The sequence below is a fragment of the Nannobrachium achirus genome, assembly GCF_963921795.1.
Source record: "Nannobrachium achirus genome assembly, chromosome: 15".
NCBI classification, from domain to species: domain Eukaryota; kingdom Metazoa; phylum Chordata; class Actinopteri; order Myctophiformes; family Myctophidae; genus Nannobrachium; species Nannobrachium achirus.
In genome coordinates, this window is record NC_137822.1 from 4,611,085 (window position 1) to 4,669,666 (window position 58,582).

A 58,582-nucleotide genomic window follows, 5' to 3' on the forward strand; every position below is an offset into this window, starting at 1 on the left:
TTGGTTTCTATTACATTTTTTGGATCTCTGGTGGCTTTTAAGGCTGGACATTCGAGAGAAGTGTTGTCCACATTGATCACACCCATATGGTTTCTCTCCAGTGTGAATTCTCTGGTGTACCTGAAGGTTAACTAATTGAGAGAAGTGTTGTCCACACTTATCACACCCATATGGTTTCTCTCCAGTGTGAATTCTCTGGTGGCTTTTAAGGCCTGTTAAAGAAGAGAATTGTTGTTCACAGTGATCACATCCGTAGGGTTTCTCACCAGTGTGAATTCTCTGGTGCTGTTTAAGACTGAACATTTTAGTGAAGAGTTGTCCACATTGATCACAACCATATGGTTTCTCTCCATTGTGAATTATCTGGTGGCTTTTAAGGTGTGCCATTTGAGAAAAGTGATGTCCACACTCATCACATCCATATGCTTTCTCTCCTGTGTGAATTCTATTGTGTCTTTTAAGGCTGCACAATTGAGAGAAATGTTGTCCGCACTGATCACATCCATATGGTTTCTCTCCAGTGTGAATTCTCTGGTGGCTTTTAAGGACCGATATTATAGAGAAATGTTGTCCGCACTGATCACATCCATATGGTTTCTCCCCAGTGTGAATTCTCTGGTGTCTTTTAAGGTTTGCCATTATAGAGAAATGTTGTCCACAATCATCACACCCATATGGTTTCTCCCCAGTGTGAATTCTCTGGTGGCTTTTAAGTTTGGAGATGCTAAGGAAGTGCTTTCCACACTGATCACAGCAGTGTTGTGTTTGCTTAGCCAATCGTCTGTTTTCCTTCACCTCTGGTAGGATGGGCTGATGATGCAACACTGTATTGGAAACAAAGGCAAAATCATTGAGATGTAGATATTACCTTCAAAACGTAAAAAAAAAATACACAAACTATAGATATTAAGTGGTTACTTATAGCCTAATACTAAAAGCACTTGTATTCTATAATAGATATTCTGTTGATGAATGTGTGGTGCACAACAGACAATCTAGCAAAGCCACAAAGCCCATACAATGAAATAAAATGTGTTATTGAGAATAAATGTAATAACAATCTAAATAAAAGGGAGGTAGAGTGAGTAACATACCAAAGTCTTTGGTTTCCTCCTGTTCAGCAGAGTTGAGGTTGAGAGAGTTCATCTTCCCCTGAAGTCTGGAGTCCACAGTAAGATTTGATCAGCAATGATGAATATCCTGGAAGACTTGTGGAGAAATGACACAGACCAACTCTTCTTATAGTAGAGAGCCTGGGGTGAAAACACTAACTGATATGAATGATTGTCAAATGAGAACAATAGAACCACCTCCGCCAATCACAGTTTAACATAATGTGCTCCTCCCTCCCTCCTCCCCAAGACAGGTTCCATGCAACCTTATACAAATAAAGTGGCAACAAAATAAAATAACAATCTTTGACCAAAAACGTTATTCAGCCATGTTAACATGTTTATAAGATTGCATATGCATGGTTTCTTTTTCATTTTCATAGAATATACTACATGTTCCACTCCTCCCCCAGACATGCTGCATGCAACCTTCTACAAATAAATTGGCAACAAAATAATCTAACAATGACCAAAAAAGGATAAGGAGAGAGGCTTTGTTATAGCTTCGATATATGAACATATCTCTATATTAATAACATCTCTATCCAATGAATATATGTATGTATGGATGCTACACTGGCACATATAAAATCACAATCTAATCTAATGTAAAGTGATGCACTGAGCTAAGAATGAACCCTGCTGTAGGTGATGTTGTGTCATATAACTATCTTTACATGCATGCCAATAATTATTTGACATATTTTAAATGGATTGAGAGACAGGGAAGACCATCTGTTTGGTCAGATTATCACTGCCATGTTTTTCTTCTCCCTCCAACTCCTACTTTAGGCCTATTTCAGGGGTACCAAGTACCAACTAAAGCAGATAAAGAATGCCCTGTTTTTGCTCAAAATGCCCCTTTGTAAATTGTTCCTGGGGGAGAAAGTTGCACATTATATCTTGCAACCACACACAGGCTGTTCTTCCCAAATGAACATAGTATTTTTGCATCCCCAAATGCCTCATCTTGAATGCTTAGACACATCTCATGCTTAAGTACTGTACAGGTATATTTATCAACAGAAGACATGTCCAACGTCCAATCGTGGCGCCAGGGCAGATTCCATAATATGACCCATGACGTCCTGCCTAAAATACATTTATTCATGATCTGCCTATAGTCACATGAAATTCATACATTAGTAGTTACTTACTGGGTGTTTCTTGTGTTCTCAACCATGATTACACTTCATGACATAGGTTGCATTTGAACAAATACGATTTATTGGACTGATTTATTGGGTGCCAATGACGTCTTTGACGTCTTTTGTGTTTTTTGTATAGATTTTTTTTTTTTTTTTTTAAAGATGTCAAAATGACCTGGGATCAGAGAGATGGTTTTCTCTGTTTGTGTGTTGGCTCCCTCGTTTAGCTGATTGAGAAAATGTGTGTCCATTCTAGTGGATGGACACATTTTTTCATTCAAACAGCTCTCTGGAACCATTTGTCTGATTGACAAAATTATTTTTGCCACTGAATCACAGCAACTGTGTCTGTTTATGTGGGGAAAACAATTATAAAAAAACACATTTTTTTTCATTGCATAGTAAAGAAAAACATACAAAATCGTGGCACATCTACCTTGGAGCCATTTTGGCACTTGGCATTGGGTGAGTTAAAACAAAACGTATGTTTTTATTTTGCTCACAGCATAGATTTCTAACACTAGGCGGCACTCCTAACAAATGTTCAACTGCAGTGCAAAGCCCTCTGGCAAACGGTTCAGCAGCATCCGGGGCAGAAAAGACAGGTTTAGCAAGAGTTTCTTTCTTCATGCTTGTGAGCTCTAAATTATTTATATCACCTACAGTACAATATCCTCCATCCTTTCTCCTATATGCTGCTGATGACATTTTTGTCTCATTATGAACAGACTGTGTTTTAATTAGTGGTGGTTTTAGTTAACAAATTCAGTAAGCAAGTGGAATGGATTGTGTTCAATCATGATGAATTGTTGAATGACAATAAAACTATATCTATTTGTATGTGGCTTTGTCATGGTCCAAAGGTAGAGGGGTACTGTATGACATTTCTAAATATGGCCCTCATTGAAAAAGGTTTGGATACTCAATCCTGATCTAAGGTGTTGGTGGTCAGTTAGGGAGGGAATGTGAGAACGACTGTCCCACTGCCTATGTGTTGTTGTATGATAATGTATTCCTCAGCAATGCACAGGTATTCAAGTGTAAACACCGTTTTTTGGTCGTTGATGGCTTTACCATTCATGTGTAATTCAGTCAGAAAAGCTGCATAATGATGGCTGATGGTGTCTCATTGTCATTAAAAGCAGGCAGCCAGGTTTTGCCTTTAAGGAACAGTGTGTAAAGAATAAGGATGGTGTCTCGTTGGTGATTGCTTGTTGTTCGATAATGTTTGCCATTGACTTGTAATTATTTGACACACTATATGACACAATATCGAAGGCATTTTCCTCAAGCCTCAATTGAAAGTGCATTAGGTTTAGCTGTGTGCTTGAATAATCCCATTGTATGGGATAATTGAAGCACATGATCATGGTTAGAAATTAATTTGATTAATGTTTTCTAAAGGTTTTATGAACTTTTACCCAACGGAAGGTATTAAGAGCTTGAAGTCAAGGACTTCAAGTGTGTGGATCTACTCAAAACAGTGATGACATGATATAAGCAAGACATTTTCACGGGAATAAAGAACAATAATAAACAATAAAGAAGGACAATATTTTACTGTTATTATATGGATGCATCCCCTTCATAGATCTGGTACCAGAGTTGTTCCAATTAGTACATCAATGTGATCAAAAGTATTTTTTTTATAATGATGAACAGAAATATTTTAAATAACTGTAGTGTAAAACACAATATTTGACTCTGAGATGAGAGTAAAAGTATAGGCTATTTGAAATTGTAGTAAAGAAATCATCAGAAAGAATGGCATAAAGTGACAAAAAAAACTGTGGACAATCTTAGGGGGAAACTCCACTACAATTATTAGAAAACTTCAGCTCTAGGCCTATGTACATTTCCGCCATTTGAAAATAGCTGATCTACAAGCTCACAATGTGTCACAGTTTGTAGATCTGCTATTTTCAAATGTTTTTATAAGTTATACATTTGAAAACTTTGTGAAATGGGACATTCAACTTTTGGTACTTTTAAGTATATTGATGCCTATACTTTTGTACATTTAGATTATTTGATGCAAAGGTTAAATGGGGCTTAAACTCTATGGTTGGCCTAACACTCCCCCCTGTCTCTGATTGGACCATCAGACATACCCCTGTGAGTATTTAGCAGGGTCCTGTTCTTTGTCTGTTGAATGTCTTGTCACTTTAAATCTGTGTTAAGAGTTGTTCCCAAGAGCCGAGCTCAACGTCTCTCCTCTGGACAAGGCAAAGTGATCAGGTATGTGTGGTGTTGTGCATTTACAATTATTTTGTATGTTCATTTGACTACACCACTATGTTTTTTTTTTCATCGTTTTAAACACAAATTAGAGGCTTAATTTTAAACCCTGGCCGGGGAGTCTGAAACGTTAACTAGGTGTCTACCAAAAGCTTCACTTTTAACAGCAATTAATGCAAAGTTACCCCCAAGTTTATTCTAACGTGTTCTTAGTAATTAAAGTAAAACATATGGCAGGGGAGAACAGCCCAGGATTGTCACTTTTTAAATGACCATGTCCCCGGGGAGAAGAAAAACTCCTCTAATTGTGGTAATTTAGCTGGTCTATTATTTGCTATCCTTATGAATGCCTGGCTTTAGTGACATGGATTGACACTCACATATTCCCAGACATTTAGTGAAGATGTTAGAGAGGGCAATAACATTTTCTATTAACATCCATGAGTCAATGAGTCAACAATGTCTGATGAATGCTGGGCAACCGTAGTTTAAAACGGTGCCCCCCAAAACATGTTCAATCACATTTTTCACCCCTGCATGGTCTGTTTGCATGCCAGTACAAGGTGCATAAGAACAACAATAAAACAGTCTATGGTAAAGTAAAACAAAATAAAAATGTTTCATGATTCGCAACTTCAGTGCAAGATAAGTCTTACAAGTTCTAAAGCCACTAGAACAAAATCTACTTGTAATATTACTGCTATACTGCTCATGTCAATCCTGCAACTAATGTCAGTAATATCACCTTTAATACTTTAGTACTACTACTAATACAATTACTATTATTACTACAACTGCTGGTTATAATGCTATCAATGTTGTTTCCTCTAGAACTCCTGCTGAAAAGACGCTGCAGTGACTAAAACGACAAGCATGATGGATTCCTGTTATCCAGCACTATACGTTCAATTCCAGGCCCGGGCGACAGAGACGGAGATCAAAGAGGAGTTTAAGACGCTTCATGAGTGGCTACGCATGGAAGAGAAGGCCAGGATCTCTGCGCTGAGAAAGGAGGAGGATCACAAGTGTCGGATGTTGTTAGAGAAATGTTGGCACGCCCACCGAACACGGGTGGACCCACAGCTGGGCTCAGGAGCACTGATAGACGTAGCCCAACACCTGGGCAACCTGCGGTTCAAAATCTGGAGTGAGATGAAGTGCATTGTCTCGTACACACCCGTGATCCTGGATCCCAACACGGCCTTTGACGGACTCATCATGTCTGATGACCTTACCACAGCGTTTTGGGATGTTTTCAATGAGGAGTTGCCTCGCCCTGACATCCCAGAGAGGTTTGAGAACTGGCAAATTGTGCTGGGATCTGAGGGCTTTAACTCAGGGACTCACAGCTGGGATGTTGAGGTAGGAGACCTCTGGGAACTGGGTGTGATAGAGGAGTCGTTTCGGAGGAAGGGCAGTAAAGGAGGTAGGAAGGCCAGTAAAGGTAGGAAGGCCAGTAAAGAGGGTGGATACTGGGGAATAGAGTTCGCCTTTGATAAATACGCAGCTGTGTCGGCGGTGTCAAAAGTCGATTTCCCGATGAAGCAGAAACCCAAGAGGATCAGAGTCCAGCTGGACTGGGACCAAGGACAGCTGTCTTTTTCTGATCCCGATGCCCGCACACACCTACACACCTTCACGCTCTCTTTCACAGAGAGAGTCTTTCCATACTTGGATAACCTTGAAGATGATGTCGTTATGAGGGTGTTACCAGGGAAGGTCAGTGTCTCGCTGGAGAATGTGACTGATCAATGGATGCCAAGGCCTTCATCTGATTCGGACCTGCTAGAATCAGATTCTGAATCAGAAATTAAATCAAAAACGGAACCAGAATCAAAACCAGAATCAGAATCAAAACCGACACCAAAGCCAGAATCAAAATCAGAATCAAAACTAGAACCAGAATCAAACCCATCATCAAACCCAGAATCAAAGCCAGCATCAAAGCCAGAATCAAGGCCAGCATCAAGCCCAATTTCATGGTTTAGAGCTCCCTGCTTACTTGATCATTCCTTGGTGAAAATGTTGTGCATTCTGGCTGTTCTGCTGCTGAGCAGTGCTGCTGGGCTGTTCTGCTGATAGTGATAGGCTATAATAGGCTATACAGCACTGTTTCCCAAACAGTGGGTCGCAGACCCATTTTGTGGGTCACAAGTAAATATCCCTTTATTGTTTCCCTATTTGTTCCCTTTGTTTTGATTATTATTTCAAATTCATTAAAAAAAAGTTCAAACGTTTAGTTTTTTTCAAAAGAATTCCATTAATTAGAGGGAAAAATACTTTTAAGAAAATAGCAGATCTATGAGATCACAACACATCATGCACATCATGGCTTGTTGTGAGCTTGTAGATCAGCTACTTTCACTAGTTTGGTTCTCAGGTGTCTTTTGGGTCTAGCTGTATTTTGGAGAAAATGTATCACAGCATTTATATGTCCCCCCTGAACATAGACTTTCAACGCCACATGTACATTTGAATGTTGTGATCATCATAGAAGAAGACCATAGTTAGACCAAAGATATTGACTGTGATGACATATTAGCAATTGTTTTTGTAGTGTATCCTATACTGTAGACAAAACGTGTCTGTGAAATATTGTGTGTTACTACAAATAAACATCTTGAATCTTGAATCCTGTTTGTCTTCACTGCTCCTGTTATCCATTTAAGTTAAAGGGATACTTCAAGTTCAAAAATGTTTTCGTCATTTTATCATCTAATCTGGCTTTTGGGAAAACAACAGACAGTTTTTAAATTGCTTTATTAAATATTTAGATATTTTGCACGCCCCTTCCTAAACAAACCCATTTTAACTTCAAACTCTTTTTATTTCATTCAATTTTTGTAATTTTCCAAAATATATATTAAAAAAAGAACATGGCGGGCTCACATATCGGTGGGAAGTATGAGTCTGTTTGATGAATCTATCATGGTTAAAATGGAGTTTGAAGTTACAATGGGTTTGTATTAGGAAGAGGGCGTGTCTGATCAAATGAATACCAAATATCTAAATACTGTAACGTTTAGCAGACTGAGTGAGGCAGTTCCCTCCAACCGGGACGCGAACCCCAGCCCCCCACTCAGCAAACGAGGAAGCAACCCGCAACCCCAAGAAGGCTAGCTCGCTTGGCGGAGCGAGTTACGGCCTGATCTCTTGCAGGGTCGTTACACTACTGAATCAAAACTAAAACTGTCCCGGGTGCTCACAAAAGCCTGATTAACATGATCTTTTTTTTTAAGTGAAAGAAGTTACATTATACCACTGGTTCCCATAAAGGTCGCTGCAGGGGCGCTGGAACTCCCAAATCCCAAGGGGAGCTGATCCTTTGGCCGCACGCCGAAAAATTCACGTTTTTTATCCGGTTTTGAGTTATTTTTATTACGGTTTCGGGTGCTTATTCCCCGCACAACGGTGTAACAAGGAGCTATATAGTTACTAGTTATTTTAGCACACAGTGCAACACACAGCACGCATGCACAGTTGCACACACACATTCACTCACGCACACACTACAAAATCAGGTATTATTTTTGTAACAGTTTTCTACTGTTTTTTATTCCCCATATACAACGGTGTTAGTTTGCAACAATGAGCCTATAGACAGTTTCTAGTTCTCAAATAAATAGACTTTGGTGTGCCATTAGTCTCGCGTGGCCAGACGGTTGCCTCCGCGATTTGGTCAAATGCTCCCAGCATACAGTCTGGCAGACCGGGGAAGAAATGATGAGTGCGAAGATGAAGCGGAAGTGAAGCCCCCACGTCACTTCCGTTTCCGTCTCACATCACACACATTTATCATTATATAAATAAAAATCATATAAGCGTGTTTAGCTTGCTGCTTAGCAGAAATGACATTTTAAAATATATTTTTTTGAACGTTAATGCCCGTTTTCGATACTCGCCGTTCGGGAGCTGCTGTTCCAGACTCTATATAGCATTCAGAGATTGTGGCATAGTTGTCTGGCTACGCGAGACTAGTGTGCCATCAAAGCGGGATTTAAATTTGACTTCCCTTCTGACCGGAAGTGGCAAGGTGACCATGTGATTAGGTCACCATGTGATAATCAAATACCTTTTTTCAACATATTTTATTCCCCAAAGTCAAATACATTATTGTTTTAATATAGTTATGTGTGTGTGTATATATATAGACTTATAAAAAAAAACAAAAAAAAAAAACGTTTTTTTTTTTTTTGTTTTTTTTTGCTCCCCACCACCAGGGGAGCTGCAGCTCCCTCAGCACCCCACTTCCAGTGCCCCTGGGTCGCTGGTTTTCCTTTGAGTAAATGATTTACCAATTTAATTGTGTATGAATGAATATGTCCTTCCACAGCTACTTGATGAAGCCACAGGGAGCAACTACCAAAGAATACAAATAAAATAAGTTGCTCACATGGAACACCATGTATGGGCACAAAGATCTACCCTTTGGCTGCACCTCATTGGCCCTGCCCTTGTACTGTCAGTAATTTCTTTTAGGAGAATAACCTTGGTCTATAAAGTTTTGGTATGACATACCGATACTCAGTGTTGGGGAAGTTACTTGGAAAGTGTAACTTGTAGTTACAAGTAACTCACCATGGCAGTAACTTGATCAAGTTAAGGTTATACCCCTGGAGAAATGTAACGTATAAAGTGTCAAGTTACATAGAAAATGTAACTTGAGTAACTTGAGGTACTTTTTTTTCCAGTGTTAAATTGAACGTACATTTGGTGTACATGAAACAAAAAATAATATCCTACAAAAAAAGTCACATGCCAGCAGAAATATGCCTCTCAGCTGAGTTTTATGTTTTATTTCAAAAAGGTTGTCATTTTCTTTAGTAAACATTTGTCTTCCTAAAATAAAGTAAAAAAAAAGAACATTATGATCTGTTGAGGACATTTGATTGATGACAAAACTTAAATGTAAAATTATAACTTTGCTTGTAACTTCTTGTAACTTGAGACAAAAATTACCCAAAAAGTATGTCAGTTACTTGACGAGTTACTGAAATATGAATGTAACTCAGTTACCAGCAAGTAACAGCAAAATGTAACCTAGTTACGTAACTCAGTTACATGTAACTTTAACTTCCCCAACACTGCCGGTGCTAGAAATACTGTTCCTACGAAATCGTGACTATATTCTGCAGCGTGTTAACTGTCATGTGAAGCTCAACCAATACTCCAGCTAACACCACTGCCAGGTTTTTCGCACCTCATTGGCTAAGGGCCCTGCCTTTGTACTGTCTCCGATGGAACTCACGCGACGGAACTCACATTATATTATTATTATATAATAATGAAGATAACATAGTGTTCTCGCCATTCAGGCGAGCCCACAATAACATACTGGTCTCGAGCCACGTGTTGTTGTTATTTATATCAGGTCGCACTTGTTGGTGGTGATGTCACCAAGAACGCTGCTCCTCATTGGCTAAGGACCCTGCCTTTGTACTGTCAGTAATTCTTTTGAGGAGAATAAACTTGACCTAGAATGATATAACATACTGTACTGGTCTCGCCTTTCAGCGAACCCACAATAATAATAGAAATATAAAGTGTACTTCTCAGAATCAGCAATCTTCTCTGGTTCTTCCAGAGGATGCAGTCCTACTGCCTTGAGGGGGTCTCTGCGGACCCCATGGCACTGGTGTAAAGTAACCGAGTATATTTACTGAAGTACAATTTGAGAGATTGACGTATTGGCACCAGCATGGTGAGCATGGAAATGTATTTATTTATTTGTGTGGTTGCCCAGAGGGCAACACATTATAGTTCTACACAATTCTGTGTAAACTCCAATCAGGAAGCATCATCCGGTGACGTCATCCAATGGGGAATCCCTTGAAAAACACAGAGTGATGTCATCATTTCGTTCTGTGTAAACTCATCAGGAAGCAGCATTCTCGGTGACGTCACCATTATAGAGATTCAATGGGAGTTAAACTCACTGGTCCATTGAGTTCAATGGAGGAGTGGTGAAAGCTTGAGGATTGGTCAAGAATCATGACATTTTAGCTATCCAGCCTTTATAGGCAACGACACTCGAATTTCCCAAAACTGTGTACGGTATCTAGTTTATTACTTGTGCCAACAGTGCGTTCAAGTAGTCTACTGTGTTCGGTTGCGTATGTACTGTATGTATGTAGCTAGGTAGGTAGCTGTGTGTTTAAGCCCGTAGCCCAAACAGGGACCATCATTTCTGGCAACGTCATCATTAACAGCCAATGAGAGACCAGCATTCCTGGTGATGCTGGGTAACTAACGCTGGTGAATGCTAACCTGGTGAGTAGCTAACCTGCAGACGCTGGTGAATGCTAACCTGGTGAATGGGTAACCTGCCGACGGTGGTGAATGCTAACCTGGTGAATGTTAACCTGGTCTAACCACCGGGAGGTCTAACCAATGTTCAGTCCTCGTGATGCCGGTGGTGATGTCACTGGCATCGCCAGTGGTAATGCCAGTGGTGAGCGCACCTCGCTCTGCTGGCACACAAGTAGGCACCTTTTGGTCCGTGTTAATTTTTTGACTATCACAAAGTGAAATAATCATAGGCTAACACAGTAGGGCACAGTCTGTTTCTTAGCATCCGGTCTTTGGCGCTAGCACAGCAGCAGCGGCAATGACTGAATGCAAGCCAGCTGAACCACAGTGGATTTGAACACCTATGTAGATTCTGTGACATCCCTATTGACTTCTACAACATCCCAATGCTCTGTATTTGAAAACGTTGTCAATCTGTCTCAGCCAATCACAATGCTAGGTCGGAAACAAACTGTGACATCACAGCCAACATAAAAGAGAAAGGATGCACGACGCTCAGTCTCACTCTCTCAGCGGCTTTTATAAATTAGAGGCTCTCCAACCTTTATATATTTTAAAGGAATATTGACGGAATATACCGCCTCAGAGAGAGAGAGAGAGAAACATGTCAGAATTCATTGAACGTGTGGCAGAGGAGTCTGAACAGGAAGACTCTGTAGAGGAAGAGCTTGAGCTGAAAAAGGAGGATGAAGATGAGGAGGAAGAAGAGAACACAGAAGATCAGGACGAGCAAGGGAATTTAAGAAGACTCATTGATGACGGAGACGAGGAGGAGGAGGAGGATGAGGAGGCAGGAGGAAGTAGTGACTCCGAGGATGAAGGAATAGACAGGAATAGACAGAAAAGGCGCAACTATGAGGTGGACGACGATGATCTAGACCTCGTGGAGGAGAATCTGGGCGTTAAATTTAAAAGGAGGAAGAAATATGAACGCTTGAAGACAATGGACGATGACGAAGAGGACGACAATATGAAAGACTCAATTGCAGACAAGATCTTCACTGGCGACGGGGGCGAGCCGCGGGAGAGAGAGGCCGCCGCCACGGCACCCCGGCGAGGCTCCGGCAACGAGGGAGAGGACGAGGAGTCGGACATAGACGACTTCATCGTGGACGATGACGGCCAACCCATCACCAAGAGGAGGGGATACACTAGTGACGCGGCCTTGCAGCAGGCCCAGGACATCTTCTTTGGTGGGGACTTTGACGCTGACTTTGCGGCCGAGAGGGAGGCCAGGAGGAGCATACTGGAGCTCTATGAGCCCAGCGAGCTGGAGAGCAGCCACCTGACCAAGGAGGACAACGTGATCCGCTCCACAGACGTGCCGGAGAGGTTCCAGTTGCGCTCGATCCCGGTGCGACCCGCCGAGGATGACGAGCTGGAGGAGGAAGCCAGGTGGATCTTTAGACACGGCTTCACTGCCCTGACCATTTCCATGCAGAAGAGCAGAGATTACGTAGACCGGGGAATGAATGCAAACCTCCGGAGGAAAGGCCCAAGCACAATCGACAAGATCAAGGAGGCCCTCAACTTCATGAGGAACCAGCACTTTGAGGTTCCGTTCATAGCCTTCTACAGGAAGGAGTATGTGGAACCAGAGCTAAACCTCAATGACCTGTGGAGGGTGTGGCAGTGGGACGAGAAGTGGACTCAGCTGAAGACCCGCAAGCAGAATCTGATGCGGCTCTTCCAGAGGATGCAGTCCTACCAGTTTGAGCGGATCTCCGCTGACCCCGAAAAACCCCTGGCAGATGGCATCCGTCCCCTGGATTCCACCGACATGGAGAGGCTGAAAGACATCCAGACCCTCGATGAGCTGACCGACGTGTACAACTACTTTCTGCTATACTACAGCCGACACATCCCCAAAATCAGGAACTCTGCAAAGGTTGGCAAGACTAGACTCAAGAAGATCAAGGAGGTGTCAGAGGATGGTGAGGAGGATTTGGAGGTAGAAGAGGAAGAGGAGGAGCACAAAGAACCAGACCTGAAGCAGGCCTCACGCAAGAACATGTACAGCATCTGCCAGAGCGTGGGACTTGATGGGTTGGCCAAGAAGTTTGGCCTAACACCAGAGAAGTTTGGAGTAAATTTGCAAGACTGCTACCAGCGCCACGAGGCAGAGCAGTTCCAAGCTGAACCCATGGAGTTGGCCAAAGATTATGTCTGCAGTCAGTTCACTACTCCCGAAGCTGTGCTTGAAGGGACCAGGTACATGGTGGCCTTGCAGATTGCCCGGGAGCCCCTAGTTCGCCAGGTCCTCAGGCAAAGATTCCAGGAGAGGGCGATGGTCAACATCAAACCGACCAAAAAAGGAAAGAAGGAGATAGACGAGGCCCACTTCGCCTACCCATTCAAGTACCTCAAGAACAAGCCTGTGAAAACGCTAAACGGAGATCAGTTCCTCAAGATGTGCTTGGCTGAGGAAGAGGGTCTTCTCACCATGAATATCTCTATCGATATGATCGCTGACATTGGCTATCCAAGCGTCCGGACATACTTTGACGAGATCAAACACCTCTACTACAGGGATGCGTTCAGCCACCTGGTCCAAGAATGGAACGGGCAGAGGGCCTTAGCCATAGAGATGGCCCTCGCTCAGTTCCTCTACCCTCAGATGTCTGAGGAACTGAAGAACAAGCTTGTCGCAGAGGCAAAGGAGCACGTGGTCCAGTCCTGCAGCCGTCGCTTGTACCACTGGCTGAAGGTGGCTCCGTACAGGCCAGACCAGCTACTGGAAGACGACGACCTGATGGACGAGAGCCACGGCAAAGGGGTCCGAGTCCTGGGAGTGGCCTATGCCTCCAGCAGGGACACGCCTGTGTTCTGTGCACTCATCGACGGCGAGGGAAAGGTGATCGACATCCTGCGCCTGTCCTACTTCATGATGAGGAGGAACTCCTTCAGGGAGGATGAGAGGGAGAGAAAAGCCAACGATATTGGGAAACTGCGGGCGTTCCTGAACAGCCAGAAGCCCCACGTGGTCGCCGTCGCCGGGGAGAACAGAGACGCCCAAATGATAATCGACGACATCAGAAGGACCATCGCAGAGTCCTCTCTGTCCCCGGTGGCAGTGGAGCTGGTGGACAATCACCTGGCCACGCTGTACATGAACAGCAAGAAGTCGGAGGTGGACTTCCGGGACTACCCACCCCTGCTGCGGCAGGCCGTGTCCATAGCCAGGGTGATCCAGGACCCGCTGGTGGAGTACGCTCACGTCTGCGGTGGCGGCGAGGACGTCCTCTGCCTCAAGCTGCACCCGCTGCAGGAGCACGTGGTGAGAGAGGAGCTGCTCGGCGCTCTGCACTGTGAGTTCATCAACCGCGTCAACGAGGTGGGAGTGGATGTGAACCGGGCCACCTGCCATCCTCACACGCAGGGCCTGCTCCCGTACGTGTGCGGCCTTGGGCCGAGGAAGGCCTCTCACCTCCTCAAGGCCCTGAAGCAGAGCAACGCTCGCCTGGAGAACAGGACTCAGCTCCACAGCCTGTGTCACATGGGGCCCAAGGTCTTCACCAACAGTGCCGGTTTCGTCAGGATCGACACAGTGTCGCTGGAGGACAGCACAGAGTCATACATCGAGGTCCTGGACGGCTCTCGCGTTCACCCGGAGATGTACGAGTGGGCTCGGAAGATGGCCATGGACGCCATGGGGTACGATGAGTCGGTGTTGGACGCCAACCCGGCCGGAGCCCTGGAGGAGATTGTGGAGAACCCGGACCACCTCAAAGACCTGGACCTGGACGACTTTGCAGAGGAGCTGGAGAGACAGGGTTATGGCAATAACAAGATCACTCTGTATGACATCCGCGCTGAGCTGAGCTGCAGGTACAGAGACCTGAGAATTGACTACAGAGCCCCCAACACAGAGGAGGTATTCAACCTTCTCACAAAGGAGACACCGGAGACCTTCAATACAGGCAAGTTGATCACCAGCACAGTAACGAGCATTGTTTACAAGCGGGCCCAAAGGGAGAGCTGCGACCAGGCCATCCGTAATGACCACACGGGGCTGTGGCAGTGCCCCCTGTGTCTGCGGGACAACTTCCCCGATCTCGGCAAGGTGTGGAACCACTTTGATAGTGGCTCCTGTCCGGGAAACGCCATTGGCGTTCGGACCAGGCTGGACAACGGCGTCCAGGGGTTCATCCCCAAAAAGTTCCTCAGCGACAAGGTGGTCACGCACCCCGAGGAGAGGGTCAAGGTGTGCATGATGGTCCACTGCCGCATCATGAAGATCGACATCGAGAGGTTCAGTGTCGACCTAACGTGCCGCACCTCGGACCTGATGGACAAGAGCGGTGACTGGAGGCTCCCCAGGGACGTCTTCTACGACTTTAAGGCGGAGGCAGAGGATGAGAGGAAGGACGGGGAGCTCGAGAAGAAGCAACAGCGAATGCCCTATGTGAAGCGCGTCATCGACCACCCCAACTTCAGGAACGTCACCTTCAAGCAGGCAGAGAAGATGATGGAGTCCATGGGCCAGGGGGAGTTGGTGTTCAGGCCCAGCAGCAAAGGAGTGAACCACCTCACTGTCACCTGGAAGGTGGCGGACGGTATTTGCCAGCATGTGAACGTGAGAGAGGAGGGCAAGGAGAACGACTTCAGCCTGGGACAGACACTGTGGATCAGCACAACAGAGTTTGAAGATTTGGACGAGATCACAGATCGCTACGTCCGGCCAATGGCCGCGTTTGCCCTGGACCTGCTGAGGCACAAGAACTTCCGGGAGTGCAACGGAGGAGACCGCAGGGCCATGGAGGAGCTGCTGGTGAAGACGAAGAGGGAGAAGCCTGCGTTCATTCCGTATTTTATCTCGGCCTGCAGGGATCTGCCAGGGAAATTCATGCTGGGCTACCATCCTCGCGGGAAACCGCGGGTTGAATATGTGACCGTCACCCCGGACGGCTTCTGGTATCGCTCCCGGATGTTCACTTCAGTAAACGGACTGTTCGGCTGGATCAAGGACCACTACAAGGAGCCCTTACCGAGTAGCGGCAACAGAACCTCGGATAACAGCGGCAGAACGAGGACACCCACGGACCTGACGCGAGCAACCATCGCTCTACCGTGCAAAGTGAACACACGGATGTGCCAGAAGCCAGAAGCGGCCCTAGTTCAATGCGGCTCCGGTCGGTACAACGGGAGAAGCGGAGAGCGCAGCTCCTCCGCGGCCTATCACGTGTTCGCCACGCCCCAGCAGCCAACAGCGGCCGCGCCGTCCATGTTTGACGCCCAGCACCGGCCGTCCCCGCGCCCGCTCGCACCAAGTGGTCCAGTCCACATGTGACGAGTTGGGGGTGAGAATGGGTCGACTCGACTATAGGGTGAGGTTTGTTGTGTGAGAGCACTATTCATAATGATTAAAAGAACAGTAAAGCTGGTTACTAACAAGAGTTTTGTTTTAAAAAAAGAAAATAATAATAATAACTAGAAAGATGCAATTCTGGGATATTGCGAGTGTGGTTGCCATTTTTGCATTTTCCCATTCAAGTCAATGGGGTTAATGCCGAAGAGGTAGCACCTTAGAGGTGACGTCACCATGCGTCATTCGCCAATGCGGAAGCAGCAAAAACTGCTTTTTGGCCAATTAGGAGGCTGCAAAGAGGTGATGTCACAGAGAATGCTGCCTACTGATTGGCTAAAAACTACCCCATAAACTCGGGACAGAACAATAGTGCCCTACAGGAGACCACACTAACTAGAAGGATGCAATTCTGGATTTCATGTGTGGTTGCTGTGACGCAAGTCCCGAGGAATCTGCTATGAAATTAATTTCCTGTTTATTCTGGGAATATACAGTAAATGGTTATTTATACGTGGTTGCCTATAGCAAACACACTAATAAAAATGTCTCCCTGCCTGTATCTCCCATCTGGCCTGCTTATCTAAAATAATAATTACTTATTGCTACCATAGGTAGCATTTACTATGAAAATCTGCAGCTCATGTGCGTCAGTCAGTCAGTCACGGCTCATGTCACGCTCCATATATGACCAAGGCAGAATTCAATTGCAAGTGTGACTCACGTCACGGCAACCACACTTGCAAATTAATTCTGTCCTTGTTTTATATGAATAACACATCCCAGGAAGCCTTTAATTCACAGAGATCTTTTTTTTATTTTGTCACATTCCCTAAGCCAATAATTTGATCTCCATGGGTCATCGAATTATTTGCTTAGGACAAATAATCTTTGGCGTTGGCTGTGACAAAAAAACTAAACAATCTTCAACAACCTCCTGTTTGCGATTATTGTGTCTGTGGGAGATGCCTTGTTGGCTGGTAGGGAAGCACAGCAGACCGCGCGGAGGTGCCGAAAGCCTGGGGGTTGAAGATGTACGATTCTGTCCCTATCGGTACGTAACTCGGACAGCGCTGAGTCGGCTCAAGCGGACTTCGCTAGACATTGTCTCGTGTGGCTGAAGTCCGCTTGAGTCGGCGGCATAGAAAAGTGAAGATTTTGTCATGCTTCACTTGATATCACAATATAAATGGTAAGACAGAATTAATTTCCCGGCGGATTCCTCGTGATCGTGACTCGCGTCGCGGCAACCACACTTGCAATAGGGTATTTCTACGACAAACTAGTCAAAATGGATGGCTTCCATCCCTTCTTGAGCAGATTTGTAGTTCTTTGATTACGTTATAGTGACGTCTTCATTACGTCTTTGACACCTTTTCGTTTGCACACTTGACAACATTTACACTTTTCAGAATTCAAACTTTTTTAATTGCAGTGTTGAATGTGATTTCGTAGATATTGCTTCAGAATTCTTCTTTTTTTTTGTTGCTATTGCTTTGTGTTTTGCTCAAATCTATTTTATTTTTCATTTTTTTGTGTATAATATTATTCTCCACCTGCCTATACCCTATTGAAAGATATATTATATGGTGTTATGTGTTTTTAATGTTTTAGTCCAGGGGTCCCCAACGTTTTTCAGGCCAGCTGAGAGCGAGAGAGAGATGAAGCAGGCACTACATATTGTATAATACATAGTGTTGCAGATTAAACATTTTCATAGATTTCATTGATAGCTTCATTCATCAGTGTTAGAAAACATCCTTTTGCTAGCCACCAGTCACGGGTGGCTGACGCTGTGCCCATGGCATAGCCAGCCTAAGATCTACAAGCTCACAACGTGTCTACAAGCTCTACAAGCTCACAACGCGTCGCGATACGACACGCTGTGAGGTTGTAGATCAGCTATTTTTCAAATTGCCTAGGCCTAAGTATAAAATTAAGCTAGAGTGGTAAATGTATGGTTTTAATATTATGATTTACTGTATATCTGCAAAGTAACTAGTAACTAAAGTTTCCAAATAAGTTTAGTCGATTAAAAGTACAATATCTGGATCCAAAATGTATAGTAGAGTAGAAGTACCGGTAATTGGAAATTGGAAATACCCAAGTAAATTACAAATACCTCAAAACTTTAGTAAATGTACTTACCGGTAAGTTAAAGGGATATTTAAATTTTGGTCATTTTATCCTCTAATCAGGCTTTGGGGAACACCCCTTATATGTGAGCTGGCCGTGCTTTTTTTAATAATATATTTATTGTATCACATTTTTGTCATTTTCCAAAATATTTGTTACAATGGGGTTTTTATAGGAAGGGGGCGTGTCTGATAAAATCAATACCAAATATCTACCGGTAAATACTGAATAAAAAAAATCTAAAACTGTCCCGGGTGCTCACAAAAGCCTGAATAGATGATAAAATGACCAAAGGTTCTTTTTTGGTGTTTCCCATAAAGGTCCCTGGTCAATTATTTACTCAAATAGTTGTGTATGAATGTATGTGTCCTTCCACAGCTACTTGATGATCCACAGGAAAGAACAGCCAAACAATACAAATAAAATCAGTTGCTCACCAATTCCTTTTTTTAAGCATCTTTAATACGTAGTGTAACAATGCTGATTGATTGTGTTTTATCTATCGTGTAAAAGGGTGGTTTTCAAACATTTTGTGGCCAAGGCACACCCATGGGCAAGTCAAAACATCTCAGAGCACACCTGTATTCATAGAGGCAATGTCCAGCCACAAAATAAATAAATAGCCCATTAACCGTTTTCGTTAATGACGATCTGAAAATAGAGACTCCGCCAGGGTTAGAACATAATAGTATATATAGAATTCATCTGCCTCTGTATTGGGAAATGAGTGTGCACAAAGTATGGCAAATAGAAATGTACATAAAAAAGAAAAACCTAATAATGTTTTTGTTTAGAGCACCGAAGTCTGCCGTAATTGAAGCATCCTACCTGGGTCGACTTTTTTTTTCTCACCCCAATCTGAATTCCCATAGACTTGTTTAATAACGTGTCAAGAAGTGTGTTCTGAAAATAAACTAATGAAACGATTCAGGCGGTTTGACTCACTCATATGGATATGAAGAATCAACTGACGGCGAGAAAACGCTAATGTTATTGCCGCCGAGTTACATTTTCTCCAGAAACAGACTGTATCAAATATGAGTGACTGACTATTGTAAACGATACAGAGCCACCTCCCCGATAATATCGCTCGCTGAGACAGTTTGTTTATTTTTGGACCACAATTCTTATATGAGACGATTCTAAGATGACCCAATGTTATTCTACATTGAGAAAAACCTCCGTGATCCAGTGGAAGAACAAGTGACGTCAGGACTTCGGTACTCTATATTTGAATATTGCAATAATAATGTTGTGGTTGTCACAGAATCTCAAGGCACACCTAGACTTGTCTCTGGGCACACGTACCAGTGTGCCTTGGCACACCGTTTGGGAACCACGCCTAAAATTATTGAATGCTTTAACCAGTGAAAAATAGCAGATATACAAGCTCGCAGCGCGGCACCGAGTGCCGCGCTGCGAGCTTGTAGATCTGCTATTTTTGAAAAAGTCGTGAAAATGTGTGCAAATCTTTGAATGTATGTATTTTCAAAGCGAACGTTTGTAACTCAAACTTTGCTTCTGGGGGGTCCCTGGAACTAGATATTTTGAAATGGGGGTCCGTGGCCAGATAAATATCATTTTGGGGGTCCTTCACATGAAAAGGTTTGAGCACCACTGACATAGTAGTCTCTCAAGAACAGACTAACTGAGCTCCAGTTATAAGTGAAAAGGACCTTTTCTTTGACGATGGCTGGCCAGATTGCTGACATAGAAACATCGTTTTTTTCCAAAAACCTTAGAAGGATACAAAAGACACCTATAGAATCGGGTCAAAATTAGAATTTTCAAGATTTTTCAAAAATAGCAGATCTACAAGCTCGCAGCGTGACACTCGGTGCCGCGCTGTGAGCTTGTATATCTGCTATTTTTTATATTTAAAGCATAAAATATTGCGTCATAATGTGTTCAGGCCTAAATGGGTTAACCTTGCCATGTTCAAAACTCTCTAGCGGGGGAAAAGATTTCCCAAATGTTTACCTTATTTTCAAATACAGTATATTATATATACATACCTGAGCAAATATTTACTTTCTAGCACCCGTGATGTGCTGGTAGTACTCAGACATACAGTTTTTGTGGGTTTTCATTAAAGGACAACTCCGCCCTAAATCACTTCTAGGCTCACTTTTCTACTTACATTGATCCCAAAAGACTGTCCATGGGGTCTTTTAGGCAGAAATGCCCCTCCAGTTTCCCCAGCAGAACGCAGCAGCTGTCATAGCATAGAGTGGAGCCTATAAGCCTATCACTTTTACACTATTTGTTGTGGTCAAAAGTTTTTTTTTTTTCATGAATGTTTACTAGTTTTAATTACAAACACATCCATGCCTTGGTTGTCCCACACAAGCCATCACAATCTCATAAATGATGTTTTGGGGTGAGCATTCGGCACAAGTGCCAATCAAAGTGAATGTGCTGACCAATCACAGGGCATCTTTTCCGGGACTTGGCAAAACACATAAAAGCATGACATCTGTTTAGCAGAGTGTGATGGCTTGTGTGGGACAATGATGACATGGATGTGTTTGTAATGACAACTAGTAACACATTCATGAAAAATAAAAACACCTTTGACCACAACAAATAGTGTAAAAGCGATAGGCTTATATGCTCCACTCTATGCTATGAGAGCTGCTGGGTTCTGCTGGGGAAACTGGACAACAGGGGCATTTCTGCCTAATAGACCCCATGGTCAGTCTTTTTGGAACAATATAAGTAGGAGAATTAGCCTAGAAGTGATTTAGGGCGGAGTTGTCCTTTAACATTATGTGAAAGAACACGTTCCTGTTCTTTCGAGTCTCACACTCACAGCTGCACTTCATCTAAAGAACTCGTTCTTGCGTCATCTACGAGAGACCACGTTGCTGTGCAGCCACAAGTTCTGGAGTGAATCTCGCGTAGCCAGACGACTATTCCACAATCTCCGCTTCCGAATGCTATATATAGAGTCTGGAATTACACCTCCTGAAAGTTACGTAACGGAAGCTGGCATTTCCGTTCACGCAGATATATTTAAATATCTATATATCTCTAAATATATATTTGTATTATTTCTTTTATTTTACATTTCTGCTAAACAGCTACGCTATATGCATAGAGGATTTTGATTTATATTAGGATACATTTGCATGACCGTAAAGACGAAATGGAAGTGTGGAGAAGGCTTCACATCCGCTATAAGTTTTTCTTGTGAGACTCCGGACTGTATCACAGTTGAAAATTGTGGGAGGCAACAGTCTGGCCACGCGAGACTATGGAGTGAACGGGTTTGCCACTCACACATTTGATGAGGGCGCTGGAAACAGTCACACACAATCCATGGACCTTTTCCAAATCAACACAGAGATCGGTGAACAAATGCTATTGGCGGAGAACAAATTCTTCTGGCTAGTGTATCCTGTTCTGCTCCCAAGAATGGCTGCACTCGGTTAGCCTACACTTGGAATAGAGGGTATGCGCGTGACATCATCACCGTACCAGGAAGTTATGCAGGAACACCTATTGAGTGTCAAAAAACTACTTTTTGGCCTTGAAAGCCTATACAATATACATCCAAAACGTAAAGTCCTATCTGATTGCTTTAAACGATGTTAAACAACGTTAATCTCACTTTGCCATTCACTTTGCCACTCGATTAGCCACTCGATTTTCCATTCACTTTATGCATGCGCATACCCTCTATAGCATCATTGGGGATCAGTGTCAATAGAGAGCAGTGTCTTGTTAACTGTGGTCCTCCAAGTCCTCCATAGCAGTGGGGTAATCCTAAATTGTTCTGTTCCCCACTGTCCGAACGGACAAATGGACCCTTACGAGCCCGTAACTCTCAGAGTTAAATTAGCACCGAAGATTTTAGTGTAGTTTGGGGGTCCCAGAGATTTAAAGACAATCATAACAAACGTATCCAATGGCTTGGGACCCCTGGAAGTAAAAAAAAAAAAGGTGAAGAGTGCTTTCTGGAAATAGTTCAAGGTCAGATCAGACGCTCTTCTGGCGGTACTTTGAGCATGCTGTCCATCTCCAGCCGCGCCCCGGCCAGCTCCTGGGTGCTGGGGCTGTACGCTCCCTCCGACTGGCGCTTTTTCCTGGCCGTCATCACCATGACCGTCACCGCCACGATGACGACGAGCACGCAGAGGCAGGCCAGCGGGATGGCCACCACCAGCCAGGGAGCACGCTCCCTCTGGGCCTGTTTCTGTGAAGCAGGGACAAACGTCGGCGGTTAGTTTCAATTGGGGTCGTCGCTATGCAGGCTTGTGGTGGACATTTTTGTCAAATATTTGCCACGGACATAAAATACATTGTGGACAATACTATTACCAGAAACAGATAAAGAGCTAACCCAGAATTACCATAACAGGTCTGTAACTCTGAGGGCTGTATTTTGATTGTCTTAAGTACCAGCTCTTATGCCTTAACCTAAAGGCCTGTCCATACTGTCTCCGACCACCAAACTGTTTGTTGGAGAGTTCCGACTTTCTGACGTGCAGCTTTCCGAACTATAATTCGGGGTAATGTTTTTCAGGAGATGCAAGTGACAGCATTTTGTAGTTGAACTGGACCTTTACGACGAAGAGTTTGGTGGTCGGAGACAGTATGGTACTCTAAGACCACAGATATAAAGAGCTAGATGCCTCGGTCACCTCTGCAGTTAATTGGAGCGATGTGCAAAAGTTCTAGTCCGGACTTCCTGGAAAAACCAAGGGACACTGTCAGTCAAAGTGACTTCTGGCCAATCACAGCGCGACTTTTCCGGGACTTATCCAAGGACCACAATTCAATTCAACAGAGCCAGTTCCGATGTTGCGCGGCTCAGCTGTTCTCACAGGCTGCGTACGTAAAGACCTGCCTCTGATTGGCCTGGCAATTTCCCTATGTGTGACGCACGCGGAAGCAATGAACACGGAAGTGATGAAGATTCCCATGGTTGCTAAATGCATACGCCCCCTAGCCGAAGGAGGCGTTTACCTTTCTATGTCTATGCTTAAGACAATCAAAATAGAGCCCACTGTGTTCAAATGGAACCATTTGGTTCTATTTGTACAATCTGGGGACTTGACATTCAGTAATTGGGTCTTATGATCAAAATAAGAACATTCTAATGGTGTGTAAAAAAAGCATCTCACATATGATCACATGATGTTCTCAAAGGTGTGATCAGAGGTAGTCATACTTCAGTCATAACAACATTATGTGTGTGTGTGTGTGTGTGTGTGTGTGCGTGCGTGCGTGCGTGCATGCGTGTGTGCGTCAGAGGTCGTACATTGGTGTCACACATGGGTCCGATGTAACCAGGGGTGCACAAACACAGGAACTTGTTGAGTCGGTCCAGGCAGGAACCTCCGTTCCGACACGGATTAGAAGCACACTCGTCCACCTCTGTCTCACAGCTGCAGAGAAGATGGAGAAAATGCACAAAGGATACCGTAAATATTGAGTCACTATGCTATGCGAGCAAAGCTGACCAGTTAAGGCAGTGGTTTTCAACCTTTTTCACATGGCTTTTGAGCCACCATTTGATGAGATTTAGCCTCTCAGAGTCAAAAACAACGAATATTTTGTTATCGTTGGATAAGAGTTTGTCCACAACTCATGCGGTATTGATGTAGTACCATAGGAGAGGCAAACATTGATCAAAATAACAGTTATTCTATATTCTCTAATTGTGTAGACCTCTTGTACATTAAGTAATGCAGATGTTTAACAACAATCTACACTCTCAAGAGTTAAAGATAGGTTCCATTCGGTTACCAACTCTCCATCATTTAGCTGGGGACCACCTGGAACCCCCTCAAGTATCAACAGTAATCAACAAACTAAAATGGGTCAAACATTGACCAACTTGCCAAAGAATTAAAAAAAAGAGTCACATTTTTTAAATAGCCAATCTACAAGCTCAGAACACCTCGCCTCGTAGATCAGCTATTTTCACAATCTGTGGAACTGTGTCAAACTAAATGTAATGCCTGAACTACATTCAACGTGCTTATCAGGGTGGGGGGTCCCCAGTTTTATTGTGGGGGGTCATGACCTGAAAAGGTTGAGAACCACTGAGTTAAGTCAATGGTTCTCAAAGTGGATTTCAGGGTCTCTCTAGGTTCCTTTATGGGGGTCTAAATTGACCCTTACAAGTCTGTAACTTTGACAGTGTACACATTTGTACACTACAATGCATTTTGTATCATATGATGCAAAATGCATCATCATTCATGCTGAAATACTATAATATCTCAAAACACAGATTGAACACAAAAAATAACTCAGGATTGTGTTGATCTTGTCCCCAACAACAATAAAATAAGATCAGAGGTGAAATGGTCCTTTAAGGGGAGACCTTCACATTTCTAAGTTTGAGAACCAGTGGGTAAAGTCACAAGGGCAATGGCAAAAAAGAAAAGATAAGAAAGAAGACGTGTTTGTAGAAGTCAGGGTTTACCTGTCGCCTGCAAATCCTGGCACACAGGAGCAGTTTGCCCCCCATGGACCCTCGTTGCAGACGCCATCGTTGTCACACTGCACGTCTGTACCACACTGCAGCGGGGGGTAGTCCCACCTGGTGGAGCACAGGCACACACACTGGCGTCAGTTCAGCAAAAGCTAGGGTATGGCAAAGATGGGAGTCCTCATGGAAAAGAGGCATTACATTTTGAATAACACGGTTCTATTGTGAAAATAGCAGATCTACATGCTCACAACGCCTCTCGCTGCGAGGCGTTGTGAGCATGTAGATCGGCTATTTTCACAATGTCTGAAAAAAAAAACAAGTTTTGTCAGATTTTTACACAGGTCTCTACGGTTTAGCTGGAGTGCAGCTAAACTTGGCATGTTAGTAAACGTGCCACAATTCACAATAATGTGCAGCTGCGGAACCTGGGAATATACCATTTTGTCAAGATGGGGAGAATACAAGTGTGGAGAATATAATTAAGTGACCATTGTTACATTTTGCATTTGTAGATATTTTACTGTAATTTAACAACATAATAACCAGCGCAAATAGACAAAGAGACATTCATGGATTTATATTTAAAAGTAACTTTTATTTCCCCCCCTGGACACAGGGTATGGCAGCTGCATACCCCTGCCATACCCAATTGACACCCCTACGCACACGCACGCAAACAATGGACTGGTGTTATTGCCTGGTATCTACACAACCTGAGGTTCCATGTAGGGGTGCCCGAGAGTTAATCAAAACTGATCAGTTATAAAAAAAATCACTTTTAATAAAATAGTACATTTTTGGGGAAAGGAATATTGAATAATTTAAATTTGTATTCCAAAACTGTCAAAAATAGCAAAAACTATTCGATCTACAAGCTTACAATTCATCACACTGCTATGTCTTGGTATATCAGCTAATTTTGTTGTTTTTGCAAGACACAATGGTCATCAGACTAATCGGTTTAGTTGACTGTAGAAAAAAACTACTTTTAGAATGTTGAGGTTGTTGATTCATTTATAAAAAATGCGTAATGTACTGCTTCTCAATTATCCGAGGAAACGGAAAAAAAGAAAGTATTCAACAGAAAACTTGTTAAGTCATTCGTTCCAGGACAGATCCTCTAGTCCAGGTTATTCATTTATTCTATGTAATGTCAATAATAAATAAAAGAAAAATCTAAGAAAATTCCATAAATTAGAATTAAAAATCTTTAAGAGGTAGTGAAAACGATCTACAAGCTCACAACGCGGCACAAAGCCTCACAGTGGTTCTCAAAGTGGATTCCAGGGCCTCTGTGGGTTCCTTTATGGTGGTCTAAATTGACCCATACAAGTCTGTAACTCTTGACGGTGTACAAATGGAACCAAATGAACCCTAACAGGTTCATTTGGTTCCATTTGTACACAGTCAGAGTTAAGGGGAGACCTTGAAATTTGAAAGTTTGAGAAACACTGGTCTATAATTTGTCTTTTGGGTCTCGAGCTAAAAGGTTTAGGAACCAGCAGCTGACTCACTGGCAGAGCGGTCCGCTGTACTGGTCGGGACAGTGGCAGGTGTAGGTGTTGGCGCCGTCCTCGCACGCGCCGCCGTTCTGGCAGGCGTGGCGCTCGCACTCGTCCAGGTCCACGTCGCACAGCTCGCCGGCGTACCCGGCGTGGCAGGAGCACCGGAACCCGGCCAGGCGGTCCTCGCACGCCCCGTGGGCGCCGCAGGGCTGCGAGGCGCAGTCGTCCGTGTCCGTCTGGCACTGCTCGCCCTCCCAGCCGGGCTGGCACACGCAGCCGTACGCGTCGAAGAGGTCCTCGCACGTGGCCGCGTTCTGGCACGGGTTGGAGTCGCAGACGGGGGCACTGGTGGATAAGATGGAAGAGTTGACTTACTTAGTATGGGTTAAATATCATTATTACAAAACATACACTAAGCCGATTAGCCGACTTTTTTATGATTCTCTCTATTTGATGGTAGCCAATGTACATGCTCAAAATGTGTTGCAAATCTGCTATAAAAATATATATTTGAAATATATATATATTTAGAAGAAAATATGAGTGATTTTTCAATATGGCAGTGTCTCAGGGGTAGAGTGGCCATCTGAGTTCCCATTTCGATCCCCAAAATGAATATCAAAGTGTCCTTGAGCAAGACTCTGAACCCCTATGCTCCAGATGAGCAGGTTGGTGCATTGCGTGGTTTCCTCTGTCATCATTTGTATGTGCAAATCGGTGAATGTGATGCGCAATCTATGTAATGCGCCTTGGATAACGGCGCTATCTACAGTAAATGCACCATTTACGATTTACAGTGTTTCAGGATTAAAATTCCGCTCATGTACATGTATTTTACATCTACTTTTGATGCTTTTGTGTAACACTGATCAAGTAGAGGAGCTAATTTAAAATATGGAGACGGCAACGATCGGTCCATTTCCCTAACCCAACCCTAACCCTTTATTGAGTGCTTTTGGGTCCTATATCAAGTTGTACTGGAGCTTCCGAGCGCAGGTTTTTCCACATGTACCTAAACAGTGCACCTAAGTGAATCTGAACTCCTCCACTGACCTGGTGCAGCCCAGGTTGACCTTCCCGTCTCCGAGGATGTGGAACTGGGCGCTCTGCGGCGCCTGGCGGTCGTCCACGTAGGGCAGGTAGACTCCGCCCACGCGCACGGCGCCCAGGCAGCCTGTGAAGCTGTCGGCCACGGCCAGAACGGCGTCCTCCTGGTTGAGGAAGCCCAGGTCCACGGCCGGCCCCGGCACGCTGCTGGTGTCCGTGATGCCGTCCACGGAGATGACCCAGCGAGACACCTAGTGGTGGTTTGGAGCCAATGATGGTGAAATTAAAGGTTTCATTTGGGAGAGTGTCGATATTGCGACATATCATTTGTTCGCCGCCCCATTAGTTTGACGCTGGTGAATGCTGGTGAAATGCTAACCTGCCGAGGCTGGTGAATGCTAACCTTGGTGAATGTTAACCACAATGCCTAAACCTAACCCAAACCTCAGTAAAACTATGCCTAAACCTAACCCTAACCCTTAGTCGAACTAATGACATGTAGAAATATTGAGATTTACCCGTTTCATTTTAGACTTTTGGGTCTGAGAGGCAAAATGCCATCAAATGGTGGTCTGTGGGTCAAATGCTGAATAAACTAGAACTGCACTCTGTCGAGGTGCCAACTTGCGCTTTGTGCACAAGTAGGCCATGTATGGCCTAGTTGTGCGCCAGCAGAGCGCGCTATGAGGTGCGTGCGCTCACCACTGGCATCACCATTGGCGATGCCAGTGACATCACTACTGGCATCACCAGGAATGCTGGTCCCTCACTGGCTGTTAATGATGACGTTACCAGAAATGCTGGTCCCTGATGGGGCTACGGGCTTAAACAAAGAAGGACACCGACATACAGTTGTGTGTGCCGTTAGTTAGTGCATATTGAGATTGGCAGATTTCACCCAGGTTTTATCATCTCCCTCACAACACTTTGTCTGCTGACCTCACTCGGCAACGAAATAAACAGAAAATAAACAAAAAATAAAAATAAAATAATTCACAGGAGGCAAGCAGTGATCTCCCCATGCTGTGCACTGCAATGTAGTTTCAAATGCACTACATTGCAGGTGCTTTTTTGAAAGAGTGAAAAAATAAGAAGACACGTGCAACATGTGTGATCTGGGCAGCTTTGCCCCAGGAAATGTGCCGATCTCAACAGGCACAGGGTACATACGCAGCCGAACGCAGTACTTGCACGCTCTGCTGGCGCAAGTAATGATGTTGTTTTTTTAAGATTTGTTTTTGGGCTTTTTTATGCCTTTATTTGATAGGACAGTAGGCTGACAGGAAATGGGGAGAGAGATGGGGAATGACATGTGGCAAAGGTCGTCCGGATCGGGAATCGAACCGGCGACACCAGCAGGCATCATAGCCTAGTATGTGGTATGCGCCTTGACCACCAGGCCAGCGGGCACCCCAATAATGTTGTTTTTGACAGCAAATTTAGATTTAGTTTTGTCATAGTCTTTTTTTTTTTTTTTTAAGATTTGTTTTGGGTCTTTTTATGCCTTTATTCGATAGGACAGTAGACTGACAGGAAACGGGGAGAGAGATGGGGAATGACATGCGGCAAAGGTCGTCCGGATCGGGAATCGAACCGGCGACGCCAGCAGGCATCATAGCCTAGTATGTGGTGTGCGCCTTGACCACCAGGCCAGCGGGCGCCCCTTGTCATGGTCTTTTGTACAAAATGTCATTTAGTTTTAGTCATAATTTAGTCACCTGAAAAGTTTTTGTTTTAGTCTAATTTCAGTCGACTAAATTTCATAAGATCTTAGGCGACTAAATCTACAGTTGATTTAGTCGACTAAAATGTATTTTTGGCAGGCCTTGATGGCATCGTAAGGACAGATTTTACACTTGGTTGTGTGCTGAAAATAGCAGATCTACAAGCTCACAACGCGTCGCAGCGCGACGCGTTGTGAGCTTGTAGATCTGCTATTTTCAGCACGCAACACCTGAGACCAACCAAACATAACTCTCTTCCCCACTAGTCCCTCCCTAATGTTTTAGTCTAGTTTTTATTTTGTTGATGAAATTGTCAATATATTTAGTCTTAGTTTTAGTCATCACAAATTAGTTTTTATTTCGTTTTTATTTAGTTTTCGTCAGTGAAAAAAACACAGTCGACAAACATTTTTCGTCATAGTTTTAGTCGACGATTGTTTTACAACAATAGCATCATGACAACGTGACGGATGTACAAAACGCCCGTTTTACCTCGCTGCCCGGCTTGGCCGACGCGATGCCCACGCGGTGCCAGCTCCCGTCCGCGACGTGCCGGAGGCCCTGGAAGACCAGCGCCTCCACGCTGTTGCCCGCGTGGAACTCCACGTGCACGGAGGAGTCCAGGAGGCCCACCATCAGCAGGTCGTCGCCGCCGCCGCCGGCGCGGGTGGCGCGCAGCAGCACGGCGTTCTGGGAGCGCGTGCGGAGCTCCAGGTACAGGGAGGTCACGGGCTCCGTCAGGGTGCCCTCGGCGCTGAACTGCACGGGGCTGTTGTCAAACGTGGCGCTGTGCACGCCTGCAGGTCAACACACACGCACACGCACACGCACACGCACACGCACGCACACACACACACACACACACACACACACACACACGCACACACACACACACACACACACACACACACACACACACACACACACACACACACACATGCAGGGTTTAGGTTTCGTTGCTTTGGTTTTGGTCTTCTATGACAAGGGTCTTCAACAGGGGGTCTGGGACCCCTAGGGGGTCCTCAGAGTTACTGCTGGGGGCGGTCCTCCAAATCTTTGTGTGATAGAAAATTCATTTTTTCCCCTCCTGTTTTATATGAACCACTTGAACCCTAGTGTCTAAATTCTGAGAACTTTAGACAGAAATAGCACATCCACAAGCTCACAACGCCTTGCGCTGCGAGGCGTTGTGAGCTTGTAGATCGGCTGTTTTCGGCAAAGAGGTTTGGTGTAGAGGGGGAAAAAGAGCAGACTAAGTATAGAGTGAAAGCTCAAGTTTATTAAGTATTGACAGCTCAAGTGGTTAAATATTATTATCTGAAACACCAATTTACATGAATCCAAAATACACTGATGATTGTGCTGTCAAACAATGAAACGATATGGAATCTATGAAAAGGTTGACGGGGTCCCTGCTTCATCTCTCTCTCTCAACTACGGGGTCCTTGGCCTGAAAACGGTGAAGACCCCTGTTCTATGAGGATCTATTGGTGTGATTTTAAATTAAAACTATCAAATGAATCTAATCCAATCAATCTGTATAATAGGGAAGGTTTATAGGCGGGTGCAGATATGGTTTGACCCTGAAAAAATTGCAACAAAAGGTTTCTCAATGGTTTATTGTAGTATCAGGTGTACTTAATAACATATCAAAAGTTTTCCAAAGTTTGACCACTAGAAACGTCCGATTTTCAAAATGGCCGCCGCCAGTCCCTTAAAATACCAATATCCCCTCATTATTCATCCTAGACAAGTAATGTTGGTGTCTAACCACATTATTTAATGATCTAGAATTAAAATGAGCATACAAATTATAGTTAAGTGATTACAACCATTATGTACATTTATGTATTAAAACAATTGATTATAAGCATGTTTATAAAGAGCATGCAGTACATAGACATGAAAAATGATTATAATGTTATTGGACATTTCTCCTTTTTCCCACAAGCTAAAAGGCCCAGTATTGGAGATTTTACTTAATTCACATTCTGGAGCTTTCTAGAGATTTATTTTGATACTAATGTGTAATACATTGATTATTACTGTGCGGTACTGAGAAATTAGTCTAAACAGGGCTGCCACGTGAAGGCTCAGTACCGCTAACCCCTTTTATATATATTTTTTTGTCTTTTTTTGTTTTTGCTTTTTTTTTTGCCTTTTCTTTTTTATGTTTTTTTTTTCTTTTTCTTTTTTTACTTGTGTATTTTCATTTTACTTTCTTTTTTTCACACCAGATTAACAATTAGTCGTCACACTCTTCCTCCCATAAAGGTTGATTATGTGGATTTTCACAATTTTCAACTTGACATGATCCACAAGCAGGCATGCAAGGCAGTCCGTATCTTCTACAACTACACTGTTGTGTTTGGCAAGCAGTTGTGCAATTACAGTGGACCATCTGCAGCAGGCTTTCTGGGGCAGCAGTTTTTTTTTGTCATAACTGGCACAAACCGATTGTCCTCCAATTTCCATCCCCAATCCACAGGATTCATGTCACTCTCCATTTCAGTCCACACCATGATCTGGTGATAAACTCTCTGGCAATGATATTTAGTTGAGGACTCTGTAGGAGGGAGATGTTCTGGGGTAACAAATGCCTTTGCAGACACAAATTTCTTGCTAAGAAGATTGTAGCGCAAAGATGCAAGTGCATCGGTATTCTTGCCACCAAACATGACTGCCATTGCCTTGCTCCCAAGGTCCTCTTTGACAGCTTTTGCTTGATTTGGGAGTGCAAACTCATTCGCACATGTCTGGATGGTCGATTCACCATTCACAAGTTTCTGGAAAGCAGTACGGAAGTACGTGTGATGGTAAATACAATCTGCAGCATGCAGATCACAGCCAAAATATTCAATCCTGCCTCTCACAGTAAAGGCCCATTCATCTGCGCGATTGTCACAACATTCAAGAATGGACTTCACAAATGCATCTGTCTTTACATAACTAGCGCTTCCATGTGTTACTATTGTCCCACAGAAAAGGCAGTCTGTTTGGCTGTTGAAAGGACTAGTTGCTACTCTGGCACTTCTCTTTGGTGGTTCAACCTTTTTTTATGTTGTCTTTTAATGGCTTTTTTATTGCGACCGTAAGGTCGCAGTTTAGTATCAAAACCTCCACCGGCCGTCCGTCACGTCACACGTCACACCTTTGCCCTGCTCATATCTCCGCATCAGTATGACATCACACTGCTGACATCAGTATGACATCACACCGTACACAATCTCCAGATATGGAGATAACCAACACATCCCTCCATATATGGAGATAACCGACGAGTGGTGTCCGGTAAGAACTTAACCGAGATGCCTTGAATCGTATGGAAGGCTCTGAAGTCTTGTTGGGAGAACTAGCCGAGTATTGGAGATGGTTGGATGTGATGATAAGCTATAAGCCAACCCTGGCGATAAGGTCTGAGTCGAAGAAATGCTTCTTTCCTGGCAAGAATTGCCACTTTATACTGTAGGGCCCGTTTGTGTATTGTATGACATCACGCCACATCATCTGCTGAGTACTGTGTGATGTCATCATATCTCCATATATGGAGACATAAGTTGCTCATGCCCAAATATGGGCTGGTGAGGTCAGACTTAGTGTGATGCGTAGGTTATCTCCATATATGGAAATTCAACTTCAATGAGTAACCATGGCAAACTGTCAACTGCCCGTATGTCTTGAGCGCAATTGAGAGCCTTCGTTACACCCCTAAAAACCAGTACTTGGGATTTGTTGATGTAAATGTTCACATAGAGTGTAATAATTGGTAAAACAAACTTTTGGCCTATTTGTGGAGATAAGCGACCAACGGTCGCTTATCTCCCGATTAGGGAGTCTTACTGGTTTATGTACTGCATTCGACATTTTGAGTGTACTTTTTCACCAGCTGAAATGTCATCCCCTCTTTGCTCACTTGCACTGTTGATTCCATCAGCTCCCTTCTGATGAACTTCAACCACATCAGCATCATCTCCTAATTCTGCATGGCAGATTTTGCAAGTCTCTTGGTTTATGAGAGCAGCACGCATGGTTAGGCTATCATTTTGAGTCAGCTTTTTTCACCTGCTGAAATGACTGTCATCCCCTCTTGGCACACTCACACTGTTCAGCAATCTATTTAATATTTTCAATGTTGTTTGCTACCCTACAACATGACACTGTGCCTGTCAATATTTATAATATAGTCAAAGTTTAATTTAGTTTAAGCCAAATTCGATCTGGCTATCCAAAACCTTTCAATGAGCTAACAATGCTGTCTTAACAGCTGCCAATATTATCTTCCATCACCTTCTGAATTACCAGGAAATTGTGACAATTGGATTTTTGTGTTAGGCTGATTTTAAGGATAAGCCTACTTTTGGTAAGAAAATAAAAATCTTTGATGTTATTTATTTTGTATTATAACTGATGTATTTCACCTGAAACAGGTGATCCTTTCAGAGGGTTTTAATAGTCACATACAAAATATTGGATTTTACAATTATGTAAATGTTTCTCAGCAGTTTGGACAAGACCAATGTATTCCTAGGCCCCATGAACATAGGGTTAGACACCAAAATTACTTGTTTAGGGTGAATAATGTACGAGATATAGACATTTTAAGGAATATATGGCCATCTTGGACGCCATCTTGAAAATTACCACTTTCCAGTGGGCAAACTTTGGAAAACTTTTAGTATGTTATTAAGGACACCTAATACTACAAAAAACTGTTGAAAAACCTTTTGTTGCAATTTTTTCAGGGTAAGGTGCTTTTTTTTCATAACTGCACTCGCCTATTAACTAGTACTGTATGGTAGAGTATGTTAATGGCCCACTTTACCCATTTCATCTTCATGTGGATGGTCCTCACTAATTATCATTACCGTATATATAATATGACACCAGGTCAGTCTACTACTGTCTCTGAGGAGGCCTGTGGACCTTTTGGAAACCTGGCTACCAATGACATCATCGGTTGACAGATGTGGACATTTCAATTCAACAAGAATTCAATCTTTGTATTTTGATTTGATTATTTATTTAATTGATGCCATTAACAATGGCTTCTTTTTCAGCATTCTAACTTTTCAGGAAGAGAATGGCTGCATGCAGTTTCTATTAGCTTGAAACCCTCATCGATGATGTCATTGGTAGGCAGGTTTCTGAACTGTCCACAGTGCACCAATGAGACAAGGGACATAAAACGATTGCAGCTTTAATTCCTTAACAAAGAATCTGCAAGGAAAATCTTGCTTACATTCATATCCGTCAGCCAGGTCGATGCAGTACCCTCCGTTGACACAGGGGTCGCTGACGCACCACACGCGCGTCTCACAGGTCTTGCCGGTGTACTCCTCCGGACAGAGACACGTGAAGTCATTGAAGGTGATGCCGCACTGACCTCCATTCAGACATGGATCCTCCTGTGGATCACACATGTTTGGTAGAATGTAATCTCAACTAAACCAACCGAAGGAGAAAAAAATCTAAACTCGGTTCGAAGTGAAGCGGTGAATTTTTATTCTATGTGTTCTAGAGCTATGAAATCTGTGTTCTAGATCTATACATTTTGTGTTCTAGATCTATGCTTTCTATGTGTTTTAGTTCTATATTTTTATGAACTCTTAATGAATGAATGATTTTGTCTGGAGGGCCAAATTGTCATGTGAAGCTTGACCAATCCTCAATACTGCATGCACGGACACGGGACTCCTTGGAAGCCTATGGGACAGACTGTATGGGACAGACGAAGCCACTCCTTGGAAGCGGCTTTCACCGCTTCAAATAAGGACAAAGAGGAAACAAAGTAAAGAAAGCACTACTAGGCCGTCACCGACTGGGGTTAAATCTTTCGTGGAACTCCCAGTAGGCCAAGGAAGAGCCTCCATTTGGTCCTTTTCCTTCTTTTCCTAACTATCAATCATTTATCTGGGGACCCCCTGGAACCCTCTCAAGGACCCCTTGAGGTCCCCGGACCACACTCTAAGGACCAGTCCCGTAAAACACAGTGGCTCACAAACTGCGGGTCGGGACCGCCACACATTCATATCATTTTGGAGGTCCTTGACATGACAAAGTTTGAGAAGCACTGATATAGGCCAAAAATATCTTCTAAATTCTTTCTGTTTTCTGAAAAAACTGTTGCTATATCAGTGATTCTCAAACTTTGTCATGTCAAGGACCCCCATAATGATATGTATTTGGCCGTGGACCCCCATCTCAAAATATTGTTCCAGGGACCCCCAGGACCAGATTTGAGTTAAAAATGTAAATTTGGGTCTTGCCTTAAGCTAGATGCAGAATAGACACCCACTGCTCAGACCCGTTGGGAAACCCGCACAGACACATGCGTAACAGACCCACGTCCTCACCTTGCAGGTGTCATCGCTGACGCAGCCGCTCGTCATGCTCTCGCTCTCCTGGCCGTGGACCTCGCCGTCCTCAGAGCCGTCCCAGGGCTCCGGCTCCAGGCGCGCGGCGTCCAGGTGCAGGTCCTGCAGGCAGCCCTTGAACGTGCCCCCCCACGGCTCGGAGCTCCACCCCCCTGGCAGCCCCCCCACGTAGGCCACGTCCCCGCCGGACACCTCCACCTCGGGGACGGAGCCGATGCCGTAGCGCAGGTCGCCGTGCTGGAAGAACACCTGGCCGTGTTGCACGTCCACCTGGGGAGGACCAGAGGACTTTAACCCACGTACTGTAGGCAGGGGTCATCTCCATGCTGGCTTGTGGTGGACATTTTTCAACATTACATCTTTGTCACGGACATACAAAATGAGTGGGCAATAAATATTGCCAGAAACACATTAAGAGCTAGCCCAGTAGCCCTGAATGAATGACCATATAGGTCTATAACTCTGAAACTGAGAGAGTATACTGTAAATGGAAGTGTACAAGATTGTTTGTGTGTGTGTGGGGGTCTCAGATTATGTCAGATGTTTGTCTCCAACAAAAAAGAAAACTGTTTTGATTTCGTCGATTATGACGAAAAATGATCGCCGACTACCTTTTTTCACTGACGAAAACTATAAAAACGTAATAAAAACTAAGCTATGATGACTAAAACTATGACTAAATATACTGACAATTTTGTCAACATATAAAAAAAAGACTAGAAGAGATCAAGTAGAACTAAAAGTTTATGTTTATGTTTGGTTGCGCGCTGGTGTTGCACTCTGAAAATAGCAGGTCTACAAGCTCACAACGCGCCGCACCGTATTTCAGCATCCAACCGAGCGTAAAATCAGCCACCATGACACCATCAAGGCCTGCCAAAATACATTTCGTCGACCAAATCGACTAAATTCCATTTCATTCAAAAGATTATATGACTAAAGTCAAATCAGATGTCAGAATCAACACCGAGCCACCGAGACAGACCTGCAGGAACCGCTTCTCTCCGGTGGTCATGAAGATGGGCGCGGTCACGGGGACGCCGCTGGCCAGGGTGCTGACGAACACCCGGCCCATTCCCAGGTAGAGTGAGAAGTACACCTCTCCTTCCTCCTCTTCCTCAGCGCGGTGGCGCCTCAGCTGGAAGAGCAGGCCGTCGGGCTTCAGGGAGCGCAGGAACAGCGACACGCTCAGGTCACCGCCGCCACCGTGGCCGCCCTCCGCCACCACGTAGGAGGTGAAGCTCACCGAGTCCTCGTGGCTGTACGTCCACGACGGGAACTCTGTCAGGGCCACAACGGAAAAATACAAATAAAACTAAATAAAAAAATGCGTTCATGATCATCAATGTCCAGGTGTCATCGCCATGTTGGCTTGTGGTGTTCCATTTTTACCACGGACATAAGGCGCTTTTCCACTGCAAGGTGGAACCAGAACTTTCAGGAACCAGAACCTATTTTTTTGGTTCTGGTTTTGTTTCCATTGCGAACGGCCCGGTTCCATACAAGGTTCCTGGAACCTCCTGGAACCTTTTTTCGGTCCTGCTCCTGATGTAGAACTAAACTTGAGTTCTGGGAACCTATGGGCGGGGCTAGCAGCGCTACTGCTCTTGATTGGTTGAGCCGCTTGAGCGGAGACTACGCCGAGGAGAACTGGGAGAAATCTCTCACGACAACACAACCCCGTCATTTTTAAAATCCTATTCCGACAGACAGAAACACTGAAACACTATGGACGCGACGCCAGAAGACAGAAGAAAATGTCCAGAAGGAGTTAAAAGCATCCGTTCTAAATGAAGGAGTTTCAAACAAATTCCGTCGCCGTCGTCTTTCTGAAACGGGCGTCGAGTGCATAAGCAAACAGACACGGTGCCAAGCAAAAATAAAGAAAATGTACGTCCAACGTCGATAGACAGACAACAAACTACAGTGGAGATACGCATTTCATTTCATTATGCGTGTGTGTGTGTGTGTGTGTGTGTGTGTGAGAGAGAGAGGCGCTTTTTTTCCTCCCTAGAGCAAAGGCAGCGTACCGACCAAACGCTCAGTAGCCTACGGTATAGCAGCTTGTTTGAACGTTCTATTGTTTTATTTTTTTTTTATATTCAAAAAGTAGTAACTAATAATATACGTATTTACATACAGCTGTTATTTTAGATTTTAGATTCCCGAATGTGCTGCTGTTAAAATGACCAGCTGTTTTGTCTCAGCCAAATCAGGCTGACCAGTTGAGCTTCCCGGTTGGGTCTGGTTATATGGAAACAAAAGCAGAACTTGGTTCTGGAACTTCACGGGTTCTTGAAAGTTCTTGGTTCTGGAAAGTTCTGGTTCTGGTTCTGGCTTGGCCCTGCAGTGGAAATGCGCCTATAGGCCTACAAAATGTGAAACACAAAGAGAAACGTTTGAGAACCACTAGTACTAGTGGACTTGTTAATCAGTGTCATACATATTACCAGTAAGACGCCTAAGGCCGACAAGCGACCTCGCCCTAAAGGGCGAGTTCGCGCCATGTCTCGGCCATCTGGCCAGGGATGTATATCGGACCAGTTACCTATACAGTATATGGAGATGACTGGTACCCATATATGGAGATCCATGTACTGTCACAGTGATGTAGACCTCAGGGATCTCCATATATGGGCATAAAAGGGATTTGTTCCCCTGGCATCACAGGGATCTCCATATCTCCGTATATGGGCATAAAAGGGATTTGGTTCCCCTGGGACATCAGGGATCTCCATATATGGGAATAAAAGGGATTTGGTTCCCCTGGCATCACAGGGATCTCCATATATGGCAATATATGGAGATCCCTGCTCTGAGTCTCTGACATCACTGTGATGTCACCTGTGATGTCACAGTCAGTGGTGTGTCAGGGGAACCACAGTGTCAGGCGTGACCCGTCCGGGCAGACACAAACAACCTGTGACGGTTCTGATAGTAAACTGAAGAAAACGTGGGGAATTGACGTTCGGTAATAAACTCTAAAGCAGTCACAATTAAATGGTGTTACCGTCAGAGCAGCTGTCTCCATGGTAGGGTCTATGGCAGTCACAGTGGTAGCTGGTCCATAGGTCCACACAGCGTCCGTTACCAGAGCAGGGGTCAGGAGAACACCATTCTGTCTTACTGCAACCCAGCTCCATGATCTGGTCATCTGCAACATGTTAATACGTTCTCATAGTTAAAGGACCACGTCACCCATTCTCAACCTACTGGTCCTCACTAATGCTCATGATCAAATGATGAATAATAAAAGCCTGCAGTTTCTATTAGTTTGGAATCCACATCAACTCAAACTGTATGTGTGTGTGTCTATACAAGACTAGAGCTAACTAAAATCATACAGACAATCCCCATTTAGAAAACCATTGTTCTAGATGGATAAGTATACAGTACAGGCTATTCTATTAAAAAGGACCATTCAGCTATTTAGACAACAACATTAGCATTAAAGCATGCTTGCAAATGTAGCCCTGTTCAGAATTGTTTTAGTAGTCAAGGAAGGCCTACTATTATGTTCTATTTTGCTTTCACGTAGCCTATATAGCTGCCTGGTGTTTCCTCTAATATTATATCAGGACTTAAAGGAGTAGTTCACCCCCAAAATTACTTTTTTTTCTATTGATTACTCATGCCATGGAGGCTTGAGTTCAATAATATTTTTTTTGTATTTGTCGCACTCCTAGGACAAAAAATTGATTATTGTAAAAGCACCCACATTGATTCTGGATGGGGACCCGGATGCATTTGGGTCCCCATCCAGAATCAATGGGGGTAAACATATTGTAATCAAATTACTGTCTTGGAAATGCGACAAAAAACAAAAAATATTATTCTCCATGGCAAGTCTCCATGGCATGAGTAATCAATAGAAAAAAATACATTTTGGGGCTGAACTACTCCTTTAATATTAAACAGAGGGCGCAAGTAAAGAATCGTTTCATTAGCCTAGTGTAACTGTCATTTACTTTTCTTTCTTTCCTGAACTACTCCTTTAATATTAAACAGAGGGCGCAAGTAAAGAATCGTTTCATTAGCCTAGTGTAACTGTCATTTACTTCTTTTTTCTTTCTTTCTTTCTTTCTTTCTTTCTTTCTTTCTTTCTATCTTTCTTTTCTTTCTCTATTAACCTTGTGTCATCTCCTGGGGTAGGATGGCTTTGTGGTCGACCAGCAGGTCCTCCATGCAGCCGATGAAGCTGGCCCCCGAGGCCGTGAGTCCCAGGAGCTCCTCCGGCGCTCCGCCCACGTAAACGTGAGCGAACGCGTCGGAGGAGGAGGGTTGGAAAACGGGCCCGTCCGGGTCGCCGTCGTCGACCACCCTGCAACCCGGGTCGTCTCCGCAGCCGGGGCCTCTCGTGACCAGGACCAGATGCCCGTCCTCCACGAACACGTGGGCGTCCCACCAGCCCCCGTCGCTCACCGCCTTGGGGAACACGGCGTTGAGCTCGGCGTCCTCGGACAGCACCTTCACAGCGACGATCAGAATCGACAGGTTTTCTTTGTCACATCACAGGTTTACATTTGTAATAAATGGTTTGAAACCTACAGTAGGTGAAAGCTCCAGCATTTGTAGTTTTCAGGGAAAAGGGGGGGGGGGGGGGGGGGGTGGTAAGAGAGAGAAACGAAACTTCTACCACTTTTTGTGGTCACATGTTCAGATACTGGATTCTGATTGGCTTAAAACAGTGGTAAATCAGTCAACAACCTTGAGTTGGGTCATGGACCCCGCCCACTGAAACAATTAATGATTGTAACTAAATAACCTTGCAAGTTACAACTGTGTTTTCTTTCATTTATATGGTAGAAGTGGTAGAAAAGCAATTTACCATTCGAGAGTCGATGTGTGGCACTCGGCTTCGCCTCGTGCCACAACCCTGAAACAGTGGTAAATCAGCCAACAACCCACTCCCTCTCATGGTAAATGGCTTACATCTATGATATGTACATTTATACATAATACCAGTAAGACTCCCAAATACGGCAAAAAATTGTTTTGCCAAAATCTTCCTGATCCATGTTGATGACATGAGTGTAGACATACTGTGTAGTGATTTTCGTGATTTTAGGGCAAAATCTGTAGGAGCAGTGTCCAAAAATGTGTTTTTAAAAATCGGCCTGGAGGTGGCGCTATATGGGAGAGATTCATGTTGATGGGATGAGTGTAGACATACTGTGTACCGATTTGCGTGATTTTAGGGCAAAAATTGTAGGAGCAGTGTCCAAAAATATGTTTTGCAAGAATCGGCCTCATGGTGGCGCTAGAAGAGGGCCATGTGAGAAATGAGGGGTGGGGTCTCCGCGCCGCCAAGGCGGACGAATAGGTACCGGCCCCGGCTGTCCCGATCGCTCCTAGCCGGAGTTACGGCATTTTATGTGAGCTGCAGTGTAGGGGGTCCTCCACTGGGGGCGCCACCACTTTTGCATCCGTTCTGGAGCACCAGGAGTCGGTGGTCCCCGGGAATTCCCCGTGAGCAGCCCCGTTGGGGTGGTCATTTGGTCAGTTTAGCACATTTGGTCATTTTTTACATCTGGGGGTCCCCCAGGGACCTGGGGGTCCCTGGAGCTCCGGGGGCATGGATCGGGGCAACGGTTGCGGAGATATGAGCAGGGCAAGAGTGTGACGTGTGACGTGTGACTGACGGACTGACTGACTGACTCACTCACGGACAGCCTGTGGAGGTTTTGGTAGTAAATGCGACCTACGGTCGCAACCATGAAAAGGTAGCAGCAGATGGTTACACATAACCCAATGAGCCATAGTCGGCTATTAGACATCCGTCTAAAATTGGGTGATAACGTTTTTTAAACGGCTAAGCTTACAGTAGATTAGACGTTGAAACAACGTTATTTCAACAGTTACTATATAATGGTCTAAAAAAAACTTTTAGGCCAGTTATAACCTATAGTTTTAGGGTTCAGTACATGAGGTACAGCCCTAGATTAGCTTACATACAGTACTGTATATCTTCAGTACACAAGGTAAAGCGCTAGAAATACAGTACAGGGGTCATCAATATGTCCGTACACAGACAAATGTGTCTTTGGCAAAGACTTGGTGTTGTCCGTGGAAATTGTAGATTTACACACCATTATAATGTTCTTATTTTGCTCATAAGACCCAATTACTTAATGTCAAGTCTCCAGGTTTTCTTCAGAATATGTATGACACTGATTTACTACGACACTATGGTATATTAGGAGTCCAACCAGTACTAGTGGTTCTCAAATGTGTTATTTGCAAGCACCCCCGAGTGTACAAATGGAACCAAATGGACCCGGTCTGTAACTCTCAGAATTACAGACCTGTTATGGTCATTCAGGGCTAGCTCTTTGTGTTTCTGGTAATATTAGTGTCCGCTCGTTTTGTATGTATGTGGCAAAAATTGAATTTTGGCAAAGATGTCTACCACAACAAGCCAGCATGGCGATGACCCCATGCACTAGAAAAGCATGCATATAGCTTATACCTTAGCGTGAAGGTTGCCGGTTTGGATCTCGAGCAGCAGGTGGTTGTCGGCATCGCCCCTGTAGAAGAGCACCATGTCAGGCAGCGTGGTTCGGAAGCGGAGCCGTACGCCCCCGGGTTTGTGGTGGTGACCGTCGTCATCGTGGTCATGTTGGTGTTGTTCGTCCCCGATTTCTCCTCCCTCCTCTTCTGGCGTGACTTCGACGTGGACAAAGCCCAGGGCGCGGAAGGAGAAGGTGGTCGGCGTGGAGCAGTGCTCGTCGTAGAAGCCGTGGGCGCAGAGGCAGTCGTGGCCGTGGTGGTCGTCCCCGTCCAGCCAGGGGTGGCAGGTGGCCCCGTTCTGACACTCGTGGTCCACACATCCGTGGAGCTGGACCTGGCAGTGGTCCCCGCCCCAGGGCAGCTCGCCGGGCTCCGGCTCCGGACAGCGGCAGGTGTAGGAGGCCACGCCGTCCTCGCACCGGCCGCCGTTTTCACACGGCTGGCTCTCGCACTCGTCGATGTTCACCTCGCACGTGTCACCTGTTTTGTGGGAGAGATGGTGTGATGGTTAGACACGAGTAGAGAAGCATGTTTTAACACACATTGTACAACAGGTAGTTCCGACAAAGCAATCTGATTGGTCTTGAAATAGCTATCTACGCGTGATGATAACGAGCATTATGGAACGGGTCTCATCAAACAAAGAAATCAGCTGTGCCGGTCGCGAAAGAGCGGCCCAACACTATGCTAGGCGGCTACGCTAGCAGTATTCATGTGAAGTTCAGGGACATATAGTAGCTTAATGTAGCATAAAAATGTACAACTTTCTATTGAATAATTGAATAACAATGTAATGAAGTTGATGCTTTTTTTTAAATGGTAACTGTTGTATAATCGCAATATTATACTTGAGGGTGTGTGTTATCATGATTATATCGGCACTTCTAAGCTGCCCATGAAACTCGTTCCAGCAATCAACACAAGCGTGCCGATAATCATGATAACAAACACCCTCTCGTGTATTATTGCTTAATTACTATCCAGGATTATTTGCTACAAACGATTTGATCAGACGAAGTGTTGAAAAACTATGAAGATGTGTGACCTGTGAATCCATCGGAGCAGGTACACACGTATCCGTTGATCTGGTCCTCACACGTCGCACCGTTCTGGCACGGCTCCGACTCGCACTCATTGATGTCCACAGAGCAGTTCTCTCCTGTACCACGGAACACACAACAAATCAACACATTGGTCTAATACAGGCATGTGCACACAATAGACATCAAAGGGGGCTTGAGCCCCTGCCCTTTTATCCCTCTGTAAAAGGTGCCCTCTCCAGACCATGAATGCGGTTTTTACTATGGTAAAAGAAACACACATTCAAGAGAATTGCCCTGTCCAAACTCTCTTTTCACTTGATTATGCTTAGTTTAGTGTGGTATCAAGTACTGAAATAGCCGACCTCCAAGCTCACAATGCGTCACAGCGCATTGTGAGCATTGGAGGTCTGCTATTTTCGATATTTCCACCTAAAGGCCCTTTTAGACATTTCAGCCCCTGCCTCTCTAACATTCTATGCACGTCCCAGGTCTAATAGCCCAATTCATACTTTGCTGCATCAAAAAAAAAAAAAAGAAATCCACCCACAATGGATGATTGGCGTGGAACAGTCCTGGCAATCTTCAAAGTGGAAAATGTGACATACCTCCTCCTAGTAACTCAAAGAGACAAATTCTATCAAACTAGAACTGTCGCGGCGGCTGCGCCGCCGCTCCATTCCTAGGACTTTGCGCCCTCCGGGCGCTCAGGCAGGACTGCTCTATATTTGATCATTGATGCTTGTCTTGTAGCGGGGACTCTGCTGCCGTGCTCTGCACTCACGTGTGGAGGCAGCAGCAGCAGCTGCACGTGCAAACACAGTGGTGTCAAATTTCACTCTCTCTCTCTCTCGCTTGCCCGCCCCCCCTCCCCTGTTGCCTCCTCTCTCTCGTGCTTAGCGAATGAGCGGACGGCATAGGGTTAGGGGCTGTATTCCTTACGTCCTAGACGACTACCTATGAGTTGGAGTGGATGTAAAGGGGGCGTGACTGGGCTTGGAAGTGGGATGCGGCAATAAGCCCATTGTAAATATAAGATGTGGAATAATTGTGTAATACGTAGTTGCCCCACCGAGAGAAGACTTTGTGGCCCTTAAATAAAAATATATTACATATTTGCAGGGTCATATCTGTCAATACCGCTTCCGATACAATATATATTTCATTATAATATAATAATGCACAGGGGTGTGCACAGTATCTGAGGGATTGAATGTAGGAGTCTCAGAAGTAATGTTGTAGTGCCCGTTGGGCAGATCTTTATGCCACATGGTGTTCCGTGTCCAGGCCAGTCTGTGATGTCAGAGTATGACGTGTAACCCTATGCTATATACAGTATACACAGGGCCAGGGGTATGTACCTATAATTTGCCTTTAAGAGTTGGCGGGCTGAGAGGGGTATTATGGGATACGCTTGGCGCGGTGTTGTTGTCCTGTCAGGAGAGAACAGTGTGGTGACGCATGTTACAAGCAGTGATCTATTTTATTTTGTTACGAGTGAAACTGAAGTTAGAACCCTGGCTGTTCACGTGTCTTACTTGGAATATATTTTGTTATTAACCCATTTAGGCCTAGAATTATTGACTGCTTTAACCAGTGAAAAATAGCAGATATACAAGCTCACAGCGCGGCACCGAGTGCCGCGCTGCGAGCTTGTAGATCTGCTATTTTTGAAAAAGTCGTGAAAATGTGTGCAAATCTTTGAATATATGTATTTTCAAAGCGAATGTTTGTAACTCAAATTTTGCTTCTGGGTGGTCCCTAGAACTAGATATTTTGAGATGGGGGTCCGTGGCCAAATAAATATCATTTTGGGGGTCCTTCACATGAAAAATTATGAGAACCACTGACATAGTAGTCTCTCGAGAACAGACTAACTGAGCTCCAGTGAAGTGAAAAGGACCTTTTCTTTGACGATGGCTGGCCAGATTGCTGACATAGAAACATAGAGTTTAAAAAAAAACCTTTGAAGGATTCAAAAGAATCGGGTTAAAATTCCAATTTTCACAATCTTTCAAAAATAGCAGATCTACAAGCTCGCAGTGCGGCACTCGGTGCCGCGCTGTGAGCTTGTATATCTGCTATTTTTCAATAGTTAAAGCATAAAATAATGATACACAATACTGTGTACCTTGGCATAATGGCTAAATTAGGAGAACAATGGAGAAACAGACCTGCGTATCCAGGCTGACACTGGCAGATGTATCCAGCAGCCTGTGAGTAGTGGAGCTCCCAGTCTTCCTCCCAGATGGACGGGTCAGAGTTCTGGAAACACTCTCCTCCGTTCTCACAGGGAGACTCGGCGCACTCATCGATGTCCACCTCACAGTGCTCGCCTTCATAGCCTGGAGAGAGAAACAATGGTCGAAAGGTTGCTTCAATCGGACAGTGTTTGATTGATTGTTGCCAGCTCTATAACCAGCAAGAGAGAAGGAGATGGAACTGATGAATCAAGATCTTACCAATTTGCAGTAGAGTTCATTTTTGCTGAGTAGTTTTCAGCCAGCCAACCGAAAGGTAACGATTGTTACCGTATTATTTATTTATTTACCTAAAATGCAATTGGCCACATGCTGTGTTTGTCAAAGAAGGAAACCTATCACGGAAAAACTATGCCTAAACCTAACCTTGTATGTAAATGTAACGTCAGTAAAACTATGCTTAAGTAGTTAAGAATTATAACATTTTCTAGAAATGCAATTATTGAGGGGAAGCCAGATTTCTTTAGAGATCAATTATTGAATGCAGGTCTAAAACATGGTTATCAAACCAGACAGGTAAGCTCAGGGTATTTGGAACTTCCAAAACCAAATTCAGAAATACTTAAAAGAGCTGTTATTTATAGAGCCATCCAACAATGGAACTCATTATCTGTCAATATGAAACAAATCAAAAGTAAGTACTTATTCAAAAGAAATATTAAACAAATATTAATGAGAGACAACACACTTTGAATAATCAATGTTTTTTTGTACATTTTCTTGTATTATTTTATATTTGTATTTTAACGTATTTTATATTCAGACTGACAAGTGTCAGTTGTTGTTTGTATGAATATTGTATGTTGATGTTGTGACGTTTTATGTGGACCCCAGGAAGACTAGCAACCGCGGCAGCGGAAGCTAATGGGGATCCGAATAAAGAATAAAGAATAAAGTGGTACGTCGAAAAAAGTGGGGGCCGAGTGTGTTTTGTGGGGCGAGCGTTGCGGTCAGCTGTTGGCGGTTAGCAGTTCGCAGATAGCGGTTCACGGATAGTCGCCAGCAGTTGACAGTTAGCGGTTTAGCGGTTGACGTACCCGGCCAGCAGAGACAGATGTACTGCTTGGCCCCCTCCAGACAGGTGGCTCCATGGTGACAGGGGTCTGAAGCACACTCCGGTATGTCCTCCTCACAGTGGGTCCCCATGAAGCCTGTGTCGCTACAGTCACACTCGTAGCTGTGTGCACAAACAATTTACAATTTAGGCATTTAGCAGAGGCTCTTAATCCAGAGCGATTTACACAAAACATACATTAACTACTTTAACCCTATAGCTACATTTCGACCATTTGACAAGCTCAGAATGCATTTTCAGAGCTTGTAGATCTGCTATTTTCAAAAGATTTTTTTATACATTTGAAAACATGAAATGGGACATTCTGCATAAAGAGTACTTTTACTTTTGAGACTTTTAAAGCACATTTAGATGCCGAGATACTTTTGTACTTTTACTCAAGTACATTTTAAAATTCCGGATTTTACTTAAGAGTATTTCTGAATTGCAGTATTGATACTTTTAGTAAAAAAAAAAAGTAAAACATTTGAGTACTTTTTTACACCACTGCATAATCACGCCCAGGCCTAGTTGACGTTAACGCATCCGTGTCACTCTAAATTTGAACCACTTTAACCATTATGCTTTAACTATTAGAAAATAGCAGATATACCGGTACCAGTTCCCGCCGCGCTCCGAGCTTGGAGATCTGCTATTTTCGAAAAATCTTGAAAATGTGTTCAAATCTTTGAACATATATATTTTTAAAGCAGACAATTGTAATGCAAATTTTTTCTTTCTTTGGGTCCCTGGAACGGGATCCGCGGTCCCGTTTGGGTCCACGGTCAAATACATATAATTCTAGGGGGTCCTTGACTTGAAAAGGTTGAGCACAACTGATATAGAAACAAGAGTCTTTCAGAAAACCGTTAGGATTTAGAAGACATTTTTAGGTAGTGTAACGACCCTGCAAGAGATCCGGCCGTAACTCGCTCCGCCAAGCGGGCTAGCCTTCTTGGGGTTGCGGGTTGCTTCCTCGTCTGCTGAGTGGGGGTTGGGGGAGCTGGGGTTCGCGTCCCGGTTGGAGCGAACTGCCTCACTCAGTCTGCTAAACGTTACATTGGTGTCAGAAGGGCGGACCCGTGGAGCGTGCCCTCGCTTGAGGGACGTGAGGGACCGGCCGTGTGCAGTGAAGCGTGAAGCGCGAGGGCGCGCTTCTGTGAGGAGGGGGTAGTGTAACGACCCTGCAAGAGATCAGGCCGTAACTCGCTCCGCCAAGGGGGCTAGCCTTGGGGTTGCGGGTTGCTTCCTCGTCTGCTGAGTGGGGGGGCTGGGGTTCGCGTCCCGGTTGGAGCGAGCTGCCTCACTCAGTCTGCTAAACGTTACAGTATTTATTTGTCAGGTCTTAATGAGTTAACATAGGAATATAATGCCCTGCGTGTCGTACCTGTTTACCATGTCGTGACAGACGGCTCCATTTTGACAAGGATCGCTGGCACACTCATCGATGTCGACCTCACACTGGGTCCCTTCGAAGCCCTCCACACATTCACAGGTGTACTCGCCGATGAGGTCGTGACAGGTGGCTCCGTTGTGGCACGGGCCGGACTCACACTCGTCTATCTCCAACTCACAGTTCACTCCTGATGGACGGGGGAAATGGTGGAAACCAGGGGCGTAAAGACTTGATGAGTTCATGGAAAAGGACTTGTATGGTGAGAATGACGACAAATATCGTCTGCCGGACAGAAACCTTGTATCTCTATTATTTCATCTTTTTTTAATGTTCTTTCATAAATGAATGCCCTTTTACCCGTCTGTAAAAAGTACCCTCTCCAGACCATGAATGTAGTTTTTACTATGGTGAAAGAAATGCAAATGCCGTCTTTCCATGCCATACCTGAAGGCGGCATTCGAGAGAATTGCCCTGTCCAAACTCTCCTGAACTTGAATGCAGCATTTTATGTTGAAAGTATTGCCCTCTCTGTGTAGAAATCCATGCTGTACGCCACACCTCCAGTATTGACTTGATTATACTTAGTTCAGTGTGGTATCAAGCACAGAAAATAGCCAACCTCCAATCTCACAAACGCGTCGCGCTACTGTGGGCTTGGAGGTCTGCTATTTTCGATATTTTCACCATAAGGCCCTTTTAGAAATTTCTGCCCCTACCTCTCTAACATTCTCTGCATGTTCTTGCTCCTGATGGAAGGTATGGGGAAATGGTGGAAACCAGGGGCGTAATGACTTGATGAGTTCAAAGAAAAGGACGGTGAGAATGACGACGAATATCGTCTGCCGGACAGAAACCTTGTATCTCTATTATTTCATCTTTTTCATGTTCTTTCATAAATGAACGCACTATTGTATATTTTGTCGTATCATGGCAGCTTGCCAATCTACAAGCTGACAACGCGTTGTCTTGCTTGTAGATCAGCTATTATTAAAATCTTCACCCATAATGACATGCCCAAAAATACGTTTGCCACATTGAAACTAAGTGGTTAAGTGTGTCTGTGGGTTTCATATCGAACCAATGAATAGTATTGTGAGTCTGTGACCAAATAATAATACATGAAGTGTGGGTCATGACCGAAAGTATAAGGTCGCGGGTGCAAGCGGCAGAAATGGGTTTCCTCAGACGGGTGGCTGGTATCTCCCTTAGAGATAGGGTAAGAAGTTCAGTCACCCGAGAGAGACTTGGAGTAGAACCGCTGCTCCTACACTTGGAAAGGAGTCAGCTTAGGTGGTTCGGGCATCTAGTACGGATGCCTCCCGAGCGCCTTCCTAGGAAGGTCCTCGATGCACGTCCCACAGGGAGGAGACCCCGTGGCAGACCAAAGACCAGATGGAGGGATTATATCTCCAAACTGGCTTGGGAACGCCTCTGTATACTCCCTGAGGGAGTGGAGGAAGTTGCTCGGGATAAGGAAATCTGGAGGTCTCAGTTGGAACTGTTACCCCCGTGACCCGATTTCGGATAAGCGGTTGAAGATGGATGGATGGATCCTACATTTCTAGGCCCAGCAGCAGGAGGGAGGGGGTATGAAGGGTACAGAGTCAGGACCGCAGGATATGCTGATGGAAATGAGCAAATGAGCACCAAATTCCTCACAAATTGGATTAGCCTACGCCAAGGTTGTTGAAGAGTTTGCTGGAGCGAAGTGAGACAAGTGTGTGCGCGTGTGCGTGTGTGTGTGCGTGTGCGTGTGCGTGTGTGTGTGTGTGTGTGTGTGTGTGTGTGTGTGTGTGTGTCTGTGTGTGTGTGTCACTGTTCTGCATCATCAAACAGGGTGGGGAGCCCAATTTTGAAAATGATGTCCCTCTTGGCAGGCCTACTTTTTGTATTATTTTTATTTTGACATACAAGGTTTCCACCCGACAGTGACCACATCACATCATCACCCAGTTTGGAAACAGGAGGCCTTATTCATTTACAAAAAATACAAAATTAAATTTGTACAAAACTTTATATTAATGAGGAGATTCACTTTATTGTGAAACAGCCCCGGGGGAAGAAATGGCATTAGAGTGTGATTCCTGCACAGTAAAGTATATTTACTCAAGTACTGTACTTAACGTACAATTTTGGATTACCTTTATTTTACTTTTGTACTCTGTTTCATGTGATACTTTTTCGTCCAAAATCGAGGACCACAATGGTTTCTATTGAGCATGTAACGTGTGATTTTTAAACATAGTGTAAAATAAATCAAATCAAAATCATTGTTCAATACTTCTACTCTACTTCTACTGCATGTTAGAGTTCTCTATTTCTTCCAGACTCTACCTGACCCGACCCAACGTTTTCGGGCCAGGTAGGGCCTAAAATCTATGCTAATTAGTCGGGCTGGGCCTCGGCCGGGCCAGTTAGGGCCCAGTTAGGGCCCAGTTAGGGCCAGGCCTTAATTTTCACAATTTGCATGTACCTTCAAATCCAATGAGGCACTCGCATTCATAATGGTCCCTGCCGTTGATGCAGGTGGCGTTGTTCTCGCAGGGCCGCGACGCACACTCGTTGATGTCCATCTCACAGTTGTAGCCCTGGAAGTATAGGGTGACCATATTAGAACCGGGACACTTAATCACTTGTAGAACAGCTATTTTCACTTTCTTTTTCTCTCCACCTGTTTTTCGTCAGGATGGGGAGAGTTAGTTTTAATGACTGCACCTTTGACTTTTCAACAGAACACTCATGATAAACCTAACCGTAATCCTAACCCTAACCCCACAAATAGTATGCCTAAACCTAACCTTAACCCTGTTCTAATTTACAAAAGATTATTTGACCAGGTAGGATATATAAGAGATGAACATGACCACATGACTAGAACCGCTAGTTCAGGTGATCTGGTAACACTTAAAGCAATAAGACTCCCTAATCGGGAGATAAGCGACCGTCAGGTCGCATGTATACACACAGCCTAATGGTGGCGCTAGAACAGGGGCATGTGAGAGATCAGGGGCGGAGGTTGTGGTTTGCCAGCCAAGGAGTGTGTGTGCAATGTTTGGGCATGGATAGGGGCAACGGTGGCGGAGATAAGAGTAGGGCCAAAAGTGTGACGTGCACGTAAGGCCTGCCCCCACTCGACCATGATTGGAGGAAGGCCCCACTCTATCCTGATTGAATCCACCAAAACCGAAACTGCTTTGTTCTCCTCACAGGTCAGACCCATTTTGTTATTATTTGAATTAAATTAAATCACTTACCCTAGCTACCTTTAATAGGCCTAGAATTATTGACTGCTTTAACCAGTGAAAAATAGCAGATATACAAGCTAGATCTGCTATTTTTGAAAAATCTTGAAAATCTGAATTTTGACCCGATTCTATAAGTGTCTTTTGAATCCTTCTAAGGTTTTTTGAAAAACCTATGTTTCTATGTCAGCAATCTGGCCAGCCATCGTCAAAGAAAAGGTCCTTTTCACTTGAACTGGAGCTCAGTTAGTCTGTTCTTGAGAGACTGCTATCAGTGACTGCTATCAGTGGTTCTCAAACCTTTTCATGTGAAAGACCCCTGAAAAAAAATATATTCATATCTCAAAATATTATAGTTCCAAGTTACAAACGTTCGTTCTAAAAATACATATATTCAAAGATTTGCACACATTTTCACGACTTTTTCCAAAAAATAGCAGATCTACAAGCTCGCAGCACGGCACTCAGTGCCGCGCTGTGAGCTTGTATTTTTCAACACTTAAAGCAGTCAATAATTCTAGGCCTAAATCATCCTAACCCTAACGGAGACTGCTCAGCGTACCTGGAAGCCGGGCACGCAGAAGCAGTGGAACTCGGCCACTCCGTCCACGCAGATGGCGCCGTTCTGACACGGGTGCGAGGAGCACTCGTCCACGTCCTCCTCGCAGGTCTGGCCCATGAACCCCGGCGCGCACAGGCACGCGAAGCCGTCCGGCAGCAGCACGCACGTCCCGTTGTTCAGGCAGGGCTCGTCGACGCAGTCCGTCACCTGGCTCTGGCAGTCCTCCCCTCCGTACCTGCCAGGAGGATTACACATCACACCATCCCTTGAAAAAATGTGGTTCACTGGCTTCCTTTAAAACAGACCCTGAATATATCTGTCCGTTAAACTCAAATCCTAACCGCAAAAATCTAGTTAAGAGGGCTGATAAAATCATTGGCATGCAGCCCCCCCTGTACTCTCAAAGAAATCTTTGATAAGACAGCGTTAAAGCAGGCCCTTAAAATCATCCGGGACCCCGGTCACATCTTATATAAAACTAGACCTTACCCGTTCAAAGATATGTGCTCCAAAATATGTGCAGAGTGTGGGTTGTGGGGAAAGTTACTGTAACTGGATCGTGCGTGAGAATATGTGCGGGAGCATCATAATGTAAGGAGCAGCTCGTGGAGGAGTGTATATTTATTTACCCGTTGGAAGATGAGACACACATCAAACGCACCTGGTGAAAGCGTGTGTGTGTGTGCGAGAGAGAGAGAGAGAGAGAGAGAGAGAGAGAGAGAGAGAGAGAGAGAGAGAGAGAGAGAGAGAGAGAGAGAGAGAGAGAGAGAGAGCACATTCCTAACTGTGAGAGAGGGAGCTGTGTGTGTGTGTGGGGCTACAGATCCCATGGCCTGGAGGAACGGACCGTAACCCTGGCAACAGACAGTAGAAAACGCTAATAAACTGCTTTAATTTGGGAGAAATGAAATTCGGGCTCAGTCACCGTTGGTATAATGCTAATGACCAATACCATGTGAACTTTGGGATCAGTTGCTGAAGCGAGTGAATAGATAAACGTAGATAAGCGTGAGCGTTAGAGCGTTAGAGCGTGAGTGTGTGAGTGAGTGAGTGAGTTTGCTGGTTTTATAGATAGATATACTGTATGAGCTGTCGCCATCCGGTAGACGGTACAGATCATCAGATGCAAAACGTAACAGATATACTGTAAGTTCTCATTCGCTCCGCTGTCAATCCAAGCTCTCAATAAGTACATTAATAAAAGACGATGAATTGCTGGGGGGACGGGAAATCTGTATGCTGGACTAGAGGCTGTTGATATATCGCACACTGGGGTGTCATGATGGGTGCGGGATACATTTTAGGTTTATATGTATGTATGTATGTACCGGTATGTATGTGTCTTTGTGGTTTTATATATATATTTTTTGGTACGCTGTTACCTCCATTGCCCAAGACAAATTTATCTTCGGAGACAATAAAGGCTTATTCTTCTATTCACCTTTCAGGAGGCCAAAAGGGGAGGTCATTTTCACCTCTCCCACTGAGCACTATAACTATAACTATAAAGAATATAGTTTTATAGTTGTTCTAAGCCAAGTGGCTCATGGCTGGTTCACACCAACTATTACAAAAATACAATGATGAAAGATATAGTTATTGTTATCTTTAAAGTTATGGTGCCCAGTAGGCTTTGTGATTTCTCAAAAATAGATCTGCAATTTTTGAATAGCTAAAGTCTCCATGCCATGGCGTGAGTAATCAATAGAAAAATAGTCATTTTGGGGGTGAACTACTCCAGTGGTGTCAGTTCAGAAAAAGCTAAGGTATGGCAACATGACTGGTGTCTTGCACGCGCGCCTTCGCGCACGTGCAAGCCACCAGCCATGTTGCCATACCATAGCAACAGGCATGATACATTTATTTTAAGAAGTACATTTTATTTTTTCCCCATTTCTACGGTTTCTTGGGCTGGATATAGCAGCCTGGAACGTTTGTTCAAGTGCAGCTAAACATGTTAGTAAACGTGCCACAATTAACAATAATGAATTACACCTGTGCAGCTGACCTGCGGAACCTGGGAATATACCATTTTGTCAAGATGAGGAGAAAAGTGTGGAGAATATAATTATAATACCTTGTCAAAGTGACCATTTTGTTACATTTTGCATTTGTAGTTATTTTACTGTAATTTAACAACATAATAACCAGCACAGAAATTCATGGATTTATATTGAAAAGTAACTTTTATTTCCCCCCCCTGGACCCAGGGTATGGCAGCTGCATACCCCTGCCATACCCAATTGACGCCCCTGAACTACTCCTTTAAGGCCCCTATAAGAGATTGTACAATAAACATAATGAAACATATATATATTCCGTACCCAGCAGGACACCTGCAGAAGTAGCCGTTGAGCTGGTCTATACAGGCAGAGTGGGGTTCTGAGCAGGGGCTGCTCTCACACTCATCCACCTCCTCAGTACAGTTATCACCCGCTAGACCCTCCGGGCATGTGCAGTGGTACTCCGCCGTGCCTGGAATTAAGGAGAGTGACGGTTGAATCAAACTAAACGGTTTAATTGATTATAACAAAATAATCGGCGATTGATTTTAATCATTGATTTTGGAGGGGAATTTAGATATTTATTTTTTGGTCTAGCGGCCACATTGTGAGCTGGTAGATCACCAGTTCTTTTGCTATTTTTGTGTGACACAGTTGTAGGGCTTTACGGCTAATCAATTTGGTCAATTAGACATTGTTCATGTCAATTAGTTGATATATTTTAAAAAAAAGACAGTAATCAATGGCATAATCACTTAAAATATCGTCTCTGTCGGGTAAAAACGGTAAAAAAAAGAAAATTAAGAACTGCCACTTTACAAGCTCAAAATGTGCCATGTTTCGTGCCTGCAGATCTGCCACTTTTGATGCTTTTTGTGTGGCGCTGTGTGATCAAGTAGGGCGTTGATTTGCAAAAAAACAGCGATATAATCAATAGTTACCTGGGATACTAGTGCAGTCTTCGCACGGAGAGAAGGCACAGGCGTCGTACAGCTCGTGGCAGTCTTTGCCCATGAAGCGAACCTCGTCTCTGGGACAGATGCAGGCGTAGTCGTCCATGTCGTCCACGCACGTCGCTCCGTTCTGGCAGGGCCCCGACAAGCATTTGTCGGACGTGGCCGAGCACAGTGTGCCTGAAGGAAATGAAAGGAAATGTTTAGTGATACGCAGTTCCATTTCATGTTTTAGAGCGGTGCTCCTGGAAGGAGCTATAAGGCTCCGACATCTGGCTTTGTCTGTGGCCTACATCTGGCCTACATCTTGGCACAAAGCCAATAGCTGTCTGTATGTATATATTTCTATAGAACATTCTCCACCTTTTCTTCATTACCTTTGTGTGACACTGTAGTATGACCGGTAGAGAAGTGGTTTTCAACCCTTTTCATATCATGGCCCATTAGTTATTGGGCATTTGAGCCACGGACCACCATTTCATGAGATTTAGCCTCTCAGACTTCGAATATTTTGTTATCGTTGGATAAAATGTGTCCACAATGACATGCTGTATTGATGTTGGTGCCATAGGAGGGATAACAGGCAAACGTAAATAACAGTTCTTCTACGAACTCTAATTGTGTAGACTTCTTGTAAATTAAGTAATGCAGATTTGTTTAACAATAATTTAACTCTTGAAGGTGTAAAATGAAATCGTTTAGCCGGGGACCACCTGGAACCCCCTCAAGGACCACTGGTGGTCCCTGAACCACTGGTTGAGAATGAGAACCGCTGCTGTAGTATGATCAGGCAGGGCATTAAATTACTAAAGAGAAAAACATACAACAGTTAGATAAAATAGATATGAGATATGAGGTTTCTGCCTGACAGCAGCGACTGTTACAAATGGTAAATGGTGCATTTATATAACGCCTTTATCCACAATGATGCATTACATTCACCCATTCACACAGCGATGACGGAGGAAACCGTGCAAGGCACCAGCCTGCACGTCGTCTTGCTCAAGGACACTTCGTCACTAACTGTGGGGGGAGAGCCCGGGATCGAACCGAGCGGCCACTCTACCTCCTGAGCCACTGCCGCCTCCCGTTCATTGGGTTTACTGTAGCATCGAAAAACAAACAGCCACCACCCTGCCCTTTTGTCCAGATCAGAGCGCCACTGCTTATGAAGGTTCCTTTTGTAATCATGTGGAACACGGTTCATTCTGCTGTTCATTCTCTCTCTCTCTCTGCTCTATTAGGAAGGGAAGGAGGCCAGCTTTGTTGCACGGCTCAGTAAGCAGGAAGTAGAACTGACACAACACAGAATTCTGCACAGCACTTGTTGTGTGTTCAGTGACAGCGATGTGAGTGGGAAGGAACCACTTTCAGCCTGGCATACGCAAATACATTGAAGAAAACATAATGAAAACATAATTAGTGACAGTTGCTGATCTACAAGCTCACAGCGAGTCGCATTGCAACACACTGTGAGCTTGTTGAGCGTTTATTTTTGACATTTTTTAAACAAAGCTCAAGGTTTTCATTGAAGCTTTTTATTCACCAGTTATAACTGATAAATCCAACCGGTGCATTTGTATATATATATATATTTTTTACAACAAGGGTTCATATATTAGATTGTAAAACAAGTGTGTTAATGTTTTCATTTACTTATTTCTATCGTTTAGAGAGTTTAGCGATTTTGATTTCAGTTGTTGGGGGCATGCATACAAGTGGCTATATATGACTTTTTAGACACAATAAGCCAGTGATTTCTTTATTACTATTTATTTAGAGTAACACTACTAGCCCCGATAAGTCACATCTGCCCATGAAAGATTGCAGTGCATCTTGGGAATGGGCTTATTGTGTCTAAAAAGACATACTTAGCTAAGGCAGGTGGAGTCTAGTTTACTAGGCTAATATTTAGCCACTTGTACCACTGAAATCAAAATCATTAAAATCACTAAAACGCTAGAAAGCAGTAAATGAAAACATTTTAATGCTCATCTTTTCTTTTCTATAATTATCTTTTGCAGGAATCCGACTGTCAGAATCCACCTTCACAGATAGAATAAAAGTGTGTTGTGCCCTAACAAGAAATAGTAGCTGAATTTTGAATTGCGGAATTCAAAATTTACTTGAGTAAAAGTAAAATGAACTCTAAGTACCAAAAGTAGATCTCATTAAGCGGCATGTCCCAATTCAGAAGTTTTCAAATCTAATAATCCAATAAATCCAATAAAAACCTGGCAGATCTACAAACTCACAATGCGTCACATTGTGACACATTGTGAGCTTGTAAATCGGCTATTTTCAAATGGCTGAAAGGTATACAGGGCTGAAGTGGTTAATGTATGTTTTGTAATAATAATAAAAATCTACAAAGTAAGTAGATTTAAAATAAATGTGTGGAGTAATAGTGACATATTTGACTCTGAGATGAAGTGGAGTAGAAATAAAAGTGCAGAAAATTGGACACTCAAGTAAAGTAAAAATAACTCAAAATTCTACTTGAGTACAGCACTTGAGTAAATAGTTACTTTCAACCACTGCAGTGCCAACCGCTGCATTTGTATTTGGCTCTCATCAATATAACGTGCAACCTGTTGCTTAGGGGATTACATGGCAGGCGGTGACACTGTTATCTCCCACACGGGACATTTAAATCTCTCACCTTCTTAGGCACTTCCTCCTGCTGCAATTCTATTGCAATGACAATCTATCTAAAACAGGGATCTTCAATGTTTTCAGGACAAGGACCCCTTAGCTGAGAGAGAGACATGAAGCACTACTAGAGCCTATATATTGTATACAATTGTGTTGCAAATTGAAAATGTTCATACATTTCTTAGACAGCTTAGACTTGTTTGACAGCACTGTCATCAGACAGTGTATGTTGGATTAATGTGTTTCTTCAGACATTTAACCACTTGAAACATCAATACTTCTGCTCTTCTTTTCCCTCTACACCAAACCTCTTTGCCAGAAATAGCCGATCTACAAGCTCACAACGCCTCGCAGCGCGAGGCGTTGTGAGCTTTTAGATCTGCTATTTTTGGCTAATGTTCCACTCAAACTAGGGAATGTGGTAACTGAGGGCCCCCTAGGGGTCCCGGACCACCCTGTTGAAGTCCCCTGATCTAAAATGTATAAGAAGGAGAAGAAGAAAAATAGCCCACTCACCCAGTTTGAACATCATCATCGTCAACAGCACTGTCCTCAGGTTCAAGCGGGCCGTCCCAGATTCCATGGCCAAAAGGGCAGGTGGGGGGGCCCTGACTCTTTTTTCAAACAGAGGAACAATATAGAAACTTAACAAAACAATGACAAAAAGTGTGACGCTAAAGGGTGACCATGCTGCAGGTGGTTTGCGTTTGCTCAGATGTAGGTGGCGGGCGGGCGGTCAGCAGACAGGCCATGGTGGGACACTAATCAGAGTGTAACACTGGCGTTACACAGACATACCGCTCTGCTCTGGGAGGTTAGGAGGTAATCAGCCATGAGGAGTATAGACGGAGGGCACGAAAACACGGGGTGGATTTTAAGATGTGTCCTGATGGCTGCTCGAGACGTAAATCGAGGGTTTTCCGACCTTTTTTCTGGATCAGGGCGCAACCCATCTGACCACCAACCATCTGCTTTTCTGAAAAGCCGCTGTGCACTTTCAGAGCACGTTTATTTGAATGATCAGGCAAACGCTTGCGTTCTGCCTTGGATCAATGGAAATAATATATATTTTTTTTGCATTATTCCTTTTTTATATTAACTAGCCCTTACCTGTTCAAAGATATGAGCTCCAAAATGATGTGCAGTGTGTGGGTTATGTGCACTGTGCACACAGTATATGAGGGATGGAAAGTAACTTTAACTGGTGCTTGCATGATGTAGGAGCATCAATGTAAGAAACCCGTTTCGTTTAATGGCTACAGAGATACTGTCCCCCCCCCCCCCCCCCCCCCCCAGCCCGCCCGCCCACCCGCCTGCACACACACCCGCCTGCCTGCACACACACACACTCCCCCCCCCCCCCCCCCCGTGTGTGTGTGTGTGTGTGTGTGTGTGTGTGTGGGGGGGGGTTTGTGTGTGATTGTGCATGGCCTGAACAACAGCGCCCCTCCCTTAACATGTGTGGTCACAAAAGGTACTGTAGGCTAAATAGATATAGATACACCATAAAAATGCTATTATACAGCATACGATTTGTGAAAGTGACAAACGGGCTTCACA

General features: G+C 44.2%; 2 protein-coding genes across 2 annotated transcripts; one reads left to right on the forward strand and one right to left on the reverse strand.

Moving 5' to 3' along the window:
• Positions 1-11,411: 11,411 nt before the first annotated feature.
• LOC308299044 (transcription elongation factor SPT6-like) lies at positions 11,412-16,097 on the forward strand (the record flags this gene model as incomplete). The annotated part of the gene is made up of 1 exon (XM_080742770.1): positions 11,412-16,097. One exon carries the CDS (start codon positions 11,412-11,414, stop codon positions 16,095-16,097), a length of 4,686 nt encoding a protein of 1,561 aa, XP_080598896.1.
• A 6,127-nt stretch (positions 16,098-22,224) lies between these two features.
• crb2a (crumbs cell polarity complex component 2a) lies at positions 22,225-57,605 on the reverse strand (the record flags this gene model as incomplete). The annotated part of the gene is made up of 21 exons (XM_080742771.1): positions 22,225-22,446; positions 23,515-23,641; positions 24,688-24,804; positions 26,211-26,546; positions 27,255-27,499; positions 29,465-29,769; positions 34,212-34,377; positions 35,326-35,616; positions 36,332-36,627; positions 38,357-38,500; positions 39,477-39,813; positions 41,816-42,336; positions 42,902-43,015; positions 45,071-45,241; positions 46,195-46,334; positions 47,599-47,794; positions 50,081-50,195; positions 51,412-51,646; positions 53,736-53,886; positions 54,356-54,547; positions 57,539-57,605. 21 exons carry the CDS (start codon positions 57,603-57,605, stop codon positions 22,225-22,227), a joined length of 4,488 nt encoding a protein of 1,495 aa, XP_080598897.1.
• Between the last annotated feature and the right edge of the window lie 977 nt (positions 57,606-58,582).